Here is a 72,089-nt window from a genome sequence, read left to right on the forward strand (position 1 = left end):
AGCGAGTAATTAACAGGCTTTTATTAACAAGAGAATGAAGGTGTGCCTCGAGTGGTCGACCGGTCCAGAATACAAAGGGGCTGTGGAGCAGTCACCTTTATACCTGGACTCGTGGGAGGAGTCAGCCGAGACATGTACAGGCATGTACACAGTGGAATACAAACAGTGGTTTACCACATTCACCCCTTGTTTAAAAATGAGTCCGGCGGGGTGAAGTGTATTAAAAGTTAGTGTATTGGAGTCTCTCCGGAGGTCTTGTCTGCTGCTGTGATCGACGTGGCGACGGCAGGGGTAGTGAAGCTTCCGGCGTCGAGTCCCGCGTAGGCTGGGGCGCTGGTGTGTAGTCCTCGTAGGTGTCGAGCGGGTCGCAGGGCCCAGGCCTGCCGTCTGCTGGGGCTGGATATCGGAGCGTGGGGGGGGGTGGTAGTGAGTAGTGGGTTACTGCGGCACCCGAGGGTGCGAGGTCTCGTATGGAGACTGTGTCCTCCCGCCCGCCCAGGTACGCAATGTAAGCATACTGGGGGTTGGCGTGGAGGAGGTCGACCCTCTCGACCAGGGGGTCCGTTTTATGGGTCCTCACGTGTCTTCTCAGTAGGACCGGCCCTGGGGACGTCATCCATGGCGGTAGCGATGTCCCCGATGTGGACTTCCTTGGGAAGACAAACATTTTCTCATGAGGGGTGGCGTTAGTGGCAGTGCAGAGCAGTGACCGAATAGAGTGGAGCACATCGGGGAGCACATCCTGCCAGCGGGAGGTCGGAAGGCCCCTAGACTTTAAGGCTAGCAGGGCGGCCTTCCAAACTGTCGCATTCTCTCTTTCCACCTGTCCGTTCCCCCGGGGGTTGTAACTGGTGGTCCTGCTTGTGGCAATACCCCTAGCGAGCAGGTACTGACGGAGTTCGTCGCTCATAAACGATGAGCGCCGGTCGCTATGGATATAGCTGGGGAAACCGAACAGGGTGAAGAGGTCGTTCAGACATTTAATGACCGTGGCACTGGTCATGTCCGGGCAGGGGATGGCGAACGGGAAACGGGAGTACTCATCAATAATGTTGAGGAAGTACACATTGCGGTCGGAGGAGGGGAGAGGCCCTTTAAAATCGACGCTCAGGCGCTCGAAGGGGCGAGTGGCTTTTATCAGGTGGGCCCTGTCTGGTCTATAAAAGTGCGGTTTGCACTCAGCACAGACTTGGCAGTTCCTGGTCATGGTCCTGACCTCCTCAATGGAGTAAGGCAGGTTGCGGGCCTTGATGAAGTGGAAGAACCTGGTGACCCCCGGGTGGCAGAGGTCATTGTGGAGGGCCCGCAGTCTATCGATCTGCGCGCTGGCGCAGGTGCCACGCGATAGCGCATCCGGGGGTTCATTGAGCTTCCCGGGCCGGTACAAGATCTCGTAATTGTAGGTGGAAAGTTCGATTCTCCACCTCAAGATCTTGTCATTTTTGATTTTGCCCCTCTGCTTGTTGTTAAACATAAAAGCAACTGAACGCTGGTCAGTGAGCAGGGTAAATCGTTTTCCGGCCAGGTAGTGCCTCCAATGACGCACAGCCTCCACAATCGCCTGGGCCTCCTTCTCCACAGTGGAGTGCCTGGTCTCTGGGCCCTGGAGGGTTCGTGAAAAGAAGGCCACGGGTCTCCCCACATGATTGAGGGTAGCGGCCAGGGCAAAGTTGGACGCGTCGCTTTCCACCTGGAAGGGGATGGATTCGTCCACTGCGTGCATGGTGGCTTTGGCGATGTCTTCCTTGATACGGTGGAAGGCTAAGCGGGCCTCAGCCGTCACGGGAAAAGAGGTGGACTTAATCAGCGGACGGGCCTTGTCCGCATAGTAGGGGACCCACTGGGCGTAATAAGAGAAAAACCCTAGGCACCTCTTCAGGGCCTTGAGGCAGTGGGGCAGTGGGAGTTCCATAAGGGGACGCATCCGGTCGGGGTCGGGACCGATGACTCCGTGTTCCACAACACAGCCAAGGATGGCGAGGCGGGTTGTGCGGAATATGCACTTCTCCTTGTTATACGTCAGGTTGAGGAGTTTGGCGGTGCAGAGGAATTTTTCGAGGTTTGCGTCGTGGTCCTGCAAGTCATGGCCGCAGATGGTCACATTGTCCAGATATGGGAAAGTGGCCTGCAACGCATTTTGATCGACCATCCGGTCCATCTCCCTTTGGAAGACGGATACCCCGTTGGTGACGCCAAAGGGAACCCTAAGGAAGTGATAGAGGCGGCCGTTTGCCTCAAAGGCAGTATACTGGCGGTCCTCAGGGCGGATAGGGAGCTGGTGGTACGCTGATTTCAGGTCAATGGTCGAGAAGACGCGGTACTGCGCGATCTGGTTGACCATATCAGCTATGCGGGGGAGTGGGTAAGCGTCCAGCAGGGTGTAGCGATTTATTGTCTGGCTGTAGTCGATGACCAGGCGCTGCTTCTCGCCGGTCTTACCGACCACAACCTGGGCTCGCCAGGGGCTGGTGCTGCCCTCAATAATCCCTTCCTTCAGGAGCCGCTCCACTTCGGTTTTAATGAAAACCCTGTCCCCGGCACTGTATCGCCTGCTCTTTGTGGCGATGGGCTTACAGTCGGGGGTGAGGTTAGCAAACAGTGGGGGGGGGGTGACTCTGAGTGTGGAGAGGTTGCACCTGGTGCGCGGCGGGCAATTTGGAAGCTGCTGGCTGCGGACTGTGAGTGGGGGGAGGAGTCCCCCGTACGCCATCGTAACACTTTTAAGGTGGCACTGAAAATCTAACCCCAGTAGAACGGCAGCGCAGAGGTCGGGCAGGACCAGAAGTTTAAAATTATCGTACACAGTCCCGTCTACTACAAGTGTCACCACACAGTAGCCGCCAATGTCTGCCGACTGGGACTCGGAGGCCATAGAAATCCGCTGGTGCGCAGGCAGGACTGGGAGAGAGCAACTCCGCACCGTGTCGGGGTGGATGAAGCTCTCCGTGCTCCCAGAGTCAAAAAGGCAGATTGTTTCATGACCATTTAGCTTAATGTCCATTGTGGACCGGGCCAGCTGGTGCGGTCTCGCTTGGTCCAGCGTAACGGAGGCCAGCGTAGGGGTCGGTGTGTCGCTGCGGGTATCAGATGAGGCGGTGTTGGGGGCCTGCTGCATCCCGGCTGTCGTCCAAGATGGTGGCGTCCATGATCCCCATGTGGCTGGAGGCGTCCAAAATGGCTGCTGTTCCGGTGGTTCGCACATGGCTGGGGAGGCCCAAGATGGCGGCCCGCACGGCCCACACGCGACGCTGCTGGGGTTCGGGGTGGCTTTGGCCCTGCAGACACTGGCGTAGTGCCCCTTCTTCCCGCAGCCCGAGCAGATCGCATTTTTCACCGGGCAGCGCGCTCTGGGGTGTTTGGCCTGGCCACAGAAGTAGCATTTCTGGCTTTGAGGCACTGCTGTCTGGCCTTGGGACACTGCTGCAGTAGTTGGGCCGCTGCTGGGATGTGGCTGGGGTGGCACGGCGCTATGAGGCGGTCCTACCGTGTCCCAGGCTGTCGTTCCCCGCGGCGTCCACGGTGCAGAGGAGTAGGCATCCATGCCCCGGTAGGCTGCGTCCAATGATAGTGCGAGTTCAGAGGCCTTGTTGAGGTCATAGAGTCATAGAGTCATAGAGTTTTACAGCACAGAAAGAGGCCCTTCGGCCCATCGTGTCTGCGCCGCCCATCCATCCCTGTCCAGTCTAATCCCATTTTCCAGCATTTGGTCCATAGCCTTGTATGCAATGGCATTTCAAGTGCTCATCCAAATGCTTCTTGAATGTTGTGAGGGTTCCTGCCTCTACCACCCTTTCAGGCATTGAGTTCCACATTCCAACCACCCTCTGGGTGAAAAAGTTCCTCCTCAAATCCCCTCTAAATCTCCTGCCCCTTACCCTGAATCTATGCCCCCTTGTTATTGACCCCCCTACTAAGGGGAAAAGTTCCTCTTTATCTACCCTATCTATGCCCCTCATCATTTTGTACACCTCAATCAGGTCCCCCCTCAGCCTTCTTTGCTCCAAGGAAAACAACCCCAGCCTGTCCAGCCTCTCTTCATAGCTGAGGCACTCCATCCCAGGTAACATCCTGGTGAATCTTCTCTGCACCCTCTCCAAAGCAATCACATCCTTCCTATAGTGAGGCGACCAGAACTGCACACAGTACTCCAGCTGTGGCCTCACCAGCGTTTTGTACAGCTCCATCATAACCTCCCTGCTCTTATATTCTATGCCTCGGCTAATGAAGGCAAGTATCCCATATGCCTTTTTAACCACCTTATTTACCTGTTCCGCTGCCTTCAGGGATCTATGTACATGTACACCAAGGTCCCTCTGACTCTCTGTACTTCCTAGGGTCCTACCACTCATTGTGTATTCCCTTGCCTTATTTGTCCGTCCAAAATGCATCACCTCGCACTTTTCAGGGTTAAATTCCATTTGCCACTTTTCCGCCCATCTGACCAACCCGTTTATATCGTCCTGTAGCCTGAGGCTTTCCTCCTCACAATTTACCACCCCACCAATTTTCGTGTCATCTGCGAACTTACTGATCATACCTTTTACATTCTCATCCAAATCATTTATGTAGATCACAAACAACAAGGGACCCAGCACCGATCCCTGAGGTACCCCACTGGACACAGGCTTCCAGTCACAAAAGCAACCTTCGACCATCACCCTCTGCCTCCTGCCACTCAGCCAGTTTAGGATCCAACGCGCCAAGGCACCCTGGATCCCATGGGCTCTTACCTTCTTGACCAGTCTCCTATGCGGGACTTTGTCAAAAGCTTTACTGAAGTCCATGTAAACCACATCCACAGCATTTCCCTCATCCACCCCCCTAGTCACCCCCTCAAAAAATTCAATCAGATTTGTCAGACATGATTTACCCTTGACAAAGCCATGCTGACTATCCCCGATTAATCCTTGCCTCTCCAAGTGGAGACTAATTTTGTCCCTCAGAATTTTTTCCAATAATTTCCCTACCACAGATGTTAGGCTCACTGGCCTGTAATTCCTTGGTTTATCCCTGCTACCCTTCTTGAATAATGGTACTACGTTAGCTGTTCTCCAGTCCTCTGGTACATCCCCTGTGGCCAGAGAGGTTCTGAAAATTTGTGTCAGAGCCCCTGCAATCTCCTCCTTTGCCTCCCACAGCAGCCTGGGATACATCTCGTCCGGGCCTGGGGATTTATCCACTTTTTGGCCTGCTAAAACCGCTAGCACCTCCTCCCTCTCGATGCTAATATGTTCAAGTATGTCACAGTCCCCTTGCCCGATTTCTATGTCTGCATCGTCTTTCTCCATAGTGAACACAGATGCAAAAAATTCATTTAAAACCCCGCCTACATCATCTGGCTCTACACACAGATTGCCACTTTGGTCCCTAATGGGCCCTACCCTTTCCCTGGTTATCCTCTTGCCCTTAATATACTTATAAAACATCTTAGGATTTTCCTTTATTTTGCTCGCCAGTGTTATTTCATGGCCCCTCCTCGCCCTCCTAATTTCTTTTTTAAGTATGCCCCTGCACTTTTTATACTCCTCTAGGTCGAGGTCACTCTGCTCCAACAGTCGCTGTCGGGTGTAATTGGACCTGTGGCCCGCTACAAAAGCGTCCCGGATAAGTTCCTCTGTGTACCCGGCGGCCTTTACATCCTTACCACCACAGGCCCGGCCAAGCACAGACAGTGCCTGAAGGTCGATTCCCCAGGTTGTTGTTTACGACTCCCCAGAAGGTGCCTGGCGTACACTTCGTTCACTGGGCGCGTGTACTGGTCCTTGAGAAGCTTGATAGCATCCGCGTACGAGGTCGCATCCTGGATGACCGAGTACACTCGGTGGTTCACTTTGGAGGTCAGGACATCCAGTTTGTCCTCGTCCGATTTGACCGTTTCAGCGGAGGCGATCAGGAATTTTTCAAAGCACCTCAGCCAGTGAGTAAACTTGGTGGATGCGTCCGCCTCCCGATGGTCTAAGTCTAGGCATGCTGGTGTGAGGATCTTCTCCATTATAAAAATCTTGTTAATAAAATTGATGCGCTATCAATAACTCAAAAGACTGAGATTAAGCGAGTAATTAACAGGCTTTTATTAACAAGAGAATGAAGGTGTGCCTCGAGTGGTCGACCGGTCCAGAATACAAAGGGGCTGTGGAGCAGTCACCTTTATACCTGGACTCGTGGGAGGAGTCAGCCGAGACATGTACAGGCATGTACACAGTGGAATACAAACAGTGGTTTACCACACACTTCAAATACTTGCACATTATAAATCCGACACAGACTTTAATGTACACATTTCCTATGTTACAACAGTGACTTCACTTCAAAAGTACGTTATTGGCTGTAAAGCACTTTGGGACATCCTGAAGTCATGAAAGGCGCTATAGAAATGCAAGTCTTTCTTTCTTCACGCTCACAGTTCTTTTTCTTCATAGGATCATAGGAATTGCAAGGTCCATCTAGTTCGCCTTCTACCATCCTGGTAGTCCCATGATACAACAATAATGGAGTTGTTGACTAATCATAACGTGCCAGCGATGCCCACACCCCATAAACGAATAAAAAAAAAACAATCAGTCTCTCTCAATGGGCTGAATTTTCTGGGGGGTCAGCGGGCGCAATCGGTGGCGGGTTGGGTGGGAAGTTTTTTTTTCCCCCAGCGGGTCGGGACCCCGCTGTGAACCCGCCACCACATGCCTTTCCCCGATGTCAGGTCTGTCGGCGCTGAGCAGACCCGACACGCAGGGGTGGGTTCACAGTGGGGGGACCCAATTAAGGTAATTAGTGGCTTCTTTAGAGCCACTTAAGAATGAATTTCAGCTCACCTTCTGCATTTGACAGCTCGCCCATGGGGTCCAAGCTGGTCATGGACCATGTCTGTGAAGCTGAGGCGAGAGTTCAGTGGCCACTGAATCAGCTGTTGAGTTGACAGCTTCAAATGTAAAGTAGAAGCTCCCACCTTACAGAGATATCTTCCCTCCGCCACAAACTCTTCCTCACTGCATTTCCACAACAGATTCACCATGCTGCAAGTCTTTACACAAGTCTCCATCCAGTCTGACCCCATTACCTCTCCCACCATTGACAGATCATTTCTGTCATCTCTGCTTCACCTGCCATCTAGTCCATCAGCATTGGTGTCCTTTATACTCTCTCATCTTGGCCCTCAGAATCCCACCACAATCAGCCCCAACACCAGTAGCACCAGGCACACCAGCAGCACCAACAATAACACCACCAACCTTCTCCACAATCACCTGATGCTGCACAGGACAGAGGGCATCAGCACCCGACCACATTGCTGCCTGGGAGGCCAGAGATGGCCTTACCATGGCCAGATTTGCTTCACTTGACGCTGTACACCCTGGCTGCCACATGATGTGCCAGGTTGGCACCACCCCACACCAACACCATAAAGCATCCCTACAATGACCAAGCCATTCCTTTCACACTCATCACCATTGCAGGGGGTACCTTTAGGTCTCACCATTCACTGCAACTCACTAAGCCACTTCCAAAGGTGCACACAAATCTGTCCAAGAACGCAAAGTGTTGAAAATAAAGGTTTAAATGATTGACACTTTACATGAACATTGGATAAAACACCCAAGTGCCTACCCTTGTGTGATGTTAGTTGGTATGGTTGCACTAGGATGGGGGTGAGTGTGAGGGGTGGCTAGTGAGATGGGGAAGTGATAATGTAGATCAAGAGGGATGGGTGGAGGAGCAAGGTAAGTTGGTGTGAGTACAGATGTGCAGGAGTAGGATAAGGAAGGCAGAGTGATGGGGATGTGATGAGAGGCACAGCAGGATCAGGTTGAGTGTGGCTTTGTACTAACGTTTCGTGATCTACTGAGATCATTGAAACGTTTGTGGCACTGCACCCAGATCCTCCTGACCACATCCCTGCTTGTGTCCTCCTCTGCAATGTGCAACCAGGCTGTGTTGATCTCCTGGGGCGGTCTCTTCTGCCCATTGGAAGGGAAGAGAACCTCCCTGGGTGCTGTGACTCCCTCCATAAGCCTATGGAGGGAGTGATGGGAAAGCCTGGGTGCAGCCCTGCACCTCTGTGCAGTGCTTGTCAGTGTTTGCAGCACCTCAATGCTGCAGAACTCTGACAGCACAACTGTCAAAATAAAGTTGGCCATGGTCCCTTTAAGGAAACCGGCTGATGTCGCGTCATCAGATGACGTCACCAGACCTGCTTCCTCTAATTGACCGGCAAACACGCTGGGCGGGGCTTAACAAGCCCAATCTAGGGAAAGTCATTTCAGAGGCCGGGATGGGGACAGCAGCGGAGTCGAGACCAACGTTGCCCACCACGGACTCGCCGAGGTCAGTAAAATCGCGGCCAATGAGTGTACAACAGAGCCAGACATGAGGCGAGGAAAACCCCTAGTGGTGGAGAGCTTTAGGGACCACAGGTCCAAAGTCACCTGTTCCTCCTGAGCTCGCTACACTCACCACACGTCATGTCTCCAATTACTCAGATACTGGAGCCCCAAAATGTTATTTTCTGAAAGAAATCTTACCGAATTAATCAACACCTTCTCCACCAGCGTCTCCCCAGGGGGGCCTGTTCCATTGATGACCACTCGCTCACTAAAATATCGGGGGGAATTTTAATCCCCAGCCATGGGCGGGAGAGGGGTGCGAGGGGGGATTAAAATTTCAAAAATGGGAACCTGGAAATGCGGGGAACATGGAGGTCCTGCTGGATTTAATCGGCTCCCCTCCCCCGACCCGCACCCTTCCCGCCTCCCCATAAATATCGTGGCCATTGTTTCCACGGATTCGTTTTGAATTTACCCCCCCCACCCCCCCCTTCTCCAAGCGCAGGCGCTGTCCTCTGGTTCCTCTGGTCCGGACGCGGTGAAAAGGCTTGTCGTGAGCTACATTATGTGGGTAGTGCAGAAGCCATGAGGTAGCGCACAAAGCAAATGTTAATCAGAAGCAAATTACACAACAGTCGACTCACACCACTGTCACATTAGGTAATAAGGTTCCAGCTGAATTTGCATTAAAAAAAAACTCAGCTCCAGAACTGAATTATGCAAACCAGCAAGGAACCTGCAAAATGTCGGCAGTGTCTGACTAACAACTGAATTTGGCGGCTGTGCCTTCTGTTGCCTGGGCCCCAAGCTCTGGAATTCCCTCCCTAAACCTCTCCGCCTCCCTCTTTCCTCCTTTGAGACCCTCCTTAAAACCTCCCTCTTTGACCAAGCTTTTGGTCACCTGTCCTAATATCTCCTTAAGTGGCTCGGTGTCAATTTTTGTTTGATAATCGCTCCTGTGAAGCGCCTTGGGAAGTTTTACTATGTTAAAATCTCCTCTTGACCTTCTCTGCTCTAAGGAAACAATTCCAGCTTCTCCAGTCTCTCCACATAACTGAAGTTCCTTCATCCCTGGCACCATTCTAGTAAATCTCCTCTGCACCCTCTCCAAGGCCTTGACATCCTTCCTAAAGTGTGGCGCCCAGAATTGCTCCAATACTCCAGCTGTGTGCTAACAGTGTTTTATAAAAGTTTAGCATAACTTCCTTGCTTTTGTACTCTATTCCTCTATTAATAAAGCCAAGGATCCCACATACTTTTTTAACAGCCTTCTCAACTTGCCCTGCTACTGTCAAAGATTTGTGTACCTTCAGCCCCAGGTCTCTCTGTTCCTAGACCTCCTTTAAAATTGTAACCTGAAATCAAACCAAAGTTTGTTGTTAATAAACAGCAGGCTCATTTACAATAAGCCACAATGGGCTTGACAGTGTAGATGCAGGGAGGATGTTTCCCCTGGCTGGGGGGTCTAGAACCAGGGGTCACTGTCTCACAATAAGGGGTCGGCCATTTAGGACTGAGATGAGGAGAAATTTCTTCACTCAGAGGGTGGTGAATCTTTGGAATTCTCTACCCCAGAGGGCTGTGGAGGCTCAGTCGTTGAGTATCTTCAAGACAGAGATCGATAGATCTTTGGACACTAAGGGAATCAAGGGATATGGGGATAGGGCGGGAAAGTGGAGATGAGGTAGAAGATCAGCCATGATCTTATTAACTGGCGGAGCAGGCCCGAGGGGCCAAATGGCCAACTCCTGCTCCTATTTCTTATGTTCTTATATATTGTGGGTGCAGAACACTCATTGAGTGCTAGAAAATGCCATAAAGAAGTTCAGAGAAGTTTCACTCGGTTGATTCCGGAGATGAGGGGGTTGACGTATGAGGAAAGGTTGAGTAGGTTGGGCCTCTACTCATTGGAATTCAGAAGAATGAGAGGCGATCTTATCGAAACATATAAGATTGTGATGGGGCTTGATCGGGTGGATGCGGGGAGGATGTTTCCACTGATGGGTGAGACTAGAACTAGGGGGCATAATCTTAGAATAAGGGGCTGCCCTTTCAAAACTGAGATGAGGAGAACCTTCTTCACTCAGAGGGTAGTGAATCTATGGAATTTGCTACCCCAGAGAGCTGTGGAAGCTGCGACATTAAATAAATTTAAAACGGAGGTAGACAGTTTCCTAGCTGATAAGGGAATTAGGGGTTACGGGGAGCGGGCAGGGAAGTGGACGTGAGTCTAGGTTCGGATCAGCCATGATCCTATTGAATGGCGGAGCGGGCCCGAGGGGCCGTATGGCCTATTCCTGCTCCTACTTCTTATGTTCTTATGAAAGAAAAGCCTTCAAATGTTTAGGGTTTATGGCTCTAGCCTCACTCCAGGTGTCACGACAGATGTTACAGTCCAGGAGTTACACCTTGTTGCAGATACAAAATAAATCTTAAAAACAGTGAAAGTGTTCAGTTGTTTCATCCTGGATTCAACCGAGGAATTTACAAGCAACTGAACTGAGCTGCATCCCCACAGAGACAACGTCACCAGTGACCTTAAAATGGCCGAGTAGATTAGAAGCAAGATACCACAGGGGTCACTTTCAACTTGTGGGGGTGGGGGTGGGGGTGGGAGGTGCAGAAAACTATTAGAAGCAGATCAGCCACCCATTCATAGAATCGTACTGCACACAAAGAGGACATTCGGCCCATCGTGCCTGTGCCGGCTCTTTGGTAGAGCTCTCCAGTTAGTCCCACTCCCCTCGCTCTTTCCCCACAGCCCAGCAACTTATTCCCTTTTCAAGTATTTATCCAACTCCCTTTTGAAACTTACTATTGAATCTGCTTCCACCGCCCTTTCAGGCAGCGCGTTCCAGATCACAACAACTCGCTGCGTAAAAGAAATTCTCCTCATCTGCCCCCTGGTTGTTTTGGCAATTATTTTCAATCTGTGTCCTCTGGTTACTGGCTGCCCTGCCAGTGGAAACAGTTTCTCGCAGTCTATGCTTTCAAAAAACAGTTCAATCCATTGCCTTCCGCCAAAGTTGAAAATTATCGCTCACAGTCGAGCTCCAGATCCCAGAGTACAATTCAGCAATGCCATGGGCGAGCACACCCACTCACACTCACACTCACACACTCACACTCACACTCACACACACCCACTCACACTCACACACTTACACACACACTCACACACACTCACTCACACACATACACAATCACTCATTCTCACACTCACACATACACACTCACTCACACACTCACACACACAATCACACACACACTCACACACTTACTCACTCACACACACACATACTCACACACTCTCACACACACTCACACACACACTCATACAATCACACACACTCACACTCTCACACACACTTACTCACACACACTCACACACACACTCGCACACACTTACTCACACTCACTCACACACTCACACACATGCACAAACACGCTCATACACCAGGGATGAAGGACTTCAGTTACGTGGCGAGACTGGAGAAGCTGGGGTTGTTCTCTTTAGAGCAGAGAAGGTTAAGGGGGATTTAATCGAGGTGTTCAAAATTATGAGGGGTTTTGACAGAGTAAATAAGGAGAAACTGTTTCCAGTGACAGAAGAGTCAGTAACCAGAGGACACAGATTGAAGGTGATTGGCAAAAGAACCAGGAGGGGGATGAGGAGAATTTTTTTACGCAGCGAGTTGTTGTGGCCTGGAACACGCTGCCTGGAAGGGCAGTGGAAGCAGATTCAATAGTAACTTTCAAAAGGGAAATTGGATAAATACTTGAAAAAGAGAAATGTGCAGAGCTGTGGGGAAAGAGCAGGGAGGAGTGGGACTAATTGGAGAGCTCTTTCAAAGAGCTGGCACAGGCACGATGGGCCGAATGGCCTCCTTCTGTGCTGTAATATTCTAGGTTCAGAGGTCCTATCAAGAGAACAAATACACACAAAAAAAAGTTATAAGAAAGTAGAACGTTGCAGCGCTGTTGATGCAGTCTTCACTCCCGGGGGGCAACTCTGAAAAGCAATGGTTTAAGTGCCTGACTGGAGTGGAAGCTGCAATAAAACCATAATTAAAACCTTTATGTTGTGCTGCTTTCCGAGGCTCTGCACAAAACGTATAAAGCAGACTTTTGTTCTTTTCTGTACTGCGGTGCCCAAAGTGGCTCTTAGCATCGGGTGAGCCATACTGATAAAAGAGAAATACTTCAGACTGCAGGCAGGGAGAATCAACCGCCTTCTCAGTAAAGCCAATGAGAAGTGGTCTGCGTGCAGCACTCGACAACAGTAAACAGAAGCAACTGCCCCCACCCAACCCACAACCCCCCACCCCACACCGGCCCTCGACAGTTTCCAGGACGTTCATTGTGATTAGCTGCAGAAACCTTTGCCACATGCATGCTGGGGCCCGGGCTATTTTTTTGGCCTTACGATGACACACGCACGTCGCTACGGACGTCTCAATCCAACTGCTCTTATTAAAAGGGAGGTGGTCGCAGGAACCCTTCCCAGCAGCCGATTTAGTGAGTCCAGGGGACGACACGATTCAATGCTCGGGTATAAGACACGGGCAGGAAACGTGGGTGTTTGATCAAAAAAAAGCACTCTTGAGGCTGCTCGTCAAGGAGACCGAGTGTCCCTGGGCTGAAATCACGTTTTCTAGTCTTGTCATCGTTTAAATCATCTGATTATGATTTTTTTTTTCTCATGGCGGAGTGTAAACTAAATGCACTTTCCAAAGTGTAAGATTGTGGATTCTCTCGTGGCAGCTCGGGCCCAATATTTTCCGCAATTATCAAGGCTAGATGTGTAAAGGACATATGATAAGAGTTAATTCTTTGCCGGTTAGAACCAGTGCCCCGCACTGCACATGCCTTGAGGGCTGACTATGAGATGTGAAAGGATCATAATTATGCAAAATTAAGCACTTTACATTCCCAATATAAGAACAAGATCATTCATTATTCTGAAGGGTGGTGTGGATAACGCAATAACAATAAACAGCTAACTGATCATTAGATTGTGTTGTAGCTTTTATGCAGTCGTTGTGTTAAATCTATTTCTCAACCTCAGCAAAAAAATAGGTCCATTCAGTAAATTACTTTTTTAATTGTGCTCAGGAAACAGGTGGCGCACTTATTGTCCATTCCTACCAAGATGGTGGTGGGCCTTCTTCTTCAATGAATGAATAAATGAAAGGAACTTACATTTCTATAGCGCCACTCACGACCTCAGACGTCCCAAACCACTTCACAGCCAATTAAGCCCTTTTTGAAGTGTAGTCACTGTTGTAATGTAGGAAACGCGGCAGCCAATTTGCGCACAGCAAGCTCCCACAAACAGCAATGTGATAACGACCAGATCATCTGTTTTTAGTGATGTTGGTTGAGGGATAAATATTGGCCCAGGACAGCGGGGAGAACTCCCCCTGCTCTTCTTTGAAATAGTGCCACGGGATCTTTTAATCCACCTGAGAGAGCAGACGGGGCCTCGGATTAACGTCTCATCTGAAAGACGGCACCTCAGACAGTGCGGCACTCCCTCAGCACTGCACTGGGAGCGTCAGCCTAGATTTTCTGCTCAGTCTCTGGCATGGGGCTTGAACCCACGACCTTCCGATCTACAGACTCGAGAGTGCTGCCCACTGAGCCACCTGAATCGCTCTTGGTATAAAGAACAACCTCCTGTCATCAGCACTAAATTTATCTCTTTTACTAGTTTGAATCTGTCCCCTGGTGTCCTAATTTCACTGTCTAATTTAAAATGATATTCCAGATTCACCTGTCCCATTCCCTCTATCAGATCACCTCTCAGGACCTCCATCCCGGCTTTAAGACCCAAGTCTCCAGTTTCCCCTCTTAACTCAGACCCCTGCCTCTTTGGATCAACCTCTTGGCCCTCCCTTGCTCTGCCTCCAGTGTTTCCATTGTCTCCCTTTGTGCCTTAATGACCAGAATTGGGCGTGACGGAAAATGGATAAAATCCTGATGGGAGAGGAGAGGAGACTGGGGAGTACAAGAGAATAAAAGAATCCATCCCAATTGATTCTGTTGTTAATTATATTTTTTAAATGATGTTATACCCCGAGCTCATTCTCTCTCTCGGTCCGAACCCTGTAATTTTCGGCCGATAGACCAATCTGTAGCTGGTTCTGTAGCGACACACCTGGTCAGCCGGGGAATTGCAGCCAATGTAGGTTTCTTATTCGCTGCTCACGATGTGGTCTCCTCTACATTGGGGAGACCAAACGCAGATTGGGTGACCGCTTTGCGGAACACCTTCATTCAGTCCGTAAAGGTGACCCTGAGCTTCCGGTGGCCTGTCATTTTAATTCACTGCCCCATTCCCTCACCATCTGCGGCCTCTTGCATTGTTCCACAGAACCTCAGCGTAAGCTCGAGGAACAGCACCTTGTAGTGTATGTACCCGTCTACCTTTAAGGGAACTATTGAATGTAACCGTTCACCTTTAAGAGAACTACTTTAGGTGTGGCACTATTTGTTTGGCTTCTGTATACTGTAATACCGACAGTGACCACACCAGTATATAAGTGTTGTGGCAGGATTGCTGGGGCAGATTCGCCCTGACCTCTGAATAGTAAAGACCTGTTTGTTTGTTACTCCTGAAGTCTGTGTCGTTATTAACTGTACAACCCACAGACTTTACAGTGGCGACGAGTCCGATCGTACCCTGCGGCAAGACTACCAAAGCAAGAAGAGCGTCGAAGAGAGGCAACCGCCCTCGTCGTTCTGCTGGGAGAAAACACGAGGCTGCAGCAGGAGAAAGGTGGAAGACTTAGCAACAAAAGCTTCCGTCTGCAACAGGCACTGACTACCCTTCTACCACGGTGCGGAGTGAGCCGATCAGCAGGAAACATGGCGGCCGCGGAGACTGTGAGTAGGGGAAGGTGTAGAAGTATCAAGGGCAGAGCACTCGACCTCGGTCGAGGGGGAGCTGAGCCGGTCAGAAGTCGAGTCCAACGGCGTCGGGTGACAGCCGGACCGCGATCGGCGGGAAAGATCCGGGCGGCGACGAAGCCGCGGAGCGCTGAAACCGAGCGTGTGGGAGAGGCAGAGCCGAGCAAAGGAGGCTGCGCGAGAGCCAGCCCAGCGGCTGAACTGTTCTCCACCAACGGGGTACCCAGAGCCGGTAGAACCGAACGTGCGGGAGTGGGAGAGAGACACAGCCGAACAAGGGGAGAGAGACTGCACGAGAGCCAGTCCAGCGGCTGAACTGTTCTCCACCAACGGGGTACCCAGAGCCGGTAGAACCGAACGTGCGGGGGAGAGAGCAACAGAGCCGGGTACGGAGAGAGAGACTGCGCGAGAGCCAGTCCAGCGGCTGAACTGTCCTCCGTTAACGGGGTGTACCCAGCGCCGGTAGAGCCGTGCGGGCGGGAGAGAGAGACAGAGCCGAGTAAGGGGAGCTGTGCGAGAGCCAGCCCAGCGGCTGAACCTGTCCGCTGTGGGGAAAGCGTACCCCTTCCACCAGGAAGAAACGCGGAAAGCCGCCATTAGGCGGCGAAGACGACAGAGGCGGGAAACCGCCATTGAAGGGGCGGGGAGAGAAAGGAAGAGCGGGAAACCGCCATTTTCGCGGGAAAAACCGCCATTTTAGAAATAAACAGATAATAAATAATACTTAAAGAAATACTGTGCTGCTCCAAGGAAAGGAAGATGCCTAAGTGAGGGAATATTAACGATTTTAATTCTGAGATAGAAGACTGGGCCACGTACATGGAACGCATCGAGATCTATTGTGAAGCCAACAAAATAGAGGAAGACGACAAGGTGATAACATTGTTAAACTCGATGGGCGCAAAGACATACGGGCTCTTGAAGGATTTACTAGCACCAGCTAAACCGGCGGATCAGTCTTTCGAAGAGATTGTGGCTGTTCTGAAGGACCACTTGAACCCCACACCGTTGATGTTGGCTGAACGATTCAAATTCTATGCAAGAACGCAACGGAAAGACGAAAGCAACGCAGAATACTTGGTCAAACTGCGTAGGCTAGCGAAATACTGCCAGTTCGGAGGGAATCTGACAGGCACTGCGAGACAAGTTCGTAGGCGGATTGTCCAAGGAAGGGACGCAAAAGCGCCTACTCGAAGAGAACGACCTTACACTTGACAGGGCTGTCCTTATAGCCGCATCACACGAAGCCACAGCGAAAGGAACGGCGGAAATGCAACTAAAGGCGGCGGCACTCGGGGTGGACCAAATTACCTCGAGTACAACAAAATGCTATCGTTGTGGGAAGACAACACACGACCAGAATCAATGCTGGTTTAAGAACCAAGAATGTAGGAAATGTGGCAAACTGGGTCACATCGCTAAGGTATGCCGGTCAGGGAAGAAGACCAACAACCAAAGGAAGCCATCACAAGAAAAGTACAACAAGGTATACAAGGGGGCTGAGAAGAGTTCAGACGAACAGAATCCAGACTCAGATCCAAACGGCCAGGAGCTGGGTAGTCTGAGTATCCACCATGTGAGTAAGGAAGCTGACCTACAAACTATCTGGGTCATGCTAAAAATAGCTGGAGTCCAAGTGAAAATGGAGTTGGACACTGGATCAGCTGTATCAGTCATAAATCGAAGGGATTACCACCGGCTATTCCCACACATACCCTTAAGAGATACCAAGTTCGTATTGCAGACATACACGGGGCATAAAGTATACCCCATGGGAAAAATAAGAGTCAAGGTGAGAGATAGGGGTAAAGTACACCCAAGAATGAACTTGTACGTACTACCTGAGGGGGGACCACCACTTCTAGGACGGGAGTGGATCAAGAAAATAGACATGGAATGGCACTACCTACAAGCAATGACGAGTGAGGACTCGGTGCAGACAAGCAGCTCAGACTCTGAGCCGGAAGACGATAAGTCCAGCCCACGTATGAAAAACAAGGTTAACATGAACTCACTGACTAAGGTTGGAAAAACGATGGCGTGCATAAAGACAGAGAATTCTGAGTCTGTTCAAGTTACAGACATATGCATTACGGAGGAACACCGGGCTCGAACTCAACGTTATTTCAAAGTACGACAACAATTAGAACAATTAAGTTACCGTCTCGTACAAGAGATGAAAACAATGAAAAAGTTCTATGACACCGAATGGGAGAGTCTGGAAAGACTACAGAACCTGCTGGCTCAAGCAGAGAGCGACCATAGAGCCATCGTGACCAATTACCGATCACATCTCCCTTATGATGTTCAGGAGTTGGAATATTTGCATGATCTAGAGATACAGCATAAAGGCAAACCACGCTACACTGAGGATTTTGTTCTGCAATTGGAGACGGAGCTAGTGCAGGCAAGGTTAAGAGAAGCTGAATCGCAGTGTGCACTTAAAGAGATGCAGAAAAAAATCTTGGACATGGAAAAGAGAAACGCTTCTTTACCTGATCTGAATAATGTGGCCATGTTGCAAGAGGAGCTTATAGGGGCGAAACTGGAAGAAGCTAAGCAAAGGATGTTGGAACTTGAAACACAGAACCAAATCAGCAGTAACCAGCTATGTCGAGCAGAGAAGGAGTGCTATGGTCTACATGAGAAGGTGCAATATCTCTCAGCCCAGAATAAGGGTCTACTCACTCAGTTAAATGAAAGTAAACGGAAAATGGCTGAGATAGACTGCAAGAATAAAGAAGATTTGATGGCAGTGAGACTTCAAGAGGCAGATAGCATAGCAGCCTTGGCTGAACTCCAACAGGAAATTGCGAAAGAAGCAAATGAAGAGGAATCTTCAGGAAGCCAGGATTTTATTCCAGTTCTTCTCTACGACTCCTTACAAGCAGAGTGTGAGAAGTTGAAAGAACAGTATGAACAGGCCCAGGCTACAATTCTGGAGGGGATTAACTCGGCAACCTCCGAAAAGCTAGTTTCAGTAGAAGCATATGAACAACTAAAGGTTGAACATGAGCAAGAAGTCCAAAGGCTGCAGGAAATTCTTGATGAGCTCAAGGCCAAGACAGACTCATCGGTAGAAGTTCCATCCATAGATGAGAATTTAGAGGTGAAAGACATGGCAGAACATGAAAGACAAGATGTCCAAGAACTCATAAAAATATTGAAGGAAACCCAAGTCAAATATGAGACGGCAATGACCGAGGTTCAACGACTTGAAGAACAAATTCAACTGGGAATCCTTTCAGTGGAAGGAAAGGAAACTGTAAGAAACACAGGGACTGTAAGAATGGGCCCTGAACATGAGCTAGGGAGCATCAAGGCGCAACTTCTTCGAGCGCTTGAAACCAAAGTACAAGAGGAAAGGAAGGTGAAAGCATTGGAGGGAAAGGTGGATGAAATGGAGAAGACTCTGATCCACAGAGTCCCCGTGGAAGAGTTAACGGTCAGCCAACTCCTTCACATGCTGAGAGACAAGACTCCACAATGGGAACACGAGCTTCAATCTTCAAAGGGAAGGAATTCGGAGCTCCCAAAAGTTACGGAAATAACTGAGGTGGCAACACAGATTTTGTATTACAGTTTACTCTATGAAGAGTTCGTTGAATCACGTCAATGTGAACAGAAGAATGTTGAAACAGCTGCTTCAGTAGAAGGATTAAATAGCCTGATAACGCAATCCCCGATGGAAGGGAAGGTATTGAACTCACAAATGAGGTCAGTAGTGAAGGAATGGCAGACAACCCAGGAAGAGCGGGATGAATATGAATGTTTGAAGAAGTCTTTTCAAGAAAGATGGTTAGGGAAGGAACCACCGTCGGCTAACGTCCAGATGGATAAGAAGGAAGTAGAAGGGCCTCTCACTGGCCTAACTCAGGACGACCCCGAATATTACCATGACCTGTTGAGTGACACTGAATATTACGAGGATCTGGTCTGCTCAGTTTGTGATGAAAACTCCCAAAGTGCTGAAATCCGGATGAAGCACTTAAAGTCTAAGGAACATAGAGAGTTGTTGGCGCTACAGCTGGCAGCCGAGAAAGGAGCTCCGAGAGTTTCAAAAAGGCAGAAAAGAAAAAGAAGAAGCAGAAGATAATAACCGTCTAAAATATTATCACTTCTACCATCTCAGGCGGGACACTACGAAAGGAGCTAAATTAGTTGAAAAACCCGAAATTATCAAGACAGCCAGTTGGTTGTAAAAGTCCGCACTGCTGGTTCAACAGGACGAAAGTTCAAGCTGTTACGTCAAGAAAAAGGCTATGGAGGAGTCACGCTAGCCATGTGAACCGGCTACACCAAAGAGATGCTGTTCGGAACGAGTCAAGATCAGAGACTGAATCTATGAACTGTTCCCACCGAGATTATATCTGTAAATTGTTTTATATGAAGTTGAAGATATGTATGTTTAACGGGGACTCTGTAAGTAATAAGCTAAAAAGGGAGGATTGTAGTGTATGTACCCGTCTACCTTTAAGGGAACTATTGAATGTAACCGTTCACCTTTAAGAGAACTACTTTAGGTGTGGCACTATTTGTTTGGCTTCTGTATACTGTAATTCCGACAGTGACCACACCAGTATATAAGTGTTGTGGCAGGATAACTGGGGCAGATTCGCCCTGACCTCTGAATAGTAAAGACCTGTTTGTTTGTTACTCCTGAAGTCTGTGTCGTTATTAACTGTACAACCCACAGACTTTACACACCTCATCTTCCAATTAGGCACTTTACAGCCTTCCGGACTCGATATCGAGTTCAACAATTTCAGATCATAACCTCGGCCCCTATTACATTTTTATATATATTTTTTTATCCACACCTTTGTTTTGGCCCTTCCCCCCCCCTTTTTCTCTCTCCCACATGGCAGCTGTCTCTCATTCTGCCAGCGCATTTCACACCTAATCTAGAGCCGTCTTTTGTCTCCACTAGTCCTATCACCATCTCGTCTGGTTTTGAATACCTCTTAATGTCTCTTCACTTCTCTTTTGTTCTCTCATCACCATTTCCAAGCCCCCAAACTGGCCTTTTAATCTGTTTCATTTCCTGTGTTTTTTCAGTCCTGACGAAGGGTTTCGACCTGAAACGTTAACTCTGTTTCTCTCTCCACGGATGTTGCCTGGCCTGCTGAGTTTTTCCAGCGTTTTCTGTTGTTATTTCGGATTTCCAGCATCTGCAGTATTTTGCTATCGTACTAGGTTTGTTGTTCAACTACTCTGAAATGAAAATAGGAACCGGATAAGGCCATTCAGCCCCTCGAGCCCGTTCTGCCATTCTCTTAGATCACGGCTGATCTGTATCTCAATCCACCCGCCTTGGTGGTTTCCTACAGGGCTGTAGTTATGTCCTAATTATGGCCCGGTTCTGGTCTTAGGCCCTCCAAGCTGTCACCAGAACGAAGCGGCGTGAGAGTCCCTGGAGGAATCCAAAACAAGGGGGGCATTAGCTTAAAATTAGAGCCAGGCCGTTCAGGGGTGATGTCAGGAAGCACTTCTTCACACAAAGGGTAGTGGAAATCTGGAACTCTCTCCCCCAAAAAGCTGTTGAGGCTGGGAGTCAATTGAAAATGTCAAAACTGAGATTGAGAGATTTTTCCTCAGCCAGGGTATTTAGGATTTCGGAACCAAGGCGGGTGGATTGAGATACAGATCAGCCGTGATCTAAGAGAATGGCAGAACAGGCTCGAGGGGCTGAATGGCCTTATCCGGTTCCTATGTTCATTTCAGTGCAGCGCTCCGAAAGCTTGTGATTTCAAATAAAGCTGTTGGACTATAACCTGGTGTTGTGTGACTTCTTACATTTGTCCACCCCAGTCCAACACCGGCATCTCCACATCAAAGTTCAGGGAAGTGAGGAATATATAGAGAATATCATTAAAATGAACTGAGACCAGAGAAGGTTGGTGGAAAGCAGTGATTGATAGAGAGATTAAAAGGGAATGTGTTAGAGGCTTGAGGCAGTGCGGTGAGGAATGAGCTAGTGAGAAATAACTAATTTTACAATATGTTGGACCTGTGCAACCCCCCACAGTAAAATGAAACAAATCAATCTCACGACTGGGCAAGGCTCTGATCCTAGACTTTGCCCTGCTTACTGGTAACGCAAACCCCTGTCTACAAACGTTAACACCTGAGTCTTTCTTAGGTCAAAAGTCTTTCTTTTGTCAACATATTCAACAAAATAAAATGGTTCCAAAATTCTAGCTCGAGGCCGGATGGCGGACGGAACAGCCGCCCACAGTCGAAATTAGGGTCGACGGAGAGAAGATGTTCCCACTTGCGGGGGAGTCCAAAACTATGGGGCCATAAATATAAGATAGTCACTAATAAACCCAATAGGGAATTCAGGGGAAAAGCAAAATACTGCGTATGCTGGAAATCTGAAACAAAAACAGAATGGTCATCGACCTGAAACGTTGGGCTGGATTTTGATACTGGAGGCGTGTAGGAGGCGAGACTACAACTTTTGGGGTTGTAGTCCCGCCTCCATTGAGTTGTGGCCAACCCACGCGATTTTCACTTGCTTGACCTTGTTGAGCCTGTCCAGCAGGCTCAGCAGGCCAATTAAGGGCCACCCGGCAACAGGTGACGTCAGGGATTGACATTTCATCTGTCAAGAGCTTTTGACAGATGAAATATCAGTGTTTGACAGCTCTTTGAAGCTGTCAAACACTGACAATCTGTACTCCAAGTTAATTCCTTCCTCTCAGGCTGATTTAGAGATCTCTCCAGAACAGAAAGCTGAATGCTGCAACTTTTGACAGCTCGCGGCCATTCTGCTTTCTGTGCCGGTGAGATGAGGGACTCCCAAGACCTGAAGGAAGGAAGGCTGTAAAGGTAAGTAAAACTTCTTTAAACACACCAAACACACTTACCTCTGCACTCATACACCCATCACTCACCTGAACACCGGACATCTCGAACCTTCCAAGCCCATCAGCCCGACGGTCCGCCTCGCTAACTTGGCGTGGTTTGGCGCCATCGGGAATCCCACACTTCAGGGATAAAAATAGGGATTATGCTAAAAACTGCCTGTTAACTACCTGTTAACAGGCAGTTAATTGGCACTAATCCCCTTCCCGCCTCGGGGAGGCGGCTCCCAGCACAGGTCGGGTATCCGCCTCCTTTGAAACTGGCATGGAGGCGGGTTGGGGGGCGGGATGGGTTCGTGCCCCCCCGATTTCGCAATTTTAACCCCCCACATGCCTCCAATCCCACCTCCACGGCCCTATGAAAATCCTGCCCGTTAACTCTGTTTCTCTCTCCACGGATGCTGCCTGACCTGCTGAGTATTTCCAGCATTTTCTGTTTTTGTTAGGGAATTCAGGGGAAACGTCTTTACTCAGAGCGTGATTAGGATGTGGAACTCGCTACCACAGGGAGTGCTGGAGGCCAATAGCATAGGTGCATTTAAGGGGAAGCTGGATAAGTACACGAGGGAGAAATGAGACAGAAGGATCTGTTGATGGGGGTGAGATGAAGTAGGGTGGGAGGAGGCTGGCGTGGAGCGTAAACACCGGCACGGACTAGTTGGGCCGAATGGCCTGTTCATGTGCTGTAAAATTCTATGTAATTCTATATAAGGCAAAGAACTGGAATGGAAACCAATGTGAAAATAGCGGGAGCAGCAGCTTATGAAGCCACCTGAACTGCTTAATTGTATTACCACCTGGCCGCTATCGTAACCAATCTGACAGAAGGCGTGCACCCTACATGTTAAGCCTTTTTTTTCTCTTTTCTCCTGCTCGTGAACCTGCTGTGCATCTCCTGTGTAATTCTAAACTGGAGGCAGAACCCATCAAAGGAGTGTGTCAGAAAATTCCGCCCTTTACCCTCGCGAGAGGCCTGAGTGGAACTCACGCCAGCTGATACCAGTGTGAGGGCCTTCGAGGCCTTTTGAGTGACCCCAAGCCTCACCGAGGCTAAAGTAATCGAACCCGGAGGAGGTCGATTATGTACGCCCGGAGACAGAAGAGTTCCTTCTTGAAGCCAAAAGACGCAGGAAGAGCCCAAGGGCACCGCAGGAAGAGCAGCAGCGGTGAGGCCGCTCCACCTCCAGAAGGCCCGATCGGGACGGGGCACCGTTGATGTGCCCAGCGGCTGCCGACAACCCGTGCCCATCCTCGCTCAGGACCCCGTCCCCAGGATTTGGGACGAGGTCTCCGGCCTGGGGCTAGGGCGGTCAGGAGTTCCCCTAAACCATATGTGTGATGGCGGAGTGCCTCTCCACACCCCACTGAAATTTCAACCAACATCACTAAAACAGATTATCTGGTCATTATCACATTGCTGCTTGCGGGAGCTTGCTGTGCGCAAATTGGCTGCCGTGTTTCCCAACATTACAACAGTGACTACACTTCAAAAGTTCTTCATTGGCTGTAAAGTGCTTTGGGACATAAGAGCATAAGAAATAGGAGCAGGAGTAGGCCATTCGGCCCTTCGAGCCTGCTCCGCCATTCAATAAGATCATGGCTGATCATCTACCTCAACTCCACTTTCCTGCACTATCCCCATATTCCTTGAGGTGGTGAAAGCCACGATATAAATGCAAGTTGCATAAATGCATTCTTCTAGTGTCTCATCTGAAAGCCAGCACCTCCGGCAGTGCAGCACTCCCTCAGCACTGCACTGGGAGTGTCAGCCTAGATTACGGGCTCAAGTCTCTGGAGTGGGACTTGAACTCACGACCTTCTGACTCAGAGGCGAGTGTGAGCCCTGGCTGACACCTGCCAATTGGTGGCATATTGTTTTTTTTGCATCAATGAACTGTATTATTTTACTGGCTCATTCAGTTCTAAACTTTAAAATGGCATACAAATTTCCCCACCGAATTCTCTTACAATTTATCATACCACAGTTGCAGTCACAATCTGGTTTAAGTGTCATCCACTTGGCATGATAGAATCTTACAGCACAGAAGGAGGCCATTCGGCCCATCGTACCTGTGCCGGCTCTTTGAAAGAACGCTCCAATTAGTCCCACTCCCCTGCTCTTTCTCCATAGCCCTGCAATTTTTTCCTTTTCAAGTATATACTGTATCCAATTCCCTTTTGAAAGTTATTATTGAATCTGTTTCCACCGCCCTTTCAGGCAGCGCATTCCAGATCACAACTCGCTGCGTTTAAAAAAAAATGGCTCTTCCTCTCCCCTTCTGTTCTTTTGCCATTAATTGTAATAATTTTATGCTGACATTCACTCTCTCTCCGCATGTATCTTCCCAGCACTATTGGGGACTATCTGTCTGCTGGCAAGAGAATAGACTCATTAAATTAGTAAATAACCTGACTTATACATTTTATCCGACAGGGAATCTCTGGGCTCAGGTGTCATTTATAAGATTTGTAAAGGCAATCATTTATTACTGGATATTTCTTTTGATATCGTGCATCCAGGGACGAAGAGCAAATGTTACCCGCAAGGGCCATACATTTTTCGCGGCTATACATTTTCTTTCTTAGATAATGATCAGGACGAGGCAGGTCTATTTGTTGTGATGCCTCAGCTGAGGTCAGGCGGGGTCAAAAGGTTGCGAGGCACACATCGATAGTCAGGCGACGGGCGCGACGGAATTAGCAGCTCGGAAAATCACCTGATCCCAAACAGATCAGACTCACATCTTCCGACACCCGCTCAAAAGCTCCCTCCCTGAAAGAAAGACTTGCATTTCTATAGCGCCTTTCATGACCACCAGAAGTCTCAGAGCGCTTTACAGTCAATGAAGTACTTTTGGAAGTGTAGTCGCTGTTGTAATGTAGGAAATGCCGCAGCCAATTTGCGCACAGCAAGACCCCACAAACAGCAATGTGATAGTGACCAGACAATCTGTTTTAGTGATGTTGGTTGAGGGATAAATATTGGCCAGGACACCAGGGGGAACTCCCCCTGTTTCTCTGCGAAATAGTGCCGTGGGATCTTTTACATCCACCCGAGAGAGCAGACGGGGCCTCGGTTTAACGTCTCATCCTAAGGACAGCACCTCCAACAATGCAGCACTCCCTCAGCACTGCACTAGAGATATAGCCTAGCTTTATGTGCTCAAGGGGTACAGAGTGGAGCTATAGTAGGGGGTGATTTACAGCCAAATACAGAGGGAAAAACAAGTCAGCTGGGAAGGCAGAGCAAATATGTGAAGGCAAAAGAGAATATGGCAGGGCTGGAAGGCATTTATTTTAATGCAAGGAGTCTTGCAAATAAGGTGGATGAACTGAAGTTGTTGTTGAACACATGGGAGTACGATATTGTTGCTATCACGGAGACATGGTTGAGGGAGGGTCAGGACTGGCAGCTCAATATTCCGGGGTATAGAATCTTCAGGCGAGACAGAGGGGGGTGTAAAAGGGGAGGGGGTGTTGCAATATTAATTAAGGAGTCAATTACTGCTGTAAGGAGGGATGATATATTAGCGGGTTCCTCTAATGAGGCCATATGGGTAGAACTTAAAAACAAAAAGGGGGCAAGCACTTTGCTGGGAGTGTACTATAGGCCCCCAAACAGTCAGGGGGAGATAGAGGAACAGATATGTAGGCAAATCTCAGAAAAGTGCGAAAATAATAGGGTAATAATAGTGGGGGATTTCAACTTCCCCAATATAAATTGGGATAGTCAGAGTGTGAAAGGCTTAGAGGGTGCAGAATTCTTAAAGTGCATCCAGGAGAGCTTTTTGAGCCAACATGTAGAAAGTCCTACAAGAGAGGGGGCGGTACTGGACCTAATTCTGGGGAATGTAGCCGGGCAAGTGGTGGAAGTGTCAGTAGGAGAGCATTTTGGCGACAGTGACCATAATTCGGTGAGATTTAAGGTGGTCATGGAAAAAGACAAAGACGGCCCGGAAATAATGGTTCTAAATTGGGGGAGGGCCGATTTTAATATGATAAGGCAGGATCTGGCCAAAGTGGACTGGGAGCAGCTACTTATAGGAAAATCCACATCAAAACAGTGGGAGACTTTCAGAAGGGAAATAGAGAGAGTACAACGCCAACATGTTCCTGTAAAGGTCAAGGGTGGGACCAACAAGCAAAGGGAACCTTGGATGACAAGGGATATACAAAAATGCATTAGAAATAAAAGGGGGGCATTTGGCAGTTACAAAAGACTAAAGACGGAAGAAGCCCTAGAGGAGTATAAAAAGTGCAGGGGCATACTTAAAAAATAAATTAGGAGGGCGAGGAGGGGCCATGAAATAACACTGGCGAGCAAAATAAAGGAAAATCCTAAGATGTTTTATAAGTATATTAAGGGCAAGAGGATAACCAGGGAAAGGGTAGGGCCCATTAGGGACCAAAGTGGCAATCTGTGTGTAGAGCCAGATGATGTAGGCGGGGTTTTAAATGAATTTTTTGCATCTGTGTTCACTATGGAGAAAGACGATGCAGACATAGAAATCGGGCAAGGGGACTGTGACATACTTGAACATATTAGCATCGAGAGGGAGGAGGTGCTAGCGGTTTTAGCAGGCCAAAAAGTGGATAAATCCCCAGGCCCGGACGAGATGTATCCCAGGCTGCTGTGGGAGGCAAAGGAGGAGATTGCAGGGGCTCTGACACAAATTTTCAGAACCTCTCTGGCCACAGGGGATGTACCAGAGGACTGGAGAACAGCTAACGTAGTACCATTATTCAAGAAGGGTAGCAGGGATAAACCAGGGAATTACAGGCCAGTGAGCCTAACATCTGTGGTAGGGAAATTATTGGAAAAAATTCTGAGGGACAAAATTAGTCTCCACTTGGAGAGGCAAGGATTAATCGGGGATAGTCAGCATGGCTTTGTCAAGGGTAAATCATGTCTGACAAATCTGATTGAATTTTTCGAGGGGGTGACTAGGGGGGTGGATGAGGGAAATGCTGTGGATGTGGTTTACATGGACTTCAGTAAAGCTTTTGACAAAGCCCCGCATAGGAGGCTGGTCAAGAAGGTAAGAGCCCATGGGATCCAGGGTGCCTTGGCGCGTTGGATCCTAAACTGGCTGAGTGGCAGGAGGCAGAGGGTGATGGTCGAAGGTTGCTTTTGTGACTGGAAGCCTGTGTCCAGTGGGATACCTCAGGGATCGGTGCTGGGTCCCTTGTTGTTTGTGATCTACATAAATGACTTGGATGAGAATGTAAAAGGTATGATCAGTAAGTTCGCAGATGACACGAAAATTGGTGGGGTGGTAAATTGTGAGGAGGAAAGCCTCAGGCTACAGGACGATATAAACGTGTTGGTCAGATGGGCGGAAAAGTGGCAAATGGAATTTAACCCTGAAAAGTGCGAGGTGATGCATTTTGGACGGACAAATAAGGCAAGGGAATACACAATGAGTGGTAGGACCCTAGGAAGTACAGAGGGTCAGAGGGACCTTGGTGTACATGTACATAGATCCCTGAAGGCAGCGGAACAGGTAGATAAGGTGGTTAAAAAGGCATATGGGATACTTGCCTTCATTAGCCGAGGCATGGAATATAAGAGCAGGGAGGTTATGATGGAGCTGTACAAAACGCTGGTGAGGTCACAGCTGGAGTACTGTGTGCAGTTCTGGTCGCCTCACTATAGGAAGGATGTGATTGCTTTGGAGAGGGTGCAGAGAAGATTCACCAGGATGTTACCTGGGATGGAGCGCCTCAGCTATGAAGAGAGGCTGGACAGGCTGGGGTTGTTTTCCTTGGAGCAAAGAAGGCTGAGGGGGGACCTGATTGAGGTGTACAAAATGATGAGGGGCATAGATAGGGTAGATAAAGAGGAACTTTTCCCCTTAGTAGGGGGGTCAATAACAAGGGGGCATAGATTCAGGGTAAGGGGCAGGAGATTTAGAGGGGATTTGAGGAGGAACTTTTTCACCCAGAGGGTGGTTGGAATGTGGAACTCAATGCCTGAAAGGGTGGTAGAGGCAGGAACCCTCACAACATTCAAGAAGCATTTGGATGAGCACTTGAAATGCCATTGCATACAAGGCTATGGACCAAATGCTGGAAAATGGGATTAGACTGGACAGGGATGGATGGGCGGCGCAGACACGATGGGCCGAAGGGCCTCTTTCTGTGCTGTAAATCTCTATGACTCTATGACTATGACTAAGTCCTATGGAGTGGGACTTGAACCCACAAACTTTTGACTTAGAGGCAAGTGTGCTACCCACTGGGCCACAGCTGACACAGTGACTGCTAGGTGACTGACAGAGAGTCAGGAGAATGAAAGTTGAAAGGAGTTTCTTAATTCTGTGATTTCACTCAATTTTGCTTTCAAATGGCTTCTTGTTCCTTTTTTCTTTGTCCCTTGCTCACTTTTAATTCTTTGGTTTACCTCTACCTCTCTGTCCTCCATGGCCTCGCACCCTCCCTATCTCTGTAATCTCCTCCAGCCCCACACCCTGCAAGATCTCTGCGCTCCTCTAATTCTGGCCTCTTGCGCATCCCCGACTTTCATCGCTCCACCATTGGCGGCCGCGCCGTCAACTGCCTGGGCCCTAACCTCTGGAATTCCCTCCCTAAACCTCTCTCTGCCTCTCTACCTCTTGTTCCTCCCTTATGACACGCCTTAAAACCTACCTCTTTAACCAAGCTTTTGGTCACCCGCCCTAATATCTCCTTATGTGGCTCGGTGTCAAATTTTGTTTTATAACACTCCTGTGAAGCACCTTGGGATGTTTTACTATGTTAAAGGCGCTATAGAAATGCAAGTTGTTGCTATTTATGCGTCCTTTCCTTTTCTGTTTCCCTCACTCGCTCTTTATCTGCTTCTCTCTCTCTCTTGACTCTTTTCCTCTTCACTCCTGTCTGCCTCTCGTGTAGGGGTTGCCAACCCTGGTTGGACCTATTCCTGGAGGTTCCATCACATGACCTCCCCGCCCCCACGCTCCCGCCATCGGTCGTCCGACACGCCCATCCTCGCGACGCCCCGCCTCCCCACGGCCAATCGGAAAGCGAACAGAATCTTCATCACCCGATTGGATGATTCTTGACTGTCGGTCAAACGGCCTTTCTTCCCCCATCACCAATATTTTTACAAATAATAAAGTGTTTAAAGAAACAATTGTTTTTAACGATTTCTCCCCTGCGTTGCTCTCAGCCGTGGCCTGGAGATTAATCTTCAATTCCCGGAGACTCCAGGGAAATCCTGAAGGGTTGGAAACCCTCGTCTCATTACTGCTCCCCACTCTCCCGCTTGCTTGGGTCTCCCACTTACTGTAATTTATGCACCTTTCCAATCACAGGAAGGCCAGAAAAGGGTCAGGTAATCCAGGCTGTAAACAAGACCCTTTGAACAAGGAGCACTGCACTGTGATTGCCGGCCGCTTAAGAGTCCAGCTCAACACTTTCTGTGCTGTGAGTTGCCTGGTCTCACACCTGGATAAGAACTGTACCTAATGGAATACTGTGTGCAGTTCTGGTCGCCACACTATAGGAAGGATGTAATTGCTTTGGAGAGGGTGCAGAGGAGATTCACCAGGATGTTACCTGGGCTGGAGCGCTTCAGCTATGATGAAAGACTGGACAGGCTGGGGTTGTTTTCCTTAGAGCAGAGAAGGCTGAGGGGGGACCTGATTGAGGTATACAAAATTATGAGGGGCATAGATAGGGTAGATAGAAAGGAACTTTTCCCCTTAGTAGACGGGTCAATAACAAGGGGGCATAGTTTCAAGGTAAGGGGCAGGAGGTTTAGAGGGGATTTGAGGAAAAACTTTTTCACCCAGAGGGTGGTTGGAATCTGGAACTCACTGCCTGAAAGGGTGGTAGAGGCAGGAACCCTCACAACATTCAAGAAGCATTTAGAGGAGCACTTGAAACGCCATAGCATACAAGGCTACGGACCAAGTGCTGGAAAATGGGATTAGAATAGACAGGGCTTGATGGCCGGCGCGGACACGATGGGCCAAAGGGCCTCTTTCTGTGCTGTATAACTCTATGACTATGACTCTATAATCATGACCAGTAGCTAGCAGCAGTGACCTTTCTGTAACATAGAGGGGCTCCCTGTAACCTGTGGCCATTACAAGTAGCTGTCATTCACTGTTAAATAAATAAAGAAAGAAAGACTTACATTTATACAGCGCCTTTCACGACCGCAGGGCGTCCCCAAGCGCTTTATAGCCAACATTTGAAGTGCAGTTACTGTTGTAATGTATGAAACGCGGCAGCCAATTTGCGCACAGCAAGCTCCCACAATGAGAGTTCTAGGGCTAGATTTTCAGTATAGACAGTTTTGGGGCGCTAAGCTTAGCGCCCGCCCGAAGTTATCGCCCGCCCCAAAGTAGCGCCCCGTTGCTGGAAATTCAGTGGCTTCGCCCTAAGAGGTTGGTGGAGCGCTAAAAGAGGCGTTCCACTAGTATCTTTAGGCGCTAAGCCGGCGGTGGAGAGCGCAACACCCGAGCTCGGGCGCAGCGCACGGCAGACACTCTGGTGCCAGTGAGCTCTTAAAGGGGAAGGGTGCATGTATTTTTTTCAAATGCAAAGTCTGGGGGGAAACGGGAGGAGGAGGAGGAGGAGGAGGAGGAGGAGGAGGAGGAGGAGGAGGAGGAGGAGGAGGAGGAGGAGGAGGAATTATTGGTGCCCGGAAACATAAACAGACCGTTCACAACAGCACACTGCTTACTTCCACACAACACAGGCAGAGTGCCTTTTGTACGAGTGCCCTTTAATTTGCGCTCCCCAGAGTGTGTTGCGTTCCATTTTACAAACGCTCTGGACGCCAGCCGCACAATGGGGCGGTCCGACTGAAGTTTGGATTCGGGGCGGCCAAAGGGCGTTGCACGAGGATGTGACGTCATTTTCTGCGCGCGCATCCGGGCGGCCGCTAAACTTTGCGCCGGCGCTAACGGGCAACTTAATTTGGGGCGGGGCGCAAACTGCGCTGCGCCCAGGCGCTACACGCATAGCGCCCGAAAATCACTTCTCTTAAGGCGCTAACTGCTGGCGCAAGCAACTCAAAATCTAGCCCCAGGTCTCAAACCGGACTGTTGGGAGAATAGTGTTGAATTTAGATGGAACATAGGAACAGGAGACGGCCATTCAGCCCCTCGAGCCTGTTCCGCCATTCAATTAGATCGTGGCTGATCGGTATCTTAACTCCATCTGCCCGCCTTGGTTCCATATCGCTTAATACCCTTACCTAACAAAAATCTATCAATCTCAAGTTTTGAAAATTTCAAATGACCCCCAGGCTCAACAGCTCTTTGGAGGAGAGAGTTCCAAATCTATTGAATCCTTCAATCATCTTAAACACCTCTATCGCCACTTAACCTTCTGTACTCGAGAGAATACAAGCCCAGTCTGTGCAACCTGTCCTCGTAATTTAACCCTTTTAGCCCCGGTGTCAATCTGAGCTATGATCACTCTTTCCTAGAGGATCTTTTACTATGAGATCATTTATTAATTCTGTCTCATTTATTGCCCATCCCTAATTGCCCTTGAGAAGGTGGTGGTAAGCTGCCTTCTTGAACCGCTGCAGTCCGTGTGGTGAAGGTACTCCCACAGTGACTTTGTTGTAGCGGTTTGGTACAACTGAGTGTCTTTCAGAGGGCAGTTAAGAGTCAACCACATTGCTGTGGATCTGAAGTCACATCTAGGCTCAGGCCGGGTAAGGACAGCAGGTTTTCTTCCCTAAAGGACATTAGTGAAGCAGATGGGTTTTTAATCACAATCCGATATTTTCATGGTGACTATTACTGACGCTAGTGTTTTATTTAAATTACCCCAGCTGCCGGGGCGGGATTTGAACTCATGTACTGACTGGATTATTAGCCCAGGCCTCTGGATTACTAACCCAGTGACATAACCACAGTGTTACCATAACCCGTACCTATCTGTGTGTGTGTGTGTGTGTGTGTGTGAGAGTGTATCTGTGTGTGTGAGTGTGTGTGCATGAGTGTGTGAGTGTGGTGTGTGTGTGTGTATGTGAGTGAGTGTGAGTGTGCCTGTGTGTGAGTGTGTGTGTGTGTGAGTGTGTGTGCATGAGTGTGTGCGTGTGGTGTGTGTGTGTGTATGTGAGTGAGTGTGAGTGTGCCTGTGTGTGAGTGTGTGTGTGTGTGAGTGTGTGTGCATGAGTGTGTGCGTGTGGTGTGTGTGTGTGTATGTGAGTGAGTGTGAGTGTGCCTGTGTGTGAGTGTGCCTGTGTGTGAGTGTGTGAGTGTGGTGTGTGTATGTGTGTGTGTGTGAGTGTGCCTGTATGTGAGTGTGTGAGTGTGGTGTGTGTGTGTGTATGTGTGTGTGTGTGTGAGTGTGCGAATGTGAGTGTGCAAGTGTGTGTGAGTGTGTGTGTATGTGAGTGTGCCTGTGTGTGAGTGTGTGAGTGTGCGAATGTGAGTGTGCGAGTGTGTGTGAGTGTGTGTGTATGTGAGTGTGCCTGTGTGTGAGTGTGTGAGTGTGCGAATGTGAGTGTGCGAGTGTGTGTGAGTGTGTGTGAGTGTGCCTGTGTGTGAGTGAGTGTGTGAGTGTGTGTGTGTGCATGAGTGTGTGAGTGTGGTGTGTGTGTGTGTATGTGAGTGAGTGTAAGTGTGCCTGTGTGTGAGTGTGTGTGTGTGTGAGTGTGTGTGCATGAGTGTGTGAGTGTGGTGTGTGTGTGTGTATGTGTGTGTGTGTGAGTGTGCCTGTGTGTGAGTGTGTGAGTGTGGTGTGTGTGTGTGTATGTGTGTGTGTGTGAGTGTGTGAGTGTGCCTGTGTGTGAGTGTGTGAGTGTGTGAGTGTGTGAGTGTGCAAGTGTGTGTGAGTGTGTGTGTATGTGAGTGTGCCTGTGTGTGAGTGTGTGAGTGTGCGAATGTGAGTGTGCGAGTGTGTGTGTGTATGTGAGTGTGCCTGTGTGTGAGTGTGTGTGTGCGAATGTGAGTGTGCGAGTGTGTGTGAGTGTGTGTGAGTGTGCCTGTGTGTGAGTGAGTGTGTGTGTCTCTGTGCATCTGTGTGTTGCTGAACACATTTTACCCCCTGGGCCAGTGCATCTATTCACGATGGAAATGATTTGAAATAGAAGCTGTTGTTTGAGGTATTCTACTGGGAGCAAGAGCAAACAATGGGCTTTGCTGGCACAGTGCGGTTCAGTCATTCTCATCTGCCTTATGGTGACATTGTTTGAACAGACTCATATTTTAATTTCCAGTGATTGAACAGAGTAATTTTTCTTTCTTAGTTCCTGACATACGGCCTCTAGCTGTAAGGAAGTGACAGCTCTCTTTAATGGCACGCAGTCATTTTAAGAAGTCTGTGGAAGATTGAAAATGGAAATGTTTCCCCATGAATATTCAAATACCACTAGCTTTCTGCTGTAGGGACTATCTATCAAACACACAGTTCAGTGTGTGTGATTATAGAGAGACAAGTTGGCTATTTACAACAGGAGAACCAGAAAATGCTGGAGATGCACAGCAGGTCCACAAACAGGAGAAAAGAGAAAAGACCGCTTAACATTTTGGGTGCAAACCCTCTGTCAGATTGGTTACGATAGTGACCAGGTGGTAATACAATTAAGCAGTTCAGATGGCTTCATAAACTGCTGCTCCCGCTATTTTCACATTGCTTTCCATTGGAGTGTCATATGAGGAGTGATTGGGTCGACTAGGCCTGTATTCACTAGAGTTTAGAAGAATGAGAGGGGATCTCATTGAAACATATAAAATTCTGACAGGGCTAGACAGACTGGATGCAGGGAGGATGTTTCCCCTGGCTGGGGGGTCGAGAACGAGGGGTCACAGTCTCAGGATATGGGGTAGGACATTTAGGACTGAGATGAGGAGAAATGTCTTCACTCAGAGGGTGGTGAACCTGTGGAATTCTCTACCACAGAAGGCTGTGGAGGCCAAGTCACTGAATATATTTAAGAAGGAGATAGATAGATTTCTAGACACAGAAGGATCAAGTGGGTATGGGGAGAGAGCGGGAATATGGTATTGAGATAGAGGATCAGCCATAATCATATTGAATGGCGGAGCAGATTCGAAGGGCCGAATGGCCGACTCCTGCTCCTACTCCTACTTTTTCTATGTTTCTATTCCAGCCCTTTGCCTTACATAGAATGGACAGCCCAGAAACAGGCCATTCACCCCAGCTGGTCCATGTCGGTGTTTGTGCTCTACACGAGCCTCCTCCCACCCCTACTTCATCTCACCCCATCAACATATCCTTCTATTCCCTTCTCCCTCATGTGTTTATCCAGCTTCCCCTTAATTGCTTCTATACTATTCGTCTCAACCACTCCCTGTGGTAGCGAGTTCCACATTCTCACCACTCTCTGAGTGAAGAAGTTTTGCCTGAATTCCCTATTGGATTTATTAGAGACTTATAGAATCATAGAATAGTACAGCACAGAAGGGGGCCATTCGGCCCATCGAGTCTGCGCCGGCTCTTTCGAAGAGCAATCCATTTGGTTCCACTTTCCCGCTCTTTCTCATATCTCTGCAATTTCTTTCTCCTTCAACTATTTATACAATTCCCTCACTGGATGAGCAGAAATTTCCTCCAGCTAAATATTGGGAAGACCAAGGCCATTGACTTCAGTCCCCGGCACAAACTCCGTTCCCCGGCCATCATCTCCATCCCTCTCCCTGGCAACTGTCTGAGGCTGAACCAGACTGTTCGCAACCTTGGAGACAAATACTTTCCCAATTTTATTTGGGAGAGTTGGGAATGCCCGAGAACCAATTTCTGGAGGTCTGGTGGATGCTGGCTGCCTCCATACAATGGCCAAGTGTGGTAGACATTAACCATGATTAACTGTGTCATTCAAATGGACGCTTCAAGTCAGTTCTTATGAATTGCTTAGACCCAGTACTAGAAATTCGGCTTTTTTCCAGTTCTGACGAATGGTCATCGACCTGAAACGTTAACTCTGTTTCTCTCTTCACAGATGCTGCCTGACCTGCTGAGTATCTCCAGCATTTTCTGTTTTTATTTCAGAAATTCGGCTGCTTTGCGCCTCCCGTTAGCGCCTGCGGGGAGCAGTAACGGGGCGCTAAGGGGTTACCGAACGGGCGCGACAAATACAGCGGCTCCCGCAAACTTCCCTGGCGGTTTTGCGCTGGCGCTAAGACTTACCGCCTCAGCCTCTAGCGCCCCGTAGATCGTGGATGTCATCAAGCGCGCAACCCCCCGTTACCGCCCCCCGGATGTGAAATTGACATTCGCCCCCTGCATTATTGCCTCCCGCTGACAATGCCAGCAAGAGGAGGCGTTCTGAAGTCGGATGGCCGCTTCGGGAGCGGTAATTAAAGGGAATGCTTTCCAGATCGCTGAACCGTTATTATTTGCACCAGTCTGGTGCCTGCGCAAAGCTTTCACTCTTTCATTGTTGCGTGACGTCCAAGCCCTCCACTTGGTGACAGTGTTTGGGGATCTATTGGCAGTCGCCTTGCAAGCCTGCAGTGCCGACAAATAGCTTCCGGTGCAGTATTGGCCCTTCCCTTTAAGCGAGGGAAGCAACCTCTGTGATTGAAGAGTGCCGGCTGGAATGCGCTGCAAATTGTCTCGCGCTCTGCCGGTTCCGCCCCGTTCTCCGACTTTAGCACCCCAAGAGAGGTGGTTAGCACTTGATGTAGCGTCCACTTCCCTCTTGGGGCGCTACAACTGAACTTCGCGGTCGTCGGCGCCAATTAGCGCCAGGCGATAAAGTTAGCGCCCCAAATGGTCAATACCAAATTTTTCCCCCAGTGTCTCTTACTGGGTCAATAACCAGAGGTTATAGAGTTAAAATCATTAGCAAAAGATCCTGAGGGGAGATGAGGAGAATTTTTTTCACTCAGGGAGTTGTCGGGATCTGGAACGCTCGACCTGAAGAGGTGGTGGAAGCCGATTCCATCAATAATATTAAAAGGAAGATGGGCAGGTACACGAGGATAGAAACATAGAAAAATAGGAGCAGGAGTCGGCCATTCGGCCCTTCGAACCTGCTCCACCATTCAACACGATCATGGCTGATTCTCTATCTCAATACCATATTCCCACTCTCTCCCCATACCCCTTGATGCCTTTTATGTCCAGAAATCTATCTATCTCCTTCTTAAATATATTCAGTGACTTGGCTTCCACAGCCTTCTGTGGTAGAGAATTCCACAGGTTCACCACCCTCTGAGTGAAGAAATTTCTCCTCATCTCAGTCCTAAATGACCCACCCCGTATCGTGAGACTGTGACCCTCGTTCTGGACACCCCAGCCAGGGGAAACATCCTCCCTGCATCCAATCTGTCTAGACCTGTCAGAATTTTATACGTTTCAATGAGATCCCCTCTCATTCTTCTAAGCTCTAGTGAACACAGGCCTAGTCGACCCAATCTCTCCTCATATGACAGTCCTGCCATCCCAGGAATCAGTCTGGTGAACCTTCGCTGCACTCCCTCTATGGCAAGTAGCTGACAGGGTTATGGACAAAAAGCCGAGGATGTGGGACTAAGCATGACGGCTCTTTCAAAGAGCTGGCACAGGTACGAGGGGCCGAATGGCCTCCTTCTGTGCTGTAAGTTTCTACGATTCCTCCTATGTCTATGTTTGTTCAGTTGGGCCCATATCGGGCCTGCTCCCCTCAGTTATTTTTCCAGTTTTTGCTGCGGCCTCACCGTCGGTCAGCAACAAACAGCTGAGGTTTTTTAAAACATTTTTTTTTTAATCTTCCTGTGGAGAAGGCCAATGGAATGTTGGCTTTTATTGCTAGGGGGTTGGAATATAAAAACAGGGAGGTATTGCTGCAGTTGTACAAGGTATTGGTGAGACCGCACCTGGAATACTGCATACAGTTTTGGTGTCCATACTTAAGAAAAGACATACTTGCTCTCGAGTCAGTACAAAGAAGGTTCACTCGGTTAATCCCGGGGATGAGGGGGTGGTCATATGAGGAGAGGTTGAGTAGATTGGGACTCTACTCATTGGAGTTCAGAAGAATGAGAGGCGATCTTATTGAAACATATAAGATTGTGAAGGGGCTTGATCGGGTGGATGCGGTGAGGATGTTCCCAATGATGGGTGAAACTAGAACTAGGGGGCATAATCTTAAAATAAGGGGCTGCTCATTCAAAACTGAGATGAGGAGAAACTTCTTCACTCAGAGGGTGGTAGGTTTGTGGAATTTGCTGCCCCAGAAAGCTGTGGAAGCTACATCATTAAATAAATTTAAAACAGAAATAGATAGTTTCCTAGAAGTAAAGGGAATTAAGGGTTACGGGGAGCGGGCAGGAAATTGGACATGAATCTAGGTTTGGAATGGTCATGGCCCTGTGGGTAGTGGAGTGGGCCCAGGGGCCGTGTAGCCTTGTTCTGCTCCTACTGTGTTCTAATTCTGTGTTAGATTTCAGGAGATGGTTTTATTCCTGTTCCTGGCTGGGGTGGAGATCGCCTTTACAGAAGGTAAGTACTGTAGAAAATATAGGGACAGAGTGATCTCCTGGAAGAATTTCGATCGCCTAGATGGGTCGGAGAGGAATTTCCCAGATTTTTTTCTCCCAAATTGGCCATTGGGTCTTTATCTGGTTTTTCGCCTCTCCCGGGAGATCACATGGGTTCGGGTGGATGCAGAGTGATAGAAGATTTGAGGTTAGGATCAGATCAGCCATGATCTTATTGAATGGTGGAGCAGGCTCGAGGGGCCGATTGGCCTACTCCTGCTCCTATTTCTTATGTTCTTATGTTCTTATGGAGCCAGGAGGGGCAGGAGGGCCACAGATCTCCTGAGGGCCGCAGCCAAACTCGTTCTGCTCCCCCGCCCCCCCACCCTCAAGCTGGCCGAAGGCTGCCGTCGGCAAGCTGTCTCCGGAGGTACAACAGGTGCCGACACTTTGCCACAGTTGTTAAAATGAGGCTTGAAGAAAGAAAGAAAGACTTGCATTTAGGTAGCGCCGGACATCTCAAAGTGCTTTACAGTCAATGAAGTACTTTTTAAAGTGTAGTCACTGTTGTAATGTGGGAAACGCAGCAGCCAAGTTGTGCACAGCAGGGTCCCACAAACAGCAATGTGATAATGACCAGATCATCTGTTTTTTGTTATGTTGATTGATGGATAAATATTGGCCCCAGGACACCGGGGGAGAACTCCCCTGCTCTTCATCGAAATAGTGCCATGAGATCTTTTATGTCCACCTGAGAGAGCAGACGGGGCCTCGGTTTAACGTCTCATCCGAAAGACGTTAAACCGAAGCCCAATTTCGGGTGAGCCTCAGGCCTACAGTTTCTGACTTGTGCTCCGAAAATGGGCCATAGGGGCTCCTAAAACATGCGTAGGACTCGGAAACTGGGCATAGCGTTCTGAAAATGGACCAATGGCTCTGAAAACGGGCCTAGGGTTCTAAAATTGTCATACTGACACTCCAGTGCAGTGCTGAGGGAATGCTGCTCTGTCGGAGGTGCCGTCTTTCGGATGAGACATACATAGATACATAGATACATAGAAGATAGGAGCAGGAGTAGGCCATTTGGCCCTTCGAGCCTGCTCCGCCATTCAATGAGATCATGGCTGATCATCCAAATTCAGTACCCTGTCCCTGCCTTCTCCCCATATCCCTTGATCCCTTTAGCCTTAAGAAGTATATCCAACTCTTTCTTGAATATACTTAATGAACTGGCCTCCACCGCCCTCTGTGGCAGAGAATTCCACAGGTTCACCACTCTCTGGGTGAAGAAATTCCTCCTCATTTCAGTCCTAAATGGCTTACCACTTATCCTTAGACTATGACCCCTGGTTCTGGACTCCCCGGCCATCAGAAACATCCTTCCTGCATCTAGTCTGTCCAGGCCTGACAGAATTTTATAGGTTTCGATGAGATCCCCTCTCAATCTTCTAAACTCCAGTGAGTATAAGCCCAATCGACACAATCTCTCCTCATACGTCATTCCTGCCATCCCAGGTATCAGCCTGGTGAATCTTCGCTGCACTCCTTCCATGGCAAGAATGTCCTTCCTCAGGTAAGGCGACCAAAACTGCACACAATACTCAAGGTGTGGTCTCACCAAGGCCCTGTACAACTGCAGCAAGACATCCTTGTTCTTGTACTCGAACCCTCTTGCTACGAAGGCCAACATACCATTTGCCTTCTTAACCGCCTGCTGCATCTGCATGCTTACCTTCAGCGACTGGTGTACAAGAACACCCAGGTCTCTTTGTACTTCCCCGTCTCCCAATCTATTACCATTCAAATAATAATCTGCCTTCCTGTTTTTGCCACCAAAGTGGATAACCTCACATTTATCCACATTATAGTGCATTTGCCATGTTTCTGCCCAATCACCCAACCTGTCCAAATCGTGCTGGAGTTTCACGACATCCTCCTCACAGCATACCCTCCCCCCCAGCTTTGTGTCGTCTGCAAATTTGGAGATATTACATCCAATTCCCTCGTCCAGATCATTAATATAGATTGTGAACAGCTGGGGTCCTAGGACCGATCCTTGCTGTACCCCACTAGTCACTGCCTGCCACTCGGAAAATGGCCCGTTTATTCCAACTCTTTGCTTTCTGTCCGCCAACCAGTTCTCTATCCAAGTCAATACCTTGTCCCCAATCCCATGTGCCTTAATTTTGCACGCTAATCTCTTATGCAGGACCTTATCGAAAGCCTTCTGAAAGTCCAAATACACCACATCCACTGGTTCTCCCTTATCTATTGTACCAGTTACATCCTCAAAAAATTCCAGTAGATTAGTCAAGCATGATTTACCTTCTGTAAATCCATGTTGACTTTGTCCGATCCAGTCACTGCTTTCCAAGTGCTCTGCTATTACATCTTTTATAATGGACTCTTGCATTTTCCCCACTACCAATGTCAAGCTTACTGGTCTATAATTCCCCGCCTTTTCTCTGCCACTTTTTTTGAATAGTGGGGTAACATTAGCTACCCGCCAATCCATGGGTACCGTTCCAGAGTCTACCGAGTTCTGGAAGATGACCAGCAATGCATCTACTATTTCTAGGGCCACTTCCTTAAGTACACTGGGATGTAGATTATCAGGCCCTGGGGATTTATCGGCCTTCAGTCCCATCAATTTTCCTAACACCATTTCCCTACAAATACTGATTTCTTTCAGTTCCACCCTTTCATCAGACCCTATGTTCCCTAGTATTTCTGGGAGGTTATTTGTGTCCTCCTTTGTGAAGACAGAACCAAAATATGTATTTAGTTGGTCAGCCATTTCTTTGTTCCCCATTATAAATTCCCCCGATTCTGACTGCAAGGGACCTACGCTTGACTTCACCAATCTTTTTCTCTTCACATATCTATAAAAGCTTTTACAGTCAGTTTTTATGTTCTCTGCAAGCTTACTCTCATATTCTATTTTCCCTTTCTTAATTAATCCCTTTGTCCTCCTTTGTTGAACCCTAAACTGCGCCCAATGCTCAGGATTATTGCTTTTTCTGGCCAATTTATATGTCCTCTCCTTGGACCTTATGCTATCCCTAATTTCCCTTGTTAGCCACGGTTGGGTCACCTTTTTTGTTTTATTTTTATGCCAAACTGGGGTGAACAAATTCTGTAGTTCATCCATTCGGTCTTTGAATGTTTGCCGTTGCCTATCCACCGTCAACCCTTTGAGTGCCATTCCCCAATCAATCCTACCCAACTCGCTCCTCAGACCATCATAGTTTCCTTTATTTAAATTGAGGACCCTAGTCTCCGAGTCAACTACTTCATTCTCCATCTTAATGAAGAATTCGATCATATTATGATCGCTCCGACCCAAGGGGCCTCTTACAATAAGATTGCTAATTAATCCTTTCTCGTTACATAATACCCAGTCTAAGATGGCCTGATCTCTGGTTGGTTCCTCGACATATTGGTCCAGGAAACCATCCCGTAAACACTCCAGGAATTCCTCCTCCACAGTATTGTTACTCATTTGGTTGGCCCAATCTATATGTAGATTAAAGTCACCCATGATGACTGCTGTGCCCTTATTGCACGCTTCTTTAATTTCTCTTTTAATGCCATCCCCAACCTCCACCTTACTGTTTGGCGGTCTATAAACCACTCCCACTAACGTTTTTTTCCCCTTAGTATTTCTCAATTCTACCCATACAGATTCCACCTCATCAGAGCTAATATCCTTCATTACAATTGTGTTAATCCCTTCTTTAACCAGTAATGCTACCCCACCTCCCTTTCCTTTTTGCCTATCTTTCCTGAATATCGAATACCCCTGGATGTTGAGTTCCCAGTCCTGGCCTTCCTTGAGCCACGTTTCCGTAATCCCAACCAAATCGTATTTGTTTACTTCTATTTGCACAGCCAATTCATCCACCTTATTACAAATGCTCCTCGCATTAAGACACAAAGCCTTCAGGCTTGTTTTTTTAATGCTCTTAGACCTATTAGAATTATTATTTACTGTGGCCATGTTTGATTTAAACCGTTGATTTCTCTGACTGCCACTTTTGTTTTTCTCCTTCCTATCTTTTGCTTTTATCCTTGTTTCCCTTTCCTCTGTCTCCCTGCTCAGGTTCCCAACCCCCTGCCATTTTAGTTTAAACCCTCCCCCATAGCACTAGCAAACACTCCCCCTAGGACATTGGTTCCAGCCCTGCCCAGGTGCAAACCGTCCGGTTTGAACTGGTCCCACCTCCCCCAGAACCAGTTCCAATGTCCCAGGAACTTGAATCCCTCCCCCTGGCACCATTCCTCTAGCCACGTATTCATCTGAAGTATCCTTCTATTTCTACTCTGACTAGCACGTGGCACTGGTAGCAATCCTGAGATTACTACCTTTGAGGTCCTGTTTTTTAATTTATCTCCTAACTCCCTATACTCCGCTTTTAGGACCTCATCCCGCTTTTTACCTATATCTTTGGTGCCTATATGCACCACGACAACTGGCTGTTCACCCTCCCCTTCCAAGATGTTCTGGAGTCGCTCGGAGACATCCTTGACCCTTGCACCAGGGAGGCAACACACCATCCTGGAGTCTCGTTTGCGGCCGCAGAAACGCCTATCTATTCCACTTACAATTGAATCCCCTATTACTATAGCTCTACCCCTCTTTTTCCTCCCATTCTGTGCAGCAGAGCCACCCCTGGTGCCAGGAAGTTGGCTGCTGCTGCCTTCCTCTGATAAGCCATCCCCCCCAACAGTACTCAAAGTGGTGTATCTGTTGGAGAGGGGGATGGCCACAGGGGACCCCTGCACTACCTGCCTGCACCTAGTACTCTGCCTGTTGGTCACCCGTTCCCTTTCTTCCTGTCCAACCTCTACCTGCGGTGTGTCCAGCTCCGTAAATGTGCTATTCACGTTGTCCTGAGCATCGTGAACGCTCCAGTATGTGTCCAATCGCAGCTCCAGCGCCGCAATGCAGTCTGTCAGTAGCTGCAGCTGGATGCACTTCCTGCATGAAACCGAAACCCCGTCTGCTCTCTCAGGTGAACGTAAAAGATCCCAGGGCACTATTTCGCGGCAGAGCAGGAGAGTTCTCCCCAGTGTCCTGGGCCAATATTTATCCCTCAATCAACATCACCAAAACAGATTACAGGAAACTCTTTTTTATCCGGCACCGACGGGACCGGCGTGCTGCCGGTTGATCAAAAAGTCCGGATTACAGAGCGGTATACTTACTAAGGTACGAGAGCCCCGTACACGGCCACAGATCCAAGCGTCCCTGTTGCATGGCAACAGGTGCAGGAACCCCGGCTACATGGCCACAGATCCAGGAACCCCGGTTACACGGCCACTAATATAAAGTAAACTTACCTGAACCTACTCCTGAATTTTGCCGGTTAAGAGAGATTTCCGGTTATTTAGGTGCCGGAAAAAAGAGAGTTTCCTGTATTTGATCATTATCATATTGTTGTATGTGGAAGCTTGCTGTGCGCTAACTGGCTGTTGAGTTTCCTACATTACAACAGTGACTCCACTTCAAAAGGTACTTCATTGGCTGTAAAGTGGTTTGAGACGTCTGCTGGTCTTTCTTTTTATGGCTATGAAAATGGACCAACTACTCCGAAAATGGGCCGAGGCCAATTTCTAGCCCACTGTGAACCTTGGCCTAGTATGATAAACCAGAAATTTCCTCAGTGGTCCAGATCATATGGGGAAGAAGCCAAAATGGAAGAATGTTTACAATCAATGTGTTTTTTATTATTACAATTTCCATGTGAATCTAAATTGGGGGAAAATTCAGTTGCTTAGCAACTAGCGCCCGGGCACGGCGAGGTTTGCGCCGCTCGCGAAATTGACCAGACATTTTGCGGTGGCGCTAAACACTACCGCCACGATCTCCTGCGCCCGCAGATCATGACGTCAGTCGAGCGTGCAACGCCCCGGACCGGATACTGAGTGGTGCCCCCGCCTTACCGCCTGCCGCTAGCAACAACAGGTTGAGGGGAGTGTTTTGCAGTCAGGAAGGGACTGGGAGAGCGCTATTTAAAGGCGACCGCTTCCTGCCTTTTTTTGTCGGCGACATTTTTGCACCACGCATTCTGAGAGAGAGATAGAGACTTCGGGAGAGATTCAATGCTGTGTGAAGGAGTTTTGGGTACTGAGCAGCACTTTGCAGGTTCATTTTGATTTGACCTTCCTTGCATCGATTTAGAAGAGACTGTGGGGGATGCACTCTGAGCTCTTTCCTTGGGCCTCTCCATTGTTCTTTCCAGCAGATTTGATGTACAGGTCTCTCCAGGCCGTGATTCAAGGCTGCAATGAGCAGGGTGTGGATGGAGAGCAAGATCGACCCTCCCCTTTAAGAACTGGCCGGCGCCAGTGTATCTGTGTTCCATTGCTGACTGACATCACCTGAGCTTCGCCAGCACTCTGAGGTAGCGCCTCGCTCCTCGGCGTTAGCACCTTAAGAGAGGTGGGTAGCGCCTGATTTAACGCTCCAATCATCTCCAGGGGCAATAGAAGCCAAGTTTGCAGACGGAGGCGATAATTAGCGGCAGGCGCTAAACTTTGCGCCTGGCCGATAATTGCGCCCCAAATGGGGCGACACCGAATTTCTCCCCCAAAGTGTTTTGCTAAAGACTTGTTATCATGCCGTGCAGCGGTACAGTTGTTTATTCTGCAAATTAAAATGGCCGCCGCTGCGTTGGCTTGTCCTTACTGACCTTAGAGGCACTTTGTTTAAACTTAACGCGAAGGTTTATTTTGGTAAAGAGGTCAGCCTGTGACCCAGCACGAGTTAACTGTTTTACTCTTGTTAATTTTTAAATCAATGCAGCCATAACAATAACAATTAATCCCAAATTCCCATCTCCTCACCGGCGTACTTTCCCAGCTGGAGATAGTTTAGTCGGCATGAGGAATGATGGAGCGCAGGCACAGGTAGGGGTGAAATTCAGATAAATATTTATGGAACTGGGTGTTTCAACTTTAAAATGTTTAGGGAACTGAATGTTTTCAAATACAATATTTACATTCTGCGTAAAGGCTTGAAAAGAACCTGCCGGCAAGCTGTGGTAAATTCTAGGTATAATTTGGTTTCAGACAGCCCGCGTCAAGAACTGGTTTGTCCGCCGCCCCCCCCCCCCTCCCGTGAATTGAAGCTGTGTTTCATGTGGGTCTTGGTTCATTGCCTGTGGGTCAGCGAGCTAGTGAGAACAGGTCTCTGCCCAGCTGAGGCCGGCAGTGTTGAGTGAAAGAAGTAATCTCTTTGCTGAGGGAGTCATTTTGAGACAGGTTTCAGCAGCTTACAATTTCACAACAGTGCGTGAATCAGAGAATCGTACAGCACAGAAGGAGGCCATTCGGCCCATCGTGCCTGTGCCGGCTCTTTGGTAGAGCTCTCCAATTAGTCCCACTCCCCCCTCGCTCTTTCCTCAATGCCCTGCAAATTGTTCTCCTTTTCAAGTATTTATCCAATTCTCTTTTGAAAGTTATTATTGAATCTGCTTCCACCGCCATTTCAGGCAGCGCATTCCAGATCACAACAACTCGCTGTGTAAAGTTTTCCCTCATGTCGCCTCTGGTTGTTTTGCCAATTACCTTCAATCTGTGTCCTCTGGTTACCGACCCTCCTGCCACTGGAAACATTTACTCTTATCAAAACCTTTTATGATTTTGAACACCTCTATCAAATCTCCTCTTAACCTTCTCTGCTCTGAGGAGAACAACCCCAGCTTCTCCAGTCTCTCCACATAACTGAAGTTCCTCATCCCTGGCACCATTCTGGTAAATCTCCTCTGCGCCCTCTTCCTCTGCAGTGTTTTGAGCTCGCGATCTGGTCTGGATTGACCACTTGCATGATAGCCTGCGATGTTAATGCCTGGAATGATAGAAAACGCACGGATAGAGAAGTGAAATGTGCATAGTTTGAGTGGAACACGATGGTGTTGTTACCTCGTGTTATGTTAGTCGGAAATTCCCCAGCAATTCCAGTGATACATCCAAGGAGCATAAAGCGGCATTCAAATAGTCTAAGATGGTACGGGACTGAAAACAACACAAAACGAATGAGGGCAGGTTCACCCCAACTCCGTTAGACAGCAATACATCATCTTTCAGAAACATCACCAAGTGTTTCACCTGCAACAACCACAACAACTTGCATTTGTATAGCGCCTTTAACATAGTAAAACGTCCCAAGGCGCTTCACAGGATCAGAGAAAATTTGACACCGAGCCATGTAAGGAGATATTAGGACAGGTGACCAAAGGCTTGGTCAAAGAGGTAGGTTTTAAGGAACGTCTTAAAGGAGGAGAGAGAGGCGGAGAGGTTTAGGGAGGGAATTCTGGAGCTTAGGGCCCAGGCAACAGAAGGCACGGCCACCAATGGTTGAGCGATTATAATCAAGGATGCTCAAGAGGACAGAATTAGAGGAGCACAGATATCTCGGGGGGTTTTTGTGGGGCTGAAGGAGATTACAGAGATAGGGAGGGGCGAGGACATGGAAGGATTTGAAAACAAGGATGAGAATTTTGAAATCGAGGCGTTGCTTAACCGGGAGCCAATGTAGGTCAGCGAGCATGGGGGGGGGAGTTGGGGGGAGATGGGCGAAGGGGACTTAGAGCGAGTTAGGACACGGGGCAGCCAAGTTTTGATTAATTAAGAGGGTGAAAATAGATTATGAAAGTAAGCTTGCAGGGAACATAAAAACTGACTATAAAAGCTTTTATAGATATGTGAAGAGAAAAAGATTGGTGAAGTCAAGCATAGGTCCCTTGCAGTCAGAATCAGGGGAATTTATAATGGGGAACAAAGAAATGGCAGCCAACTAAATACATATTTTGGTTCTGTCTTCACAAAGGAGGACACAAATAACCTCCCAGAGATGTCGGGGAACATAGGGACTAATGAGAGGGAGGAACTGAAAGAAATCAGTATTTGTAGGGAAATGGTGTTGGGGAAGTTGACGGGATTGAATCCCCAGGGCCTGATAATCTACATCCTAGGGTACTTAAGGAAGTGGCCCTAGAAATAGTAGATGCATTGCTGGTCATTTTCCAGAACTCGATAGACTCTGGAACAGTACCCATGGATTGGAGGGTAGCTAATGTTACCCCACTATTCAAAAAAGGTGGTAGAGAAAAAGTGAGGAATTATAGATCGGTAAGCCTGACATCGGTAGTGGGGAAAATGCCAGAGTCCATTATAAAAGATGTAATAGCAGAGCACTTGGAAAGCAGTGACAGGATCGGACAAAGTCAACATGGATTTACAAAAGGTAAATCGTGCTCGACTAATCTACTGGAATTTTTTGAGGATGGAACTGGTAAAATAGTTAAGGGAGAACCAGTGGGCGTGGTGTATTTGGACTTTCAGAAGGCTTTCGATAAGGTCCTGCATAAGAGATTAGCATGCAAAATTAAGGCACATGGGATTGGGGGCAAGGTATTGACTTGGATAGAGAACTGGTTGGCAGATAGAAAGCAAAGAGTTGGAATAAACGGCTCTTTTTCCGAGTGGCAGGCAGTGACTAGTGGGGTACCGCAAGGATCGGTCCTTGGACCTCAGCTATTCACATTGATCTAGACAAGGGAACTAGATGTAATATCTCCAAATTTGCAGACGACACAAAGCTGGGTGGGAGGGTATGCTGTGAGGAGGATGTCGTGAAACTCCAGTACGATTTGGACAGGTTGGGTGATTGGGCAGAAACATGGCAAATGCACTATAATGTGGATAAATGTGAGGTTATCCACTTTGGTGGCAAAAACAGGAAGGCAGATTATTATTTGAATGGCAATAGATTGGGAGAAGGGGAAGTGCAAAGAGACCTGGGTGTTCTTGTGCACCAGTCGCTGAAGGTAAGCATGCAGGTGCAGCAGGCGGTTAAGAAGGCAAATGGTATGTTGGCCTTCGTAGCAAGAGGGTTCGAGTACAGGAACAAGGATGTCTTGCTGCAGTGGTACAGGGCCTTGGTGAGACCGCACCTTGAGTATTGTGTGCAGTTTTGGTTGCCTTATCTGAGGAAGGATGTTCTTGCCATGGAAGGAGTGCAGCGAAGATTCACCAGGCTGATACCTGGGATGGCAGGAGTGACGTATGAGGAGAGATTGTGTCGATTGGGCTTATACTCACTGGAGTTTAGAAGATTGAGAGGGGATCTCATCGAGACCTACAAAATTCTGTCAGGCCTGGACAGACTAGATGCAGGAAAGATGTTCCCGATGGCTGGGGAGTCGAGAACCAGGGGTCATAGTCTAAGGATAAGGGGTAAGCTATTTAGGACTGAGATGAGGAGGAATTTCTTCACCCAGAGAGTGGTGAACCTGTGGAATTCTCTGCCACAGAGGGCGGTGGAGGCCAGTTCATTAAATATATTCAAGAAGGAGTTGGATATATTTCTTAAGGCTAAAGGGATCAAGGGATATGGGGAGAAGGCAGGGACAGAGTACTGAATTTGAATGATCAGCCATGATCTCATTGAATGGCGGAGCAGGCTTGAGGGGCCGAATGGCCTACTCCTGCTCCTATCTTCTATGTTTCTATGTTTTCTATGAAACCCTCTGTGTGTGAAGCTCTCCGAGACATTCCCGAGGGCCCTGATAAGCGGCTATATAAATGCAAATTATAGGATGGAAAGTCAATCAGACCCCGAATCAAGGGGGGCTGATAGACATTCCCATCGCACAACACTCTGTGACGGGAGCACTGACCCTTAAATTACCCCCCTTGTCATTTATAACAGAAAACATTCTAAAATCTGCCACGCCAGAACGTATAAAATTCTCCAAAATCAGATGCCGGAAATCACAAATAAAAACAAAAAATTATAATGGGACAAGTGTGGAAACAAAATATCACTCAATTTTGCCTCGCACCATCATCCCTTTTGTCTCTTAATCTCTCCTGCCTTCCATCCTATCACAGACCTTCCCTTTTGTTCTTTCCTCGCCTTCTCCCCTTTCCCTGCCCCTGCACTTACTTAAGCATCGTCCGCATGCCCGATACGAGACTCCCAAAACAAGCGTTCTACTCGGAGCTCCGACACGGCAGGAGAGCTCCAGGTGGGCAGAGGAAACGCTTCAAGGACACCCTCAAAACCTTCTTGAAAAAGTGCAACATCCCCACCGACACCTGGGAATCCCTGGCCCAAGACCGCACAAAGTGGAGGAGAAGCATCCGGGAAGGCGCCAAACACCTCGAGTCTCTTCACCGGCAGCAAGCGGAAGCCAAGCGCAAACAGCGGAAGGAGCGCACGTCAACCCAAGCACCCCACCCACCCGCCCCTTCAACCACCGTCTGCCCCACCTGTGACAGAGACTGTAGGTCCCGGCATTGGACTCATCAGTCACCTGAGAACTCATTTTTAATGTGGAAGCAAGTCATCCTCGGTTCCGAGGGACTGCCTAAGAAGAAGGAAGACTTACTTAAAACCTGTTACATCTCCAACATCTTCCAGTTCTGACGAAAGGTGACCGACCTGAAACGTTAACTCTGTTTCTCTCCCCACAGATGTTGCCTGGCCTGCTGAGTATTTCCAGCATTTTCTGCTTATATTTCAGATATTTTGCTTTTGTTTTAGCCTGTCGAACGCCCCCATTTTCTTAAAGTAACAGGTTCAGGAAATAGAATATCGAACGAATAACATTGAAACATTTTCTCACTGCACGGGTTATGCGGGGCGGTCCTGAAGGGCTTGTACAAAAAGAATCATTTCTTATTTAAATGCAGATTATAATTACCATAGATTACCATAGCTTCACGTGTCCTTGAGAGCAATGCCTCTGTGTTGATTTTTAAAACTGTAATCATTTTAATTAATTGGCTATATATTATTGAATGCTTCTAAATAATTGTGCATTATTCCGCGTTCTTAATTGAAACAGATTAGCTTGAAAGCCCCCTTGAGAGGCTTTAAGTGGCCACAGCATTTTACTTGGCTTCAGAAGAAATTGAGTCGAACCTTTTATGGACTGTTGCAGGGTTGCAGCTAATGAAATGCTGTTACCCCGACTGTGTGCAACCAAACAAATGGCTCACGGCACAAGAAAGTGACTCGCTTTCATGTTGCTTGTGGCATTTGTAGATACAGATAAACAGCAAACCGCTTTGTCTCCTTGTCACGGAGCTTTGTAAAGAGGCTATTGTTCAGATGCAGCATTAAGAGGCTCCTCGGTTTCGCCGGACTCAGCGTCTCTGCACCAAGTCTGCGTAAAGTAAACATTGCTGCTTTCTGTCAGAGAAGCCAAGGTCTTGTGTATTTATAAAGCAAGGGCGGGAGGAAAGGGATTCAAGGACTGTTTGGAAATAAAAATCCCAGCGCGAGTCCAAGGATTCAAAGTCAGCTCCACAGTACCCCTTTGACTCTTCAAGGGCAAGGTATATCTACGGTGTGTCCGCAGTCTCGATTCTGAACTGTGCGGTGTCATTCTGTGAACTGACCCCGCCTTGCTGGACACACTCCCGCACACAGGGCAAGAGGCGGGGGCTGGGTGGGGCAGTGACCATTGTAGGAATGGCCTCGCACACAATTCCCCATTCACATTGGACGTCCACCCGGGGAGTCTAGAACCAGGGGTGACATGGTCTAACAAAGCCCTGGTTAGACCACTGTGAGCAGTTCTGGGCACCACACCTTAGGAAAGATATATTGGCCTTGGAGGGAGTGCAGCGTAGGTTTACCAGAATGATACCCGGGCTTCAAGGGTTAAGTTACGAGAAGAGATTACACAAACTAGGGTTGTATTCCCTGGAATTTAGAAGGTTAAGGGGTGATCTAATTGAAGTTTTCAAGATATTGAGAGGGTGGATAGAGAGAAACTATTTCCGCTGGTTGGGGAGTCTAGGACTGGGGACATAGTCTAAAAATTAGAGCCAGACCTTTCAGGAGTGAAATTAGGAAACACTGCTACACACAAAGGGTGGTAGAACTTTGGAACTCTCTTCTGCAATCGGCAATTGATGCTAGATCAATTGTTAATTTTAAATCTGCGATTGATAGATTTGTGTTAACCAAAGGTATTAAGGGATGATATGGAATCTGTATGGGTAGAATTGAGAAATACTAAGGGGAAAAAAACATTAGTGGGAGTGGTATATAGACCTCCAAACAGTAAGGCGGAGGTTGGGGATGGCATTAAAAGGGAAATTAAAGAAGCGTGCAATAAGGGCACAGCAGTCATCATGGGTGACTTTAATCTACATATAGATTGGGCCAACCAAATTAGTAACAATACTGTGGAGGAGGAATTCCTGGAGTGTTTACGGGATGGTTTCCTGGACCAATATGTCGAGGAACCAACCAGAGATCAGGCCATTTTAGACTGGGTATTATGTAACGAGAAAGGGTTAATTAGCAATCTTGTTGTACGAGGCCCCTTGGGTCGGAACGATCATAATATGATCGAATTCTTCATTAAGATGGAGAATGAAGTAGTTGACTCAGGGACAAGGGTCCTCAATTTAAATAAAGGAAACTACGATGGTCTGAGTAGCAAGTTGGGTAGGATTGATTGGGTAATGGCACTCAAAGGGTTGACGGTGGATAGGCAATGGCAAATATTCAAAGACCGAATGGATGAGCTACAGAATTTGTTCATCCCAGTTTGGCATAAAAATAAAACAAAAAAGGTGAATCAACCGTGGCTAACAAGGGAAATTAGGGATAGCATAAGATCCAAGGAGAGGACATATAAATTGGCTAGAAAAAGCAATAATCCTGAGGATTGGGAGCAGTTTAGGAGTCAACAAAGGAGGACAAAGGGATTAATTAAGAAAGGGAAAATAGAATATGAGAGTAAGCTATCAGGTAGCATAAAAACTGACTGTAAAAGCTTTTATAGATATGTGAAGAGAAAAAGATTGGTGAAGTCAAGCATAGGTCCCTTACAGTCAGAATCAGGGGAATTTATAATGGGAAACAAGGAAATGGCAGACCAACTAAATACATACTTTGGTTCTTTCTTCACAAAGGAGGACATAAATAACCTCCCAGAGATGCCGGGGAACATAGGGTCTGATGAAAGGGAGGAACTGAAAGAAATCAGTATTTGTAGGGAAATGGTGTTAGGAAAATTGATGGGACTGAAGGCCGATAAATCCCCAGGGCCTGATGGTCTACATCCCAGGGTACTTAAGGAAGTGGCCCTAGAAATAGTAGATGCGTTGCTGGTCATCTTCCAGAACTCAATAGACTCTGGAACGGTACCCATGGATTGGAGGGTAGCTAATGTTACCCCACTATTCAAAAAAGGTGGTAGAGAAAAAGCAGGGAATTATAGACCGGTAAGCCTGACATCGGTAGTGGGGAAAATGCTAGAGTCTATTATAAAATAGCAGAGCACTTGGAAAGCAGTGACAGGATCGGACAAAGTCAACATGGATTTACAAAAGGTAAATCATGCTTGACTAATCTACTGGAATTTTTTGAGGATGTAACTGGTAAAATAGATAAGGGAGAACCAGTGGATGTGGTGTATTTGTACTTTCAGAAGTCTTTCGATAAGGTCCCACATAAGAGATTAGCGTGCAAAATTAAGGCACATGGGATTGGGGGCAAGGTATTAACTTGGATAGAGAACTGGTTGGCGGACAGAAAGCAAAGAGTTGGAATAAACGGGTCGTTTTCCGAGTGGCAGGCAGTGGCTAGTGGGGTACCGCAAGGATCGGTCCTAGGACCCCAGCTGTTCACAATATATATTAATGATCTGGACGAGGGAATTGGATGTAATATCTCCAAATTTGCAGACGACACAAAGCTGGGTGGGAGGCTAAGCTGTGAGGAGGATGTTGTGAAATTCCAGTACGATTTGGACAGGTTGGGTGATTGGGCAGAAACATGGCAAATGCACTATAATGTGGATAAATGTGAGGTTATCCACTTTGGTGGCAAAAACAGGAAGGCAGATTATTATTTGAATGGCAATAGATTGAGAGAAGGGGAAGTGCAAAGAGACCTGGGTGTTATTGTGCACCAGTCGCTGAAGGTAAGCATGCAGGTGCAGCAGGTGGTTAAGAAGGCAAATGGTATGTTGGCCTTCGTAGCAAGAGGGTTCGAGTACAGGAACAAGGATGTCTTGCTACAGTTGTACAGGGCCTTGGTGAGACCGCACCTTGAGTATTGTGTGCAGTTTTGGTCACCTTACCTGAGGAAGGATGTTCTTGCCATGGAGGGAGTGCAGCGAAGATTCACCAGGCTGATACCTGGGATGGCAGGAATGACGTATGAGGAGAGATTGTGTCGATTGGGCTTATACTCACTGGAGTTTAGAAGATTGAGAGGGGATCTCATCGAAACCTATAAAATTCTGTCAGGCCTGGACAGACTAGATGCAGGAAGGATGTTTCTGATGGCCGGGGAGTCCAGAACCAGGGGTCATAGGCTAAGGATAAGGGGTAAGCCATTTAGGACTGAAATGAAGAGGAATTTCTTCACCCAGAGAGTGGTGAACCTGTGGAATTCTCTGCCACAGAGGGCAGTGGAGGCCAGTTCATTAAATATATTCAAGAAAGAGTTGGATATATTTCTTGAGGCTAAAGGGATCAAGGGATATGGGGAGAAGGCAGGGACAGGGTACTGAAATTGGATGATCAGCCATGATCTCATTGAATGGCGGAACAGGCTCGAGGGGCCGAATGGCCTACTCCTGCTCCTATCTTCTATGAATCTATGATATGGGCCAAAGGCGGGTAGATGGAGTTAGATCGCAGATCAGCCATGATCTCATTGAATGGCGAAACAGGCTGGAGGGGCTAAATGGCCTCCTCCTGTTCCTATGTTCCCACTATCTGTAGAGACTTGGGGTGGGGGGAGGTGTGTGTAATTGTGACCTAAGCTGGCCAACGGGAACAGGGGTGAGTTGAGGGTCAGGTGTCCGTTTTACACCCACCCAACTTTATGCTCCATTGCCTTTCCTGGCTTCCTGTCTGGAGTCATCATGCCCCACCCCATTCCAGGTACGGTAGCATAGTGGTTTTGTTTCTGGACTAGTAATATTTGCAGGATAGGTGCACCAATGTCAGTGTTCTTGCTCAGGCCAACATCCCCAGCATCAAAGCTTTGACCACGCTCGATCAGCTCCGATGGACGGGTCACATTGTCCACATGCCTGATACGAGACTCCCAAAACTAGCGCTTTACTCGGAGCTCCGGCACGGCAAGAGAGCCCCAGGTGGGCAGAGGAAACGCTTCAAGGACACCCTCAAAGCCTCATTGAAAAAGTGTAACATCCCCATCGACACCTGGGAATCCCTGGCCCAAGACCGCACAAAGTGGAGGAGAAGCATAGAAACATAGAAACATAGAAGATAGGAGCAGGAGTAGGCCATCCGGCCCTTCGAGCCTGCTCCGCCATTCAATGAGATCATGGCTGATCATTCAAATTCAGTACCCTGTCCCTGCCCTCTCCCCATATCCCTTGATCCCTTTAGCCTTAAGAAATATATCCAACTCTTTCTTGAATATATTTAATGAACTGGCCTCCACCGCCCTCTGTGGCAGAGAATTCCACAGGTTCACCACTCTTTGGGTGAAGAAATTCCTCCTCATTTCAGTCCTAAATGTCCTACCCCTTATCCTTAGACTATGACCCCTGGTTCTGGACTTCCCGACCATCAGGAACATCCTTCCAGCATCTAGTCTGTCCAGGCCTGACAGAATTTTATAGGTTTCGATGAGATCCCCTCTCAATCTTCTAAACTCCAGTGAGTATAAGCCCAATCTCTCCTCATACGTCATTCCTGCCATCCCAGGTATCAGCCTGGTGAATCTTCGCTGCACTCCTTCCATGGCAAGAACATCCTTCCTCAGATAAGGCGACCAAAACTGCACACAATACTCAAGGTGCGGTCTCACCAAGGCCCTGTACAACTGTAGCAAGACATCCTTGTTCCTGTACTCGAACCCTCTTGCTACGAAGGTCAACATACCATTTGCCTTCTTAACCGCCTGCTGCACCTGCATGCTTACCTTCAGCGACTGGTGCACAAGAACATCCAGGTCTCTTTGCACTTCCCCTTCTCCCAATCTATTGCCATTCAAATAATAATCTGCCTTCCTGTTTTTGCCACCAAAGTGGATAACCTCACATTTATCCACATTATAGTGCATTTGCCATGTTTCTGCCCAATCACCCAACCTGTCCAAATTGTACTGGAGTTTCACGACATCCTCCTCACAGCATACCCTCCCACCCAGCTTTGTGTTGTCTGCAAATTTGGAGATATTACATCCAATTCCCTCGTCCAGATCATTAATATATATTGTGAACAGCTGGGGCCCAAGACCGATCCTTGCGGTACCCCACTAGTCACTGCCTGCCACTCGGAAAACGACCCATTTATTCCAACTCTTTGCTTTCTGTCCGCCAACCAGTTCTCTATCCAAGTCAATACCTTGCCCCCAATCCCATGTGCCTTAATTTTGCACGCTAATCTCTTATGCGGGACCTTATCAAAAGCCTTCTGAAAGTCCAAATACACCACATCCACTGGTTCTCCCTTATCTATTTTACCAGTTACATCCTCAAAAAATTCCAGTAGATTAGTCAAGCATGATTTACCTTTTGTAAATCCATGTTGACTTTGTCCGATCCTGTCACTGCTTTCCAAGTGCTCTGCTATTACATCTTTTATAATGGACTCTAGCATTTTCCCCACTACCGATGTCAGGCTTACCGGTCTATAATTCCCCGTTTTTTCTCTGCCACCTTTTTTGAATAGTGGGGTAACATTAGCTACCCTCCAATCCATGGGTACTGTTCCAGAGTCTATTGAGTTCTGGAAGATGACCAGCAATGCATCTACTATTTCTAGGGCCACTTCCTTAAGTACCCTGGGATGTAGATTACCAGGCCCTGGGGATTTATCGGCCTTCAGTCCCATCAATTTTCCTAACACCATTTCCCTACAAATACTGATTTCTTTCAGTTCCACCCTTTCATCAGACCCTATGTTCCCTAGTATTTCTGGGAGGTTATTTGTGTCCTCCTTTGTGAAGACAGAACCAAAATATGTATTTAGTTGGTCAGCCATTTCTTTGTTCCCCATTATAAATTCCCCCGATTCTGACTGCAAGGGACCTACGCTTGACTTCACCAATCTTTTTCTCTTCACATATCTATAAAAGCTTTTACAGTCAGTTTTTATGTTCCCAGCAAGCTTACTCTCATATTCTATTTTCCCTTTCTTAATTAATCCCTTTGTCCTCCTTTGTTGAATCCTGAACTGCTCCCAATCCTCAGGATTATTGCTTTTTCTGGCCAATTTGTATGTCCTCTCCTTGGATCTTATGCTATCCCTAATTTCCCTTGTTAGCCACGGTTGAGTCACCCTTTTTGTTTTATTTTTATGTCAAACTGGGATGGACAACTTCTGTAGTTCATCCATTTGGTCTTTGAATGTTTGCCATTGCCTATCCACCGTCAACCCTTTGAGTGCCATTCCCCAATCAATCCTACCCAAATCGCTCCTCAGACCATCGTAGTTTCCTTTATTTAAATTGAGGACCCTAGTTTCTGAGTCAACTACTTCATTCTCCATCTTAATGAAGAATTCGATCATATTATGATCGCTCCGACCCAAGGGGCCTCGTACAACAAGATTGCTAATTAATCCTTTCTCGTTACATAATACCCAGTCTAAGATGGCCTGATCTCTGGTTGGTTCCTCGACATATTGGTCCAGGAAACCATCCCGTAAACACTCCAGGAATTCCTCCTCCACAGTATTGTTACTAATTTGGTTAGCCCAATCTATATGTAGATTAAAGTCACCCATGATAACTGCTGTGCCCTTATTGCACGCTTCTTTAATTTCCCTTTTAATGCCATCCCCAACCTCCGCCTTACTGTTTGGAGGTCTATATACCACTCCCACTAATGTTTTTTTCCCCTTAGAATTTCTCAATTCTACCCATACTGACCCCACATCATCCGGGAAGGTGCCGAACACCTCGAGTCTCTTCGCCGGGAGCAAACGGAAGCCAAGCGCAAACAGCGCAAGGAGCGCACGTCAACCCAGCACCCCACCCACCCGCCCCTTCAACCACCATCTGCCCCACCTGTGACAGAGACTGTAGGTCCCGCATCGGACTCATCAGTCACCTGAGAACTCATTTTTAATGTGGAAGCAAGTCATCCTCGGCTCCGAGGGACTGCCTAAGAAGAGAAGAGTAATATAGTAGGTCTGGACTAATGATCCAGTGGACGTGAGTTCAGATCCCACCACGGCAGTTTGGGAATTTAAATTCAGTTAATTGAAAAAAAATCTGGAATAAAAATCTAGTATCGGAAACTGTGAACATGAAACTACAGGATTGTTGTAAAAACCCATCTGGTTCACTAATGTCCTTTAGGGAAGGAAATCTGCCGTCCTTACCCGGTCTGGCCCATATGTGACTCCAGACCCACAGCAATGTTGTTGACGGTTAGCTGCCCTCTGAAATGGTGGCTCACCACCACCTTCTCAAGGGGTGGGCAATAAATGCCGGCCTTGCCAGCGACGCCCACATCCCATAAATGAATTTTAAAAAAGAAACTTGTCAATAGCAAAGGTTATTAGGTACGCGCAAAGGGCTGGTTGATGGTCTTCAGCCTTTCTGCCCACACAGTTCACACCCTACAGCAGGAATCACTGAGCAGTGGACGGGAGTCGGGGTCTTGCAGATTGTCCTGTCCTCTCCCACCCACCCCGAGTAGGGTCGCCAACCCTCCAGGGTTGCCCTGCAGTCTCCAGGAATTCAAGATTAATCTTCAGGACACTGCAGCGAACAAACAGAGAGAAAAATCAGAGGGGTGTTGAAAAAAAATGTTGGCCCTGAATTTCCGATCGGAGGCTTCCTGCGGGCGGATGCCCCCGATTGGAAACAAATTGACGCACTTACCTGCTGGCTCCGTAGGTCCCGAGACTTCCGATCCTGGGCCTCTGTTCTTCAAAATGCGCAGAGGCCCAGGTATCCCAGGGACGCAGGCGGTTCGCAAGCGCCCCTCGGATCATGTGGGCCATGGGGAACCAATCAATGAAGGGATTCCCCCTGCACGCTTTTGAAAAATCCGTCGCACAGCACTGTCAAAAGTATGAATGGGGATGACTGCAAAAATGCACCAACACACTGAAATAAGGAAAGAAAAACCATTACATATATAACATTAATTTAAATGCCATTTAATTAAATATTTTTAACAAAAATTTTATTTTTTGAAAAATAAATGTAAATGTTTTAAAGGGGCTAAAAATAACCTTACCTTATTACATAGAAACATAGAAGATAGGAGCAGGAGTAGGCCATTCGGCCCCTCGAGCCTGCTCCGCCATTCAATGCGATCATGGCTGATCATCCAAATTCAGTACCCTGTCCCTGCCTTCTCCCCATACCCCTTGATCCCTTTAGCCTTACTGCGCAGGTTTTTTAATGTTTAAATGATTGAAAAAAAAATATTTTAATGTTATTTTAAACTCTTATGCTCATAAAAGCAGGCCTTACGCAGGCTTTTACCAGGCGTAAGAATTTGACAGTCATTCAGCGGGTGGAGGTTGTGCAGAAAGCGGAACGCTCCCCCCACGGAGGCCCATCTCCCGGGCAGGCGTGCGATCGGTCAGGAGGATTCTTGACCGATCGCAAGTGTCGAGTTTTAGCACATGTGCTTCGCACACCTAAACCCGGCACTTGAGCGGCACTTACGGCTGCGTACACACCTCGTACGCACCCGTAGGGGTCGGCAAGTCCGGCCCGTTACTTTTTTTGAACGCTTTCGCTTATTAGACATCAAAATATTGGAAATGGGAAAAAACAGGATGTTTGGCTGAGAGCCCAGGATCATCCAATCGGGAAACAAGGAATCTGTTAATTTCCCGATTGGCCGCGGGAAGGCGGGGCGCCGCGAGCATGGGCGTGTCGGAGGGACCAATGGCAGGAGTGTGGAGGTGGGGCGGTGGAAGGCGGGAGGTCATGTGATGAATCCTCCAGGAACACGTCCAACCAGAGGTGGTGACCCGGCCCCCCGAGGTCAGCCCAGGAGCAATGAGGTCAACTGTAGCCCTGCTTGGGATCAACTGACTCAGAAAGGCCTGGCAATCAATCCTGTGTCTCATTATTACGTCAGACAGTCCTTTGCCTACCATCGAGGGAAGGGGGAAGTCTCAAAAAGCATATCTAATGGGACTTTAAATAGGGATAGAGGACTGAAATATCTCCCCATTTGCAGCTCTTGGGAAATCAAGAGATTGACTTAACAGAGGCTTGAGCACAAAATCTCGTCTGACACTCCCAGTGCAGTACCGAGGGAGCGCTGCACTGTCGGTGGTGCCGTCTTTCAGATGAGACGATAAACCGAGGCCCCGTCTGCCCGCTTGGGTGGACGTATAAGATCCCACGGCCACTATTTAGAAGAAGAGCCAGGGAGTTCCCCCCAGTGTCCTGGGGCCAACATTTATCCCTCAACCAACATCACTAAAAAGAGATTATCTGGTCATTTATCTCATTGCTGTGCGCGGGAGCTTGCTGTGCGCAAATTGGCTGCCGCGTTTCCTACATTACAACAGTGACTCCACTTCAAAAAGTACTTCATTGGCTGTAACGTATTTAGGTCGCGAAAGGCGCTGTATAAAAGCATGATCCTCCTGTTCTTTCTTTTTATCTTAGTGTATAGTACACCAGTCACCTCCTGCTTCCCAACAGAGGCCTGTTTTGTAGGCCTGATACCGACAGTTCCAAAATACTTCCTGCAGCATTCTGGCTGAGTCAGCCTTGTTTTGAAGGGTGTGTAACTTCCGAGGTTTTAATGAAGCCTCAGATTAAACTTTTACACATACAAACCTGCAAAAAATTGTACTCTGCCAAATTGCCCATGGATTCAGGTTACTGGTTCTGCTGTTGCCTCACGTGTCCTAGAATCATGGAATAGTGCAGCACAGAAGGGGACCATTTGGCCCATCGAGTCCGCGCCGGCTCTTTCGAAGAGCAATCCAGTCAGTCCCACTCCCCCGCTCTTTCCCCATATCCCAGCAATTTTTTCTCTTTCAAGTATTTATCCAATTCCCTTTTGAAGGCTACTATTGAATCTGTATCCACCGCCCTATCAGGCAGCGCATTCCAAATCCTAACCACTCGCTGCGTAAAAAAGTTTTTCCTCACGTCACCTCTGGTTCTTTTTGCCAATCACCTTAAATCTGTGCCCTCTGATTATTGACCCTTCGGCCAATGGAAACAGTTTCTCTTTATTTACTCTATCGAAACCCTTCATGATTTTAAACACCTCTATCAAATCTCCTCTTTCAAATCTCCAAGGAGAACAACCCCAGCTTCTTCAGTCTATCCACGTAACTGTAAACCCTCATCCCTGGAACCATTCTAGTAAATCTCCTCTGCACCCTCGCCAAAGCCTTCACGTCCTTCCTAAAGTGTGGAGCCCAGAATTGGACGCAAGACTCCAGCTGGGGCCGAACTAGTGTTTTATATGGGTTTAGCAGAACTTCCTGGCTAATGCCTCTATTTATTAAGCCCAGGATCCCATGTACGGTTTATAACGTCAAAAAAAATATGTTTTAAATATGATAAATACAAAACAGGGTTTTCCCTTGACAGTTGTCTGTAAATGATTCTAGACCAGACCCTTGGGGGGAAGTAAAAGCTGCCCGTGGTCTTAAAAAAGCAGCACTCAGATTTTGTTGCAGCAATTCCATATTTAAATAGGTGCTTAGCAGACAGTTACAGCACCTCAGGATTCCTTCCCCATTACCAGTGTCCCCGCTTAGTCCCATTCTTTAAAATAAACTCGCTTCTCATCCATCTTCCGACTCGGAGTTACTCCATATGGACACGCCAGCGGACCTGTGCAGTGAAACCCACCTGCTTCCCAAGCAGCTGCTTCCCGGCAGGAATGTGAGGCTTGCAGTGTGGGATTGGCATAGGATTTCCTGCACTAACTCTGCCGTCTTTCCGATTAAATACGCTCCTACGGGAGAGGCCCGTCGCTCTCCTCTTCCAATCCCAACCAGACAAGCCTCCTTACAGCAGAGAGGGATTGTCTTTCAGTATGTGCAGCCATACTTTAAACATTCCGGGGAGACGATTTTCTGTCATGTAGTAATTTGAAGTGGGGGGCTTTTAATGGCCTCACAGCACATAGTCCATAAGTTGCTTTGCCCGGCACACGTAAGATTGCCATATCTTATGCATTTTACACCATGCATTGCAATAATAAAGCGGCCTAATGGATTCAGAAAGAAAAGAGGGAACAGATAGAAAGAGAGAGAGAGAGAGAAAGAAAGAAAGAAAGAAAGACTTGCATTTCTACAACGCCTTTCACGGTCTCAAGACATCCCAAAGCGCTTTACAGCCAATGAAGTACTTTCGAAGAATAGTCACTGTTGCAATGTAGGAAATGCAACAGCCAATTCTTTAAAAAATAATGGGGGAGAAATTCAATATCGCCCCGTTTGGGGCGCGATTATCAGCCAGGTGCAAGGTTTAGCGCCTGGCACTAATTATCACCTCCGACTGCAAACTTGGCTTCTATCGCCCCTGGAGGTGATTGGAGCACTAAATCAGGCGCTACACACCTGTCTTAAGGCGCTAACACCAAGGAGCGAGGCGCTACCTCAGAGCGCTGGCGAAGCTCATGTGATGTCAGTCAGCAATGGAACACAGACACACTGGCGCCGGCCAGTTCTTAAAGGGGAGGGTCGATCTTGCTCTCCATCCACACCCTGCTCATTGCAGCCTTGAATCTCGGCCTGGAGAGACCTGTACATCAAATCTGTTGGAAAGAACAATGGAGAGGCCCAGGGAAAGAGCTCAGAGTGCAGCCCCCACAGTCTCTTCTAACTCAATGCAAGGAAGGTCAAATCAAAATGAACCTGCAAAGTGCTGCTCAGTACCCAAAACACCTCAGCACAGCTTTGAATATCTCCAGAAGTCTCTCTCTCTCACGCAGAATGCGTGGTGCAAAAATTTCGCCGACAAAAAAAAGGCAGGAAGCGGTCGCCTTTAAATAGCGCTCCCCCAGTCCCTTCCTGACTGCAAAACGCTCCCCTCAACCTGTTGTTGTTAGCGGCAGGCGGTAAGGCAGGGGGCGCCACTCAATATCCGGTCCGGGGCGCTACCGGGGCGTTGCATGCTCGACGGACGTCACGATCTGTGGGCGCAGTCGCAAAATGTCTGGTCAATTTCGTGAGCGGCGCAAATATCGCCGCGCCCGGGCGCTAGTTGCTTTGCGTCCCATTAGCGCCCTCTTAAGGCGCTAACGGGAGGCGCAAACCAACCAAATTTTCCCCCCAATCTGTTTTAGTGATGTTGTCTGAAGGATAAATATTATAAAGAATTGGCTCATTCACAGGATGTGGGCATCGCTGGTAAGGCCAGCATTTATTGCCCATCCCTAATTGCCCTTGAGAAGGTGGTAGTGAGCCACCTTCTTGAACCGCTGCAGTCCGTGTGGTGAAGGTGCTCCCACAGTGCTGTTAGGGAGGAAGTTCCAGGATTTTGACCCAGCGACGATGAAGGAATGGCGATAGTCAGGATGGTGTGTGACTTGGAGGGGAACTTGCAGGTGGTGGTGTTCCCATGCACCTGCTGCCCTTGTCCTTCTAGGTGGTAGAGGTCACGTTTGGGAGGTGCTGTCAAAGAAGCCTTGGCGAGTTGCTACAGTGCATCTTATAGATGGTACACACTGTAGCCACGGTACGCCGGTGGTGGAGGGAGTGAATGTTTAAGGTGGTGGATGGGGTGCCAATCAAGTGGGCTGCTTTATCCTGGATGGTGTCGAACTTCTTGAGTGTTGTTGGAGCTGCACTCATCCAGGCAAGTGGAGAGTATTCCATCACACTCCTTACTTGTGCTTTGTAGATGGTAGAAAGGCTTTGGGGAGTCAGGAGGTGAGACACTCACCGCAGAATACCCAGCCTCTGACCTGCTCTTGTATCTACAGTATTTTTGTGGCTGGTCCAGTTAAGTTTCTGGTCAATGGTGACCCTCCCAGGATGTTGATGGTGGGGGAATTCATGATGGTAATTTTGTTGAATGTCAAGGGGAGGTGGTTAGACTCTCTCTTGTTGGAAATGGTCATTGCCTGGCACTTGTGTGGCGTGACTGTTACCTGCCACTTATCAGCCCAAGCCTGAATGTTGTCCAGGTCTTGTTGCATGCGGCCATGGATTGCTTCATTATCTGAGGAGTTGCGAATGGCACCGAACAATCATCAGCGAACATCCCCACTTCTATCCCTATGATGCAGTGAAGGTCATTGATGAAGCAACTGAAGATGGTTGGGCCTAGGACACTGCCCTGAAGAACTCCTGCAGCGATGACCTGGGGCTGTGATGATTGACCTTCAACCACCACAACCATCTTCCTTTGTGCTAGGTATGACTCCAGCCAGTGGAGCGTTTTCCCCCTGATTCCCATTGACTTCAGGTTTACTAGGGCTCCTTGATGCCACACTCAGTCAAATGCTGCCTTGATGTCAAGGGCAGTCACTCTCACCTCACCTCTGGAATTCAACTCTCTTGTCCATGTTTGGACCAAGGCTGTAATGAGGTCTGGAGCCGAGTGGTCTTGGCGGAACCCAAACTGGGCCTCAGTGAGCAGGTATTGGTGAGTAAATACCGCTTGATAGCACTGTCGATGACACCTTCCATCACTTTGCCGATGAGTGAGAGTAGACTGATTAGCGGTAATTGGCCAGATTGGATTTGTCCTGCTTTTTGTGGACCAGACATACCTGGGCAATTTTCCACATTGTTGGGTAGAGTATCTGGTCATTATCTCATTGCTGTTTGTGGGATCTTGCTGTGCACAAATTGGCTGTCACATTTCCTACAATACAACAATGACTACACTTCAAAGGTACTTCAATAACTGTAAAGCACTTTGGGACGTCCTGAGGCACTATATAAATGCAATTCCTTCTTTCTTTCACAGCCAATGTGTTAATTCATTTTGAAGTGTAGTCACTGCAACGCGGCAGGAGGTCCCACAAGCAACAGTGAGATGAATAACCATCTTGGTAGTATTAGACTTTGCCTCAAAATAGTTTTTTGCGTGACATGGGTTGAATTATGGATTAAAATGCAATTCTCCAGCTACACGAGATAGAATGGAACCACCTACACAGGCAAAGCCTCCGACATTCCATCTCCGACACAGTTAAACTCATCAAGATGGTAATTATGCCAAAGTAGAACCATCTCTGCAGTGTTTTTATTCATAATGAAAACCAACATTTGGAGCAGCTTCACTCTTGGTTCTATTCCTTTATTTGCAATAAGAAAAAGAATCGCAGGGTAGAATTATCCCGGATAGAGTCGGACAGATATATGGAACTCCTAGCATCTCACTGGACTTCAGGAAGTCTACAGATACTCACCAGCACTCTCAGACATTCTGCAATCTACCCCTTAGGCCCCTAAACCACAAATGTTGCTGTAAATAGCACCTCCCAAACCTGTGCCCTCCACCGCCTAGAAGGACAAGGGCAGCAGGACTATTGAAAAAACCCATCACCTCCAGGTTCCCCTCCAAGCCACACACACCAGCCAGACTTGGACATGTATCGGTCGTTCCTTCACCGTCGCTGGGTCAAAATCCTGGAACACCCTCCCTAACAGCACTGCGGGAGTACCTTCACCACACGGACTGCAGCGGTTCAAGAAGAAGGTGGCTCACCACCACCTTCTCGAGGGCAACTAGGGGATGGGCAATAAAGGCCGGCCTCGCCAGCGACGCCCACATCCCGAGAACTAATCAAAAAAATCTATTGATGTGCAATTTGCTTTGATATATCATTTTATCTTGTACAAAGGACAGAAATTAGTGCTGTCGACATTATTTCCACACACCAAACCTTAGAGGGGTGGCCTGGGTTTACTCTCACTCGAGTGCTAGACCCTGGGGTTAGTGTATTTGCAGTAACTTGCCCTCTTTCTCTCTTGTTCTCATGCTCTATCGATTTTGGAATAGAGAAAGAGACAGCTGCATTCGTTTAAAAGCCTGAATTCCTAATCCTAAGAATGGCAACATGCCCAAGCCGGGAATGCGGTCATATAAACAATGTTTAAAGTAATAAAATAAAGGTGTATTCACGACTGCACCAGTCAATTTTATACCTGTTTTAACAAGAGCCCTAAAACCACCTTAGGGTTAAACTCCAATTCAAAGAACATGCTAATTATGACTGACTGTCTGTTTGTGAATCTACCGTCAATCATCGAATCATTTTATTACATCTGTTTCTCACCATGAACTTAACTGGCTGAAATCACCGTGTTGGTGTTTAAACACACTTCCTGGTCAGGACATTCCTCTGAGCACCTGTGTGGTTGTGCGATGTGATGTCAAGGACCACTGGTGTTCCGACATGTTCCCTCATCCAGTGCACTGAGCTAATGTTCATTGTCAGCTGTGGCTCAGTTGGTCGCGCCCTCGCCTCTGAGTCAGAAGACTGTGGGCGTGAAATTCGGTTACGCACTGTTTGGGGGGTGGTGACCGAGTTAAGGCCGGACATTTAGTGCCCGGCATGGGAAGTAACCGCCCCGGCCACTAAATTCAGCTTACCGCCCCACACAGGAAGTGGAGCGTGTCTTGTTTTGCACACTTTGTACAAAAATAATAAATTGCAGGACAACGGAGTATTACAGTTTAAACTCTTTTAATGAAGCATCAGGTCTGTAAACTCATATCAATACAGCACCGTGTGGACAAGATGGAGTCAGGGCCCTTGGGTCTTCTAAACAATAGCCGTCCTTACAGATGCCTGCAGGCCAATGACAACTCAGCATGTGATCACATGTGAATATAATAGGTATTCCTTACAGATGCCTGCGGGCCAATGATAAATCAATAAGCAAATGTTACAGAGCGCAATGTCGGGCGCTCCATTTCCTGGTGGGGCGGTAAATGAGGTGCGCGATCGGCAGCGGAGTTTCCGCGTTTCAACGCCCCTTCCCTTCAGTTAAAGGGGAGGGCCGCTGCGCGCTCAGCAGGTCCTCCGATGGGCCCAACTAGACCACCAGGGTGGCGTGGTGCCGCGGCCGCAGCCCAGCGCCGAGACGCGGTGCTGGGCTGGGAAATGGCGGCCAGGACCACACCACGGCCCACCACGGAGGAGGTCAGCCAAAAGAAGAAAATGGCAGCGCTGGCCGCGGCCGCACCTCACCTTTAAATACCGCCCCGCGAGCGGAGGTCGGCCCGGTTCGCGACCCGCGAGGCTGGTGCAGACATCGCCCGTGGCAGTCTCGCAGGGCGCAGCCGAATTTCTTCCGTGAGGTGGTAAGGGATTATGGCGCACAGCACTACTGGCGAGGGTAATGTGCTATCGGGTAGCGGCTCAGCAACGCCCCGCCGAATTTCTCAGGAGGCGCTTTATTCGCGCCCCCCCCCCACCCCCGCAATAAGCCCTTTGCGCCCCATTAGCTCCCCCTGGAGGCGTTAACAGCAGGTGCAAAGGAACCGAATTTATCAAGTCCCACACCAGGGACTCGAGCACAAAAATCTAGGCTGACACTCCAGTGCAGTGGGAGTGCTGCACTGCCGGAGGGGCCGTCTTTCGGATGTGATGTTAAAGCGAGGCCCCATCTGCCCTCTCAGGTAGATGTAAAAGATCCCATGGCACTATTTTGAAGAAGAGCAGGGGCGTTATCCCCGGTGTCCTGGGCCAATATTTATCCCTCAACCAAAAAAGAAAAAAGACTTGCATTTCTATAGCGCCTTTCATGACCACCAGACGTCTCAAAGCACTTTACAGCCAATGAAGTACTTTGGGAGTGTAGTCACTGTTGTAATGTGGGAAACACGGCAGCCAATTTGCGCACAGCAAGCTCCCACAAACAGCAATGTGATAATGACCAGATGATCTGTTTTTGTTATGTTGATTGAGGGATAAGTATTGGCCCCAGGACATCACTAAAACAGATTATCTGGTCATTATCACATTGCTGTTTGTGGGAGCTTGCTGTGTGCAAATTGGCTGCCGCATTTCCCACATTACAACAGTGACTGCACTTCAAAAAGTACTTCATTGGCTGTAAAGTGCTTTGGGACGTCTGGTGGTCATGAAAGGCGCTATAGAAATGCAAGTCTTTCTTTCACTGGAGACTTCCCTTTGTCCTACTTGTACAGGAGAAGGTCCATGTTTGAAGCCTATTTGTGTTGCAACTGGGAGGGGAATAAAAATCACTCGAGGTCACAGTCTAATGACTTGTGCTGGCAAGTGTGAGTGTGTGACGGCTGGGAGACAACTAGATTAAGCTCAACTCTGATGCCACATAAGAACAGAACAAATAGGAGCAGGAGTCGGCCATTCGGCCCCTCGAGCCTGCTCCGCCATTCAATAAGATCATGGCTGATTTTCGACCTCATCTCCACTTTCCTGCACTATCCCCATATCCCTTGATTTCCTTAATGCCCAAAAATCTATTGATCTCTGTCTTGAATATACTCAACGACTGAGCCTCCACAGCCACTGGGGTAGAGAATTCCAAATATTCACCACCCTCTGAGTGAAGAAATTCCTTCTCATCTCAGTCCTAAATGTCTGACCCCTTATTCTGAGACTGTGACCCCTGGTTCTAGACTCCCCAGCCAGGGGAAACATCCTCCCTGCATCTACCCTGCCAAGCCCTGTAAGAATTTTGTATGTTTCAATGAGATCACCTCTCATTCTTTTAAACTCTAGAGAATATAGGCCTAGTCTACGCAATCTGTCCTCATAGGACAATCCCCCCATCCCAGGAACCAGTCTGGTCAAACTTTGTTTCACTCCCTCTATGGCAAATATATCCTTCCTTAGGTAAGGAGACCAAAACTGTATATATAGTCAAATAGCCGACTGGCCCTTGCTATTAAGGCTCTCATATGAAGAATGGTCACTCGAGGGAGGGCCTTATTAAACTGCACCCCAGTACAAAATCAGTGGTTTCAGGGAGACTCAAGAACACTGCAAAAATAAAGTTTTGCGCGCACGGAAGGAATTTACTTTGCGAATCAAACATCCTTCCTCTGGATCCAAACCCGTGACCTCTACCACCTAGAAGGACAAGGGCAGCAGGCGCATGGGAACACCACCACCTCCAAGTTCCCCTCCAAGTCACACACCATCCTGACTTGGAAATATATCGCCGATCCTTCATCGTCGCTGGGTCAAAATCCTGGAACTCCCTCCCTAACAGCACTGTGGGAGCACCTTCACCACACGGACTGCAGCGGTTCAAGATGGCGGCTCAAGGGCAACTAGGGATGGGCAATAAATGCCGGCCTTGCCAGCGACGCCCACATCCCAAGAATGAATTTTAAAAATAATCTTTGGCTTTACAGTAGGTTAATGTTTCATTTGTCAGCCTATCAAAGCACATCTAAAAAGGAAGATTTAGATTGTGTACATCGTTGGGAGCAAGAGACAGGAATGTGGGCAATGTTTCTTGATCCCCATCGGCTTTGTGGGGATCATTTTTCAAGATTACTCTCCTGTCAATTAGGCTCATCCATTAGATATAGCAATCAAGAAATCACAGGTTTACTGACCACAATTTTACGACCATTATTATGAATCAAATGAAAGAACTTGCAGTTATACAACGGTTTTCACATCCTCAGGACGTCCTAAAATGCTTCACAACCAATGAGATACTTTTTGAAGTGCATTACTGTAGGCAAACATGAATGACAGCCAATTTGCACAGTACATGCCCCACAAACAACAATGTGACAATCTGTTTTCACGTTGGTGTTGGTTGAAGGATAAATATTGGCCAGGACACCGGGGATAACTCTCCTACTCTTCTTCAAAATAGTGCCATGGGCTCTTTTCCATCCACCTGAGAGAGCTGATGGGGCCTCGGTTTAACGTCTCATCCGAAAAACGACACCTCCGCCAATACTGGCACTGGGAGTGTCAGCCAAGATGCCTAGATTATGGGCTTAAGTCTCTGGAGTGGGAATCGAACCCACAACCTTCTGACTCAGAGGTCGAGAGTGCCACTCACTGAGCCAGCGTTGATCAGTCCTAGAAAACATGATAAGCGGGGCCGATGGATGACTCCGCCCACCTGTAGCATGAGCTCGGACAGTTAACCCAATGCTGCCCATAGAGTGAAGAATCATTGCCATCATTTCTTTGCCTTCCTCCCCGCTGTGTGCAAGACCTAAATCTTTCTTAGGCAGAGGAAGGTTTGCTCTCGAACACACTGTGCCACCAGGACCCACTCTTAGAAACCAGCTACAAAGAGTGATCAGGAATTAACCTCACTGTCATTTTGTTTATGTTTGTCTTTTGGAACGCATTTATTGAAACAGCGAGTGCTGATGGTATTGTCAGGAGAGTTCGTCTGGAGCAGTTATTGAGCCTGGCAATGTGAAGGGGCTGAATTAACTGGGGCAGGCGTCCAATAATTAACCCCAAGTGAGTCAAATGATCAAGTCACTTCCACTGTACAAGTTAATTCATCTCCCCCGCACAGTCCAGCTCTTCCAAGCCGTTTCCCTGGACGATGTCACTAGTGGTCATAACTTAAACAAACGTTTATAATAAAGAATCATCAGAAACTGAGAGAAAGATTATTCAAGTTAGCAATCTTTTGGAACAAGCTCCTTAAGCATTCAATGCAACTTGACAACTTTAATTCCCATTTCTGGAACAGCTGGGGTTGGTTGTGGTCCCCACCATTGCCAAGGATTGTTTTCGGGGTTGGTGTTGTTGAGTTAATTATTACCAGACCGTGGGCCGGATTAAAGCAGCAGCTGTTTTAATTGGCACGGAGACTTGCAACAGATTCCAAACCGTCGTGGGCCACTTTCTTCCGTTAGAAATGAAAAAAATATGCACAGTCACATCGACTTTCTAACTGCAGCCAGGGGATGAACTGACCAACCACAGCGGTGGGTAAACAAAATGAGAAAAAGCTCAAAGCACAGCCTAATTGGATAACATTATATTCTTTCTATAAACACATGAGTTAATAGCCGTTCACTAGTTTAAGATACAGCTCAATTGTGAGACAACATAATCTGATAATGTAAAGAGTAAATTTCCCCCTTCTGCACGAGTGCGTATTAGAAAGAAAGGACTTGCATTTCTCCAGCGCCTTTCGCCACCTCAGGACCTCCCGAAGTGCTTTACAGCCGATGAAATACTTTTGGAAGTGTAGTCACTGTTGTAATGTGGGAAACGCGGCAGCCAATTTGCATACAGCAAGCTCCCACAAACAGCAATGTGATAATGACCGGATAATCTGTTTTTTTTTGGTGATGTTGGTTGAGGGATAAATATTGGCCCCAGGACACCGGGGATAACTCCCCTGCTCTTCCTTGAAGTAGTGGCCGTGGGATCTTTTACGTCCACCTGAGAGGGCAGACGGGGCCTCAGTTTAACGTCTCATCTGAAAGACGGCACCTCCGACAGTGCAGCGCTCCCTCAGCACTGCACTGGGAGAGTCAGCCTAGATTTATGTGCTCAAGTCCCTGGATGGGGACTATGAACCCACAACCTTCTGACTCAGAGTCAAGAGCGCTGCCCACTGAGCCACGGAAGAGACAGTAAAATAATGCACTGCCCATCCCGTGATTTTCCGTCGTTAAATATTAATGAGAAGACAATCTCAGACAAAGGGTGTGTAATTTTGCGATATACACTCCTGGCATGGGTCAGGAGAGCAGAAGCGATGCCTTTAAGAGGAAGCTGGATAAACACATGAGAGAGAAAGGAATAGAAGGATATGCTGATAGGGTGAGATGGAGTAGGGTGGGAGGAGGCTCGTGTGAAGCATAAACACCGGCTCGGACCAGTTGGGCCGAATGGCCTGTTTCTGTGCTGTAAAATTCTATGGGCAGGATTTTCATTGGGCCATGGAGGCAGGATTGGAGGCGTGTGGGGTGTTAATATCCCAAAATCGGGGGGGTACGAACCCATCCCACCCCCAACCCGCCTCCATGCCAGTTTCAAAGGAGGCGGGTACCCGTCCCGCAATGGGACCCACCTCCCCGAGGCGGGAAGGGGATTAGTGTCAATTAACTGCCTGTTAACAGGTAGTTAACAGGCAGTTTTTAGCCTAATCCCTACTTTTATTGCTGAAGTGTGGGATTCCCGATGGCTCCAAACCACGCCAAGTTAGCGAGGCAGGCCGTCGGGATGAAGGGCTTGGGGGGTTCGAGATGTCCAGTGTTCGGGTGAGTGATGGGTGCATGAGTACAGAGGTAAGTGTGTTTGGTGTGTGTAAAGTGTTTAAAGAAGTTTTACATACCTTTACTTACCTTTACAGCCTTCCTTCCTTCAGGTCTTGGAAGTCCCTCATCTCACCGGCACAGAAAGCAGAATGGCCGCGAGCTGTCAAAAGTTGCAGCATTCAGCTTTCTGTTCTGGAGAGATCTCTAAATCAGCCTGAGAGGAAGGAATTAACTTGGAGTACAGATTGTCAGTGTTTGACAGCTTCAAACAGCTGTGCACCGCTGATATTTGAAATGTCAATCTGTGACGTCACCTGTTGCCGGGTGGCCCTTAATTGGCCTGTTGAGCCCGCTGGGCGGGTTTAACAAGGTCAATCAAGTGAAAATCGCGTGGGTTGGCTAGAACTCGATGGAGGCGGGACTACAGCCCCGAAAGTTGCAGTCACGCCTCCAGTATCAAAATCCAGCCCTATGAGTTTATCCTCTCGTGTCCATATATCAGATCAGGAGAATCAGAGATAAGAAAACAACAACAACAACAACTTGTATTTATATAGCACCTTTAACGTAGTAAAACGTCGCAAGGCGCTGCGCGGGAGTATTATAATTTGACACCGAGCCACATAAGGAGAAATGAGGGCAGGTGACCAAAAGCTTGGTCAAAGAGGTAGGTTTTAAGGAGCGTCCTAAAGGAGGAAAGAGAGGTAGCGAGGCGGAGAGGTTTAGGCAGGGAATTCCGGAGCTTAGAGCCTAGGCAACTGAAGGCAATGGTGGAGTGATTATTATCAGGGATGGTCAAGAGGGCAGAATTAGAGGAGCGCAGATATCTCGGGGGGGGTTGTGGGGCTGGAGGAGATTACATAGATAGGGAGGGATTTGAAAACAAGGATGAGCATTTTGAAATCGAGGCATTGCTTAACCAGGAGCCAATGTAGGTCAGCAAGCACAGGGATGAAGGGTGAATGGGACTTGGTCCGAGTTAGGACACGGGCAGCAGAGTTTTGGATGACCTCAAGTTTACGTAGGGTAGAATGTGGGAGGCCAGCCAGGAGTGCGTTGGAATAGTGAAGTCTAGAGGCATGGATGAGGGTTTCAGCAGCAGATGAGCTGAGGCAAGGGCGGAGACGGGCGATGTTACGGAGGTGGAAATAGGCGGTCTTTGTTATGCTGCGGATGTGTGGTCGGAAGCTCATTTCAGGGTCAAATATGACACCAAGGTTGCGAACAGTGTGGTTCAGCCTCAGACAGACGTTAGGGAGAGGGGTGGAGTCAGTGGCTCGGGAACGGAGTTTGTGGCGGGGACCGAGAACAATGGCTTCGGTCTTCCCAATATTTGGGAAGACCGAAAATTGGAGAAAATTGGAGAAAATTTCTGCTCATCCAGAACCGGATGTCGGACAAGCAGTCTGACAATTTAGAGACTGTGGCGGGGTTGAGAGAAGAGGTAGTGAGGTAGAGCTGGGTGTGGTCAGCG

Source organism: Somniosus microcephalus, chromosome 16 (assembly GCF_052327205.1).
Source record: "Somniosus microcephalus isolate GS21.2 chromosome 16, FLI_Smic_1.0, whole genome shotgun sequence".
NCBI lineage: Eukaryota > Metazoa > Chordata > Chondrichthyes > Squaliformes > Somniosidae > Somniosus > Somniosus microcephalus.